Raw genomic sequence first — 63,124 nt, 5'->3', positions numbered from 1 at the left:
AAGTTTCGAGAAGGACCACGTGTATCGACAGAAGGCGAGAAGAGAAAATTTACATACTTAAGTACTAATAGTTCACGAAAATAATAATTTTCGTGAACTATTATTACTTAAGTATGTAAAAATTTATTACATTTCCTGTTGTATGAGGGTTTTACCCAATTCTCGAACCGTGTCAGAGTAAATCCGTGCTATAAAAGTACCGTGTTATACGGGGGATGGTACCAATTCTCGAACCGTGTTAGAGTGAATCCGTGCTATAGAAGTGCCGTGTTATACGGGGGTTACCTGTACTGTATTTATTCCGCTCTCCGATTTTATATTACTTACGGATTTCAATGTTAAACCAGTGATATTACGATTTCGTATATCCCATCTCTAAGGGGATGTATAAAAAAATAAAACGTGTACAATTCTTGTATACAGTAATGTTAAAAAATTAACTGTTACTTTGACAGCATCATTTACAACTAAATTTAATGAATGAGAGAGATGCACGAGGTACAGAAAAAGCTCTAGAATTTATTTTCCTTAATTAAATTTACGATTTGTATATCCGTTGTCATAAAAATTTGTCTTTCCACTTTTTTCCCGAGACTCCAAATATTCATGTACAAAGTAAACGGTTTCGACTTATTTCTACTTAAGAAGTAGTTAAATAATTAAGCGATTAGGGAATTGAGGACATAAACAAAACCCTGATGAAAGAGCCGGAATTTTACTTAAACAAAATCTTAACCGAACCATCTCTAGCCGAGTACAGTGGAGACTGATTTCTTCGTATTATTAATGTAATACAGAAATTTTTCCAGTTCAATGAGAGTGACCGAAAAGTTGTAAATTTTGGAAATTTCTGAGGACACTTGGTCCTAAAACGAATTAGAAAACAAACGACGGACAATTTATTAAGTTTAACATATTTAGATTTTTACATCTATGGCGAGAAACGTTTAAAATTTACAACTCTGCCGCGTCCTTTGAGGTATACTAGTGATGCAACTAAACAGGCATTTGACATTTACCTGTTTCGGCACCCTCGGGATTTGGCAGCCCGCGTGCATGCATACATTGCAGAACCGTCTCTGATCTCAATCATTAGCCACTGGTAGGGAGCTATTTGACTAAGTGGATTGTTTTAAGATTTAAAAAGTAAAGAATATTTTATGTACGCTTTTTTATAAAGCTATATTTAATTATAATTTTCTTTAAAAGTATATTCGTACAATTGAAGAATATCTTGTACCAGGTATGTACAGTACCTATATATATATATATATAGGTACTGTACATACCTGGTACAAAATGTACATATATATATATATATATTTAATACTCTTTTCGTCCTGTGGGCACTAGGAGGGCCTCTTAAAGCAAGTCCATTGTGGGTTCGGCCGGGCCCACAATGGGGCGACCGGGTGGTGAAGGACGGGGCCATCTCCCGAAAAATTCCTGGGGTTTTTTTGACTCATCTGGATTTGATCCCAGGTCCCCCAGAGCGTTAGGTTTCCACCTTGACCGCTCGGCAATCCGGCCATACCTATATATTGAAATATATCATTTTTTTAATGTTTGTAACAAACCTTTTCTTCTGGTCGTATAAAAACTTTTCTATAGGCAAGTGGGGGAGTTTCCCATGAAGAAAATTAAAGAAAAATAATAATAAAAAATTTGTGAAATTTTAAAAATAATAAAACATGATTACAACTAATAGCTACAATAACGGAAGTTTAAAATAACATTATTAAAAAGTAATTATTTTATTATAAATTTTATAGTAAAAATTCCTGCAAAACTTTTTTAGTCTATTTGAATTTCTTATTTTTTCAACTCTTCCCATTCTGTGGGTACTAAGAGGGCTCTTTTTAGCAAGTCCATTATGGCTTCGGTCAGGCCCCATTGTGGGCCTGACCGAATGGGGAACCTGATGGGGCGGCCGGGTGGTGAGGGAAGGAACACGACATATCCGGACGGACCACCCCCGAAAAATTGTTGGGGAATTTTCGACCCGTCCCTCTCGATATTTTGCTCTGGGGACCCTGGATCACCCAGAGAGATAGGCTGTCACCTTCGCCGCTCGGTTATCCGGCCGGCCAAATTTCTGATTGCACCGCTTCCCCTATGTATAAAAAATCTGAGCTGACTGTTTATTTTATATCAAATTTATTTTTGAAAATTTAAGCAAATTACGATCATAATACAAATAGTTATACCTGTATATATATATGAAACTTTTATTTTTTTTAATGGTTACATAAATGGTATTTAATTTGAAAAAGAATAGTTTTAATGAAAGCATTTTGCATTTTATTAATTTAAATATTTTATTAAATAATAAACATATTAATAAATATAAATAAAAAAACTATATATTTCTACATATTTGTAAACAGTATTTTGATTCCTATTTCAAACATAAGGTGGTGCAATTTTCAAAATATTAGAAAATTTTTCCCTCGTGTAAACGGCAAGTCGGAGCTACAATGGGAAAAAAGAGGAAAAATGTATCTACGGAGGAAAAGAAAGAACCTGAACTACCCCCAGCTGTACGAAGTTCGGACGAACCACCAGTTAAAAAGGTAACAAAAGAATAAAAACCGAATCAGTCGATATAAACACGTCATAAACCAGCAATTGCTTTTAAGAAATGGCCACGTGGTTTGGTAGTACTTGAATTATTCACATTGACTAGTCGTCATTTTCTATCGTATATACTTTATAAGACAAAATTGATATACTAACGTCGTTTTTATTATAATTGAATATGATCGCGAATATATTTTAATAAAGTAAAATATAAAATTAAACATGTTTTATGTATGATCATGAGAAAGAATTAGGGTAACTGGTAATTATTTAGAATCTCCACATTGCGCGTTTTTCTGAATTCTTTTTAAAGAGGCATATTTGATAGACATTTCCAAAATATATAGAATATTTTTGGGGGTGACCCATATAAAAAGTGTCTTAAAGAAAAAATTAAGGGGGAGATCGAACNTATTATTCATATCTATGTTGGAGATACATATATTAATGTCTTAATGTTGTATAAATAAATTTAGAAAACTTCTATTAATCAAAATTAATTTACATATATCCAATATGAAAGATTGTCATAATAATTAATTGCCATTGTCTATTCAAGGATAATAAAAACAAATTGAAGACAATAAAAATGCTTTATTTAACAATATTCTTTTTTATAAATTATCAAAGCAATTTTCAAAATATTAGAAAATTTTTCCCTCGTGTAAACGGCAAGTCGGAGCTACAATGGGAAAAAAGAGGAAAAATGTATCTACGGAGGAAAAGAAAGAACCTGAACTACCCCCAGCTGTACGAAGTTCGGACGAACCACCAGTTAAAAAGGTAACAAAAGAATAAAAACCGAATCAGTCGATATAAACACGTCATAAACCAGCAATTGCTTTTAAGAAATGGCCACGTGGTTTGGTAGTACTTGAATTATTCACATTGACTAGTCGTCATTTTCTATCGTATATACTTTATAAGACAAAATTGATATACTAACGTCGTTTTTATTATAATTGAATATGATCGCGAATATATTTTAATAAAGTAAAATATAAAATTAAACATGTTTTATGTATGATCATGAGAAAGAATTAGGGTAACTGGTAATTATTTAGAATCTCCACATTGCGCGTTTTTCTGAATTCTTTTTAAAGAGGCATATTTGATAGACATTTCCAAAATATATAGAATATTTTTGGGGGTGACCCATATAAAAAGTGTCTTAAAGAAAAAATTAAGGGGGAGATCGAACAGTGCAGTTGGTATGCAGACACAATTTTTTCTTTACCTATAGCAGTTTTCATAAGGGTCTCCCCTTGTGTTTTGGAAATATCTATCAAGTATATATCTTTTAAAAAATCCAGAAAAAAAATGTCATGTAGACAGTGTCATATTATAGCTTCATGGGAGCTCAGGCAAATTTGAAATAGGGGGTAATTATAAAGTTTCTTACCATTATACATTTGTTTTTTTAAACAACATTTCTGAAACACACAGAATTATTTGGTGCTGATCCAGATAAAAAAAACACTATAAACAAAACCAAAAAAACTATAATTGTTCCATTCCTTTAATAAAACAAACAGCATCAGGTTTTAACAAATACAATTTGGACATTTAAACCAATAGTTATGTATTTATCTATTTTAAATAGGTTTGTATTTAATTTATATTTTACAATATTTATTTATTTAAAAACAATATACTTATATTCTTATATCACATATCCCAATTTTAAGAAATATAAATTTGATTTTGGAATTTCACATTTTAAATACAAAAAAGCTCCTGGAATGCTGTTAGAATTATCAATTTAAATGTTCAAACTATATTTGTTAAAACTTGATGCTGGCCCCTAAATATGGTTGAAAACTTTGTTTTAATAAAGGAGTGGTACTGAAAAAAATGTGCAACAAGTTTTTTAATATAAAGACTATAAGTATTAATTTTCTTTTTAAATATTTATATTAGATATTTATCAGTTCTTAATAAAATTTTAGGGTAAATGGACAAACAAGCAAAGAGTTTTGATTTTTTCTTCAAGAGGAATTACATATCGAGATAGACATCTTATGCAAAATTTAAGAACTCTCTTACCACATTCCAAATCAGGTTTGTTAAATATTAATGCTTATTATAAATAAATACCATTTTTTATAAATATTAGTCTTTAATTTTAAGATATCTATTTTTCAATGATTTTGTTAACTAATAAATTAAAAATAGTATTCTTGTATGTAAAGGAATTGGGATATTTTTAAATGTGTTTGAAAATTTTCTGTCTCATATATAAATCACAAAGATAAAACAATTTTAACTGTTAGAGGTTTTAAAAATAAATAAATAAATATATGTTTCTCAATTGTAGCTTTTTCAAGTTTTATACTTCATCTTTAGAAGAAGCATTAAATTCCAGTAAAATAAAATTGAAAATTCAAAATAATAATAAAATAATAATAATAATAATAAAATTTTAAAATATTTTTAATCATTACATTAGTAGAGTATGCCAATTGTCTGAAAAGATGTACAGTACAGCGATAATGGCAGTTTATGCTTATTCCTCATTATTTTGTTCCTTATATTTTTTTATTTTCATCCCCTTATAAGCAATGAAGAAATAAAATATGTCATAACCACAGATGAGTGTGGAAGTGAGGAAAACAAAGAAGTTGACACCAGATGCAAAACCATAATTCATTATGATGAAATTCAATGCATTGAAATGCATTTCAATGCTATTAAAATGCATTGAAAGGTTTGAAATTCAGGAAGAAGCAGAGACAATACATGTTGTACTCCTTTTCCATTAATTTATAAAGAAATATAGTTAAAAACAAATTAAGCTTAATTCTTAAAAAAAAATCACTAAGTTTTTGTTTTTATTATTCATATCTATGTTGGAGATACATATATTAATGTCTTAATGTTGTATAAATAAATTTAGAAAACTTCTATTAATCAAAATTAATTTACATATATCCAATATGAAAGATTGTCATAATAATTAATTGCCATTGTCTATTCAAGGATAATAAAAACAAATTGAAGACAATAAAAATGCTTTATTTAACAATATTCTTTTTTATAAATTATCAAAATGCATTTTGGCTGTATTAACTTTAAGCCTTCTTTAGTTCTGAAATAAAATTTACAAATTATTTTAGTACAATTTAAATGACATTTGAAACAAAGTACAAAACATACAAGAAGTTTATAGCAATAGACTTAGAGAAACAACAATTATCTGACATTACAACAATACCAGTACACCATATATATAACCATATATATATATATGGTAAGGATTGCTACCAATAATTTATTTACAGTACAATAAAATTACAAATGTACTTTAAATGGTTCTTTTAGAATTTTATTTCTTAAGATTATTTTTCTTTACTAAACTTTGACAAAAAAAATTACACTTTGATGTAGATTCTACATATTTATTGCAGGTTGAGACGTAGGTATGATGTTTCTCCAACAGTCATCTAATTTACATCCTGTGTTTTGATTAACTAAATTTTTATTTTTTACAAACTTATACTGTTCTTTAATTCTTCTTTTAATAATGTTTTTTTCTCTATGCAATATTTTAATACTTGTTTTATCAATGTTACATTTGCTATTTTCAATATGTTTGTACCAAGAAGAATCTTTATATTTCAGTCTAATAGTGGCTTTATGTTCTTTAATACAAGTTTTTAATTTCCTTTTAGTTTCACCTACATAAAATAATTTGTAAATATTTTAGAACTGAAGAGGGCTTAAAGTTAATAAAGCTGAAATGCATTTCGATAATTTATGAAAAAGAATATTGTTAAATAAAGCATTTTTATTGTCCTTGGATAGACAGTGACAATTGAAGCATATTATGACAAGATTATCATATTGGATATAAGTAAATTAATTTTGGCATATTTGGTGGCCATCCTGTGGATATAAGGTGACTTTATTATTTGTCTTATTTAATCTATTTTAATTCCATTAATCATCTTTTCAGAAGGAAAAAAAAGAAGAAAAAATGTTACAAATACATATATTAGGAGTCGAAGCTTTATTAGGAAAATGTTTTTGGGAGCACTCTGTCCCATCTTTAGTCCCAAATATTCAAAATAGGAAATTGAAATGAGAACATATATTCAATGAGCAATTATTTATTGTGACATTGTCACAATACTGGGCTGCAATTTTTAATTGTATTCTTAATTTATTTAATTTAAAATATATGCTCTTCACCTCAAGTTTGACCTAAACACAAGTTAAAAGTTTGTAAAATGTGTTTTTATAATAGTTCAAATCTTCATTTCTTGGATTTTAAATTCAAGTTTAAAAAATATAAAATGTCACAGAGGTACAAAAAAACTTTTTTTTTGTTGTTTTTTTCTGTCATTTTAATATAACAGTGACAGTCCACAAACACTTGTCACATATGATGTATGTGAAACTTGAATGGTACTTCTGTAACCATAGGTGAGGGTTGGGGTCACTGACTTTCCTTTCCTCTGTTTAAGCAGGTAAGAAGAGGAGCATTGTGTTTAATGGCTTCCAAATGTGGAGATCAATATACTGTATGGTGTGGGGTTCATAGAAAAGTTTTTCTAAGAATATTTCCAAGCCTTTCTCACACAAGGGAAAATGGGTTAGGGGACATTATATGTTTATGGAACCAAAGGGTGGTGGTTCAAGAGAATTTGAGAATCATTGCTTTATAATAAATCTGATATTGCAATACATTTCTAATTGTTCTGAATAGTATTCACATTATAATAATTAAAATAATCTACAATCATTAAAATTAATTAATTTGATTACTTTCAAATATTTTGGACTTTCAAAAAAATTCAGTCAATTACAATTATAACCATGTAGTAAGTACATGATTATAAATTAACTATTAAACTAAATATTGCTGGAATTTAATGTAAATACAATGGGTGATTGGTTAATGAACATAATCTGTTCCAAGACTTTGTTCACTATCCGAATTGTTCATTAACCGATTATTGATTTACCATAGGTTTCTATGGGAATTTGATTAATTTGTTCTGGAGACCCCCAAAAAATAAAAAATATATACTTTCTTACTACGTTTATTCATATGTAATAATAAAAATACATATATACACAGTCTTGCATTTTTATTAGTCATGTTTTTTTCATTTGTGGTGGTTAAAGAATCTGTCCAATGTCAATTGCTTTTCTGTCTTCTTCATGATTTTTCAGAAGTAATTAATAGCATTGTAATTGTAGAGATCCCTAGGCCTATTAACCTCAACCTGGTTTGGATGCCATTTTAAGACCGCTGTTCTGACACTTCTTCAAAAGATCTTTAATAGCAGATATCGGCATAAATTTGCATTTTCAGAAGAAAATGTAAAAGAATTGTTTCTGTCAGAAATATAAAAGGCTGGAATTACAAGGGAGAGTTTCAAAGTTTGGGGGAATACTATCCAATCAGTATATACTGCGTAGAACGTCGGTGTCAATGTATCCCACGCTCAGAAAAGTTTCAAATTGTTGTCTGAAGACAAAGGAAGACCAACCAGTATTCATTATTTTATATCACTTCTTCTTGTGTTTGTTCAGTGAAGTGTTTGTTATCCAATTTGTTCGTTAACCAATCACTCACTGTATTCGTAAAAGATTATTTTTTAAACTATAGTGTTATGGTATACATTTTGAGAGTAAATATCTTTTCATATTTAAGTTGTTTAGAAAATTGAAAATTGATTAAATATTCATGGAAACATTTCATATAGCTAAAATGTTAGTTAGAACTTGTTAATTATAAAGTATGCGATGTCCTATAAGTCTGTACAAATTTAGAAAATTCATAATTTATCAAATATTTCCTCGTGTTTCTGGCTCCATATTATTATCTGTACAAAATGCTTACTTTCAGGTAGCCAACTGGTTAAATTTTTCACAAAGATGTGTTTTTGTGCTGTTTTAGGACAGCTTTAGCTTTAAGAACCTGTAAGTAAGCATTTTATACAGATTCATAGTTCATAAACTAACTTATAAGTCATCTATGATTGTATGAAATACAGAGTGATAATTAAACTGACCCTATTCAGATCCCTCTAGAGCCCATTCTACTTATCAGATTTTGATGAAACTTGGTACAGTGGGTGATTGGTTAATGAAAAAATCGGATAACGAACACTTTCGCGAAAGATTTTTATGATCAGACAACAAACACATGTTCGGATAACAAATACTTCACTGAACAAACACAAGAATCAACGTAAAATAACGAATACCAATTAGTCTTCCTTTGTCTTCAGGCAACAATTCAAAACTTTTCGGAGTGCGGGAGACGTCGACAACAACGTTCTACCCAGTATATACTGATTGGATAGTATTCTCCCGAACTTTGAAACTCTTACTTGTAATTCCAGCCTTTTATATTTCTGACAGAAACAATTCTTTTACGTTTTCTTCTGAAAATGTGGATTATGCCAATATCTGCTATTAAAGATCTTTTGAAGAAGTGTCAGAACAGCGGTCTTAAAATGGCATCCAAACCAGGTTGAGGTTAATAGGTCTAGGGATCTTTACAATTACAATGCTATTAATTACTTCTGTAAAATCATGAAGAAGACAGAAAAGCAATTGACATTGGACAGATTCTTTAACCACCACAAATGGAAAAAACATGACTAATAAAAATGCAAGACTGTGTATATATGTATATTTATTATTACATATGAATAAACATAGTAAGAAAGTACAGTAATACCCCGAACTTACGCGATAGGTGGGACCGAGCGATAACCGCGTAAGTAGGAGTATAATTTCGCATATAAATACTGTTCATACAAATAATTTTTAATTGGGGCCGAAGACTAAAGAAAAATATAATTTAGAAAAAAATGATTAATAAAATCTTAGATAATACATGTGTAGCCTATAACAAATTATATTATTATACAATTTTTCACATTTACTTGATTATCACACCGTAATTTTAACATTGTTTCCATCTCAGGGATAATACCGTGACGTTTACGAATGATGCTTGAATTTATTTTACAGCTTCATGAATTCTTTCTTTATCTTTTATAATTGTTCTGACCGTCGATTCCGGAAGATCAAACTTCTTTGCCAATTCACAAATTTTCATTTTTGTATCGAAGTCTTTAATAATGTTAACTTTACATCCCAAAGATAAAGTTTTTCTTTTCTTGTCTGATGCAGGAGAATCAGTTCTACTTCGTTTGGATGACATAGTAGAGTTTCTCAAGTCTCCGTAGATATAACAAACACAGAAATAAATAATACAAAATAAATTGTAGCTATATGTCGATTCCGCGCGACACGTCCGAACATGTAAGCCAAACAATAGAGTGGGAGGAGTGAGTAATCGAGAGTTGCGTGGCGCTCAAACAAAAGACGAATTGATGAGATTTGAAAATCGCGTAACTCCGGGTTTGTGTAAGTCGGGGTATTACTGTATATATTTTTTATTTTTTGGGATCTCCAGAATGAATTAATCAAATTCCAATAGAAACCTATGGTAAATTGATAATAGGTTAACGAACAATTCGATAATGAACAAAGTCTTGGAACGGATTATGTTTGTTAACCGATCACCCACTGTATATACATTATATAGACCATAGGAAAGAGATTTCTGCAATAAAAAAATAGTTCAAAATTTGACCACCTAGTGAAAATGTGGTACTTAAAGAAGAATGAAAACAGTCAGAAACATTAAACTGTATTCACTCACAGAATGTGTTCAACATGTATTTCATTGATATTAATTATGTGTTTAAAGTGCATTAAAGCATGTTCAATGCTAGTGCAAAGAAAGTCTCCAAGAATTTCAGCAACAAGAATAATGCTGGCTTTCAATTTAGGCAGAGTCCTAATTTCTCATCCATAATAATGATGTTTTAGGAATCCCCATAACCAGACACTGGTTGAGTACTTGTTGGAATATTGTGAATTGAAGGCTCTGTCAACCATAGCAACAGCAACTTCTTGGTCACTTTCTTTCTGCTGTCTTCTTGGCAGCATTCAAGTCTCCAGTCTCTCCAACTTACACAATCATATTTTTCAAACCATTCTTTGACATGGGTTCTTTTTGCAATCCTTTAAAATGTCAATATTCTTGTAGTGCAGCTAAGCTATTGCTGCCATTCTGATAAAACAGTTTTACCAGCAAAGCTCTGTCTTTCTTATTTAAGGGCATTATTAACAATAACATAAAGGCACGCAGAATGATTTTTACACTTTGAATGCAGGCTTTTTTAGTAGGTCTGCCTACTTTGCATAAGGATTTTCTAAAAAGTGCTATCTGGCAGTGGGTTTTTTACTGCAAAAATCTCTTCCCCGTGGTCTATATAATGTATGTACATAATAAGTTTTATCTTAATCCAATTATCGGAACAGGCCTCTAGAGGAGTCTTAATAGGGTCAGTTTAATTATAACGTCCCTGTATGTTAATAGAAATAAGAGGAATGAAAAATTTTTTATTCCTTGCTTGGGGCTATTAGTTGCAGCAGTTACTGCCAGGACATAGGTTTTCTCAAAATGGTGCTGACACACCAGGAGAAAAGTGTTGAGATAAAAACAAGCAACACCACTTACTATGTTTTTATTTATTTTTAGGAGAAAGTGTTGGTTTAATTTTCAATTTTTTGTATAGAATGCACCAAACAGTTGATTTAGGAATTCAAAGTTCTTCATATTCACATCTAGTTGAATTTCAAGATCTTCAGACAAAAGCAGTTTTAACTGACTCTACTTTTTCATCATTAGGTATTGGATGTCCTGATCAGTTGTTTCTGTATATGTACAATACCTGTCCTGCTGGAATTGCTCATATCATTTGATGATAACCTTGTATACTGGTGTAGATTTGTTAAAATTAACTTGAAAGTACTGCTGTACATTGACTACAGATGAAATTTTGGTGAAATCAATGACACAAAACATTTTCTCATGTTGTATCAGTGCTGAGAAAAACCTCTGCCCTGACATTAACTGTTGCAACTAATTGCCACAGACAAAGAGTAGAAAAATCTTATTTTTATTTTCTTTCTGTCTATTAACATATTTCAACCATTTTAATTGTAGATAGCGTAGTTTATGTATTATGAATTTTCTAAATGTTGTAAAGACTTATGGGACATACTGTATTTTATAGAAATTAGCATTTTTGTCTTCAATATATCAATATTTAATTATTATTATTATTATTATTATATGTTTTCTTTATTATTTGATATACTGTACTTAAATGTGAATTTTTAATTACTGTAATTTTGTGTCTGGATAACTCATGACAGTATATATATACATTGCAGAAAATTATTAAAACAGAAATAAAACAAAATATTTAGCTTGGCAAAGTATATGAGATATGTGATGAAGCTATGAATGTATACATTAATAAATGTTGCCATCAAAAACTGACAGACTGATCCATGATTTCACTATGTCCTGGAATTATATCACCAAAATCTTTTTAACTTTAAAAGTATGTTTGAAACCACTAGCAAAGAATTCACCAAATGGTCCAATAATAGAACTGAGCCAATGAATGCAAGATAAAAGGATATGTTACCAGCCAAACCTGATTTCAGGCCAAACTAGTTTATCCTAGGATAATCTAGTTTGGCCTAAATACTTTAGGCTTAACTAGTTTGACCTAGGCCGAACTGATTTATGTACTACAAATAGATGCCAGTGTAAAAAAAACTTTTGTGTAATTTGAAATGCCACCACAGTACACCTGGTGGTTAAAGGGTACCTAAGTAACCCCAATGGCAGTGCTTCGGTTAGGTTGGTTTGGTTAGGTTAACTACATTTTTAGTAGATGTTTCCCTTTTTTTTTTCTTTTGTTCAAGAACTACCGTGAATCAATAAATAGTGACGTTAAACAATGGGCAGCTTGCCAACAGCTCCCCTCCGGGAGGAATCCGCCGGGAGCACGAACAGTCCGAAGTGCCGCCATTGGGGTTACCTAGATACATTTTAACTCACCCTATAAAAATAAATAAAAGATTAAATATTTTATGTTACACTAAGAAACACAACCAATTTCATTTTTAATTTTAGTTTGATTTTAAAAGTTATTTTTATTATTTTGTTTGAATTTTTGAAAATATTTTCGAAAGTTAATTACCTTTAAAAGTGCATGGCTTAATAAAAAAAAATACAAACTGATAAGTACTGATTAGCTTATTTTTATTTTATAGTTTTGTACAAGTGTTGTGTCACTGCTAATCAATACTGTTTTTTATAATTAAGTAGACTATGTTTGAATAAATATTGTTCATCTAATTGATTGCCTTTTAATTTTATTTTAACCATTAATACACTTAAATCAGGCCTGGCCAACCTGCGACCCATCACATTAAATTGTGTGGCATGCTAATTGACATTATATAGCTATTAAAACTTTTGTTTTCCATTTTGTGTATACCAAAACAATTAAATAAATGAAAATTTGCATGTGTCATTGTTATAATGCGCAAGTGCAAGTACGAACTCTTGGTATAACAATGAAATCTTATTCATTTTGTATTTGTTTTACTTTTTTAAAAGTATGTTTGCCTAAATTGTGGCCCATTGTAATGTTATGCTTGATCAAAGTGGCTTGAGAAACAATTTGGGTTGGCCAGGCCTGACTTAAATAATAATTCTAAATCAGTTTGGCCCAGGACAAACTAGTTAAGCCTAAAGTATTTAGGCCAAACTAGATTGTCTTAGGCTAAACTAGTATATCCTAACACGCGTAGGATAAAGTAGTTTGGCCTAAAATCGGGTTTGGCCGGTAACAGATATATTGTGATTATTGTTGGTAAATTTAAACAAGTACAGGTAACTTGAATGAACATTGGAAATTTATAATTTTTATTGGCTTCTCTTTTCCAGCCAACAAAATATAAAGACATTAAATGGTACTTGGAACATTTTTTTACCAAAAAAGACAGGAAGTTCTTTGAGCAAGGAATTATGGAACTGCCCAAAAGATGGCAAAAGATTGTAAATCAAAACAGCTTATATATTATTGAATAAATCTGTTGCTTTCTTTGAAAAAATTATCTTCCATTTATGCATTAAAAGACTGCATGGACTTATTGGTCAACCCTATATTATATATTTTATTAATATCATTTGATAAATAAAACAGAAATGAAGCTATATGATAAAAAATTTAGTCTTTCAGCAGTCAACTCATTCAAATGAAAGATATGTCTTGTTATGTGGTAAAGATTTCACAGATTGTAATGATTAGACCAGAGGTGGCCAACAGTTCTTGCCCCCGGGCCAAATTGGAAAGAGAACTTTTTTTTCACAGGCCGATCCAGAGGCTGCTGTAGGAAGGTTTTGAGGTGGTGCGATATCTCATTGTGGTGTCACCCCATAGAGACTAAATTGTACATAGAGATTAGAGATACATTTTTCACATTATCATGCTTTATCAACATTCTATGCTGTACTTAAGAGATTGTAATGGAGGGTTAACTCTAAACGCACAGTGAGTTGTTGACTTTTTTTTTTTTCCTTTTCTTTTTTTTAGGCATTAGAATTTTTCACCGATCTATTCTGACTTGAGTAGCTAATATTGAAAGATTAATCACGGGCCACATAAATCCATTACACAGGCTACATCCGGCCCGCGGGCCATATGTTGGCCATGCCTGGGTTAGACCATCTAATAGAATGCTGAAATTTTGTCTTGTTCATCCAATTGCTATTTAGAAAACTTTTAGATAAGATTTATTTTATGAGTATCTTTTCAAAAGCTATCAAATATTTTAAATTTTATACAAATGTTATTTTAATTAATATAAAATGAATTTTACACTATAGAGTTTTAAAAAAATGAAGCACATAAACCAAAATTATAATGTCATCATGTAATGGTTTTATTTCATTTGCAAAAAAAATGGAAATAATGCTGCTGTGTGTAAACAAAATGAAACATTGCACACTCAAGCTAGAGCTATTGTTTTAGTTAAATCACTTTATAGTAATGAAAAGAGCAGTGAGTTTATTAAGATGATAGGTTATAAGACATGTCTTAATTGTCAAAGTCCTCAGAAATGTCTTCATTGTGTAGGTAGGGGATAATTACCAGAAATTAATCAGCTTTTATGATATAAATTCAAATAAAAGTGTCTAATTATATCAATTAAAGCATGATTAAATGTAATGAAAATGAATGAGAGAAAAGTAGAGGTGAGGTATACCTTTGGTGATTTAGAAAAAATCATGACAGCATAAGATTGTTTATGGCATACAAAATATTTTTCATGTTTTCTAAATATGCTTTTAGTGACTTTCAATGAAAGAAAAGAAACATGATGAGTTTATAATTTTAAAATTGACATTAACCTGCCCCATTGTGAATTCTACAGCTGCTTTCAAATTGTCTTTTAAACACAGGTAACCCATGGATTATTTGTATGAAATTACAATAACTATATAAATTCAGAACAAGCAGAATATTCTGTTGTTTATTATTATTATTATTAAGTTTCCTAAAATTAAATATTATATGATAAATGTTATTGATTTTTTAACTATAATTTAATAATAAAATAATTTTAAAAAATTAAATTTGCATAAATGATGATAAGTTATTAATATTTCTATATATATTTTTTTTTTTAGAATGTAAGATGGAAAAGAAAGACTCATTAACTGTAATCAATGAGGTAATTATTTACATAATTTATAAATTGAAATTAAACTTATAACCATAAACAATTTTAAAAATTAGTGATTTTCTGTTATATACAGGTTGTTCAGAAAATTGCATCACCCCTGTTTTTTCATTTTTGTGAAGGAGATACTGAGTTGTATTATAAGTTAGAACATATATTATACTTGTTCAGAACATCAGTATGATCTCCATTGCGATCACTGTAGAATCTGATATGGCATCAAGTGTATTGAAATGCTTTGCAGAGATAATCTGGTGTGAGAAGAGAAAATTCTTCTATTACTGCAGTCTTCAACTCACTTTTCTATTGTTTGATAGTGCTGTTGATTGACTTTCTTCTTGCTGAACCCCACAAGGTGATGTCAATACTATCAGACAACTACCAAACAAGAATTGAAGAATGCTGTGATAGTCTGGTTTTAAGAGAAAATGCTTTTATCTCCATAAAACATCTTGGCAAACTTGATGCCATATCAAATTCTGCAGTGATCATGACATAGTGATGTTCTGGACAAGTATAAGGTATGTTCTGATATATAATGTTTTGGTATTGCCTTTAAAAGAAGAAAAATCAAAAAAAGGATGTTATGAATTTCTGGACATTTTGTATTAGGGTATAAGGTTAGATATCCTGGTATACGATATTAATAAAACAATAGCCAACTTTTTGTAAGTCATAATTTTCCTGTACATAATGCTTTCAGGTTGATTTTAATGCTTCCAACTTCCAAGCTGAAAGTATTTATTTCAATATAGAAATGAATTCTATACTTAGAATTATTTCAATGTTGTTCTAAATTTTTATTAGGCTGTTTTTTTTTTATTTGTATTAACCATTCAACTTTTATATATAAAAGAATTTAAAATAATTTTTATGTTATAGATATGTGAAATGAAGAATTGCTCAAAATGCATTTATTTTGAAAATAAGAAGAGGAAAGATTTATATATGTGGTAAGGATATTAGTAATCTTACCTTATTAAAGTTTTAAAATTTATTTATAGTAACATCTTTATTTTATTATATTTTTATTGCTATTAATATTTTTTAGATAGATGTTTAACTAGAAAATTTTAAATCTTATTTAGCTTGCTTGAAATAATTATTTTAACAGACTGTTTGTTTTTTTATTTATACACTCCAAAAAGAAGAATGAGAAAGCAGAAAATTTAGCATTTAACATGTAGAATAGAAAATAAAATATTTGAAATATTGAAGAAATATTTCAAATATTTTATTATATATTAAAAAATATTACTGGAAACATGACTGATTTTATGTAATTATTGTAAAATAACTAAAAGTATTTTCATTTAAAAGTATAAGTTTGTACTTATTTAAAGTTTTTATTATCATTTTTGATGAATCTCAAAACTGTGGCTTCACTTCTATATTGTTTGACTTTGTATTATTTGAAATGTTATCATTATACTACTATTTCTTTATATTCAGTTTTTCAAAAATATTAATTTTTTTAATGAATATTATTTATACATAAACAATTAAGATGATGATACTAATTTAATACTGTCCACATAAGTTAGGTATCCATTTCAGTTCCTATTTCCTTTGCTGTTTTCTAATAAGTATAATAAGTACAGGCGTGAATCCTGCAGACATTTATAAATAGTGATGCACTATTTGACTAATAAAATACTCATTTATTAAATTATGTTTCAATACAATTTAATAAATGAGTTTTATATGTGGAATAGTACATCATTATTTATAAGTGTGTGCTTGGATCTGCATCTGTACTTATTAGAAAATGGCAAAAAAAATAGGAACTGAAATGGACATCTGATTAATACTATCAGTATTAAATTAGTGGTATTCTAATTAGCTGCCCAAACTGCAGGAAATGGAATAATAGTTCTTTTTTGTATAGTTTTTAGAATGACTTCTATCTTTTATAGTATCAGAGTTTATAATATTATAATATCAATATAGCATCAATAATTTAAAAATAGTTCCATTGATATTTTTTTACTATTGCTTATATAAAAGTATTTTATATTATAAATAAATACAATTTATAAATATAAAAATTTTCATGATATTGATATTTAAAATTTTCAGGATATCAAATGTCCCATCTGGTCCATCAGCTAAATTTTTAGTTGAAAACAGTAAGTAAAATATTTATTTTAGTTACTATTTCTGAAACTTTATTGAATCTTGCAAAAAGTTCATAGATTCAAGATTTACATAAAGTTTAAACAATCATAAATGATGCTACTAGAGGAGGGGAGGTTAGGTGAATCAATATAATTGCATCTTGAAAACTCTCAGTTGACACAATTTATATTCAAATTTTATTCATCTTCAACTAACTTATTATCCTATCGTTAAGACTAATTGGCAACTTTCTCTTATTTTAGTTACCATGTCCTAAGCTTAAATAAGTATTTCTCAACCTGTGTGCTCTGACTCACTTCTGTGTTTCAAGAGTGCTTCAGGTGTTTTGTGGAAGTTTTAAATATTTTTTATAATTTTGAATAAGCTCTTTTTAAAAATTTTCATTAATCTTTTATCTTTTTACTGCTAACTGACCAAGGGAGGAGGAAGTATTTACTAAAATGCCGATTGTTGCAAAATTTGCAGCATTGGCATATCTCCTTCACAAAAGTTGCATGCTTCTTTGCATATGCTGGTGTATCAACTCTTTGGAGCTTCTATAAATATTGCTTATCAGCTTAAAGACCAATACTAGCTCTTTACATATTGATTCGTCTTTATTATACGTCTTTACATATTATACGTCTTTATTTTTTTAATATATTTGTAAAGTTGTGAGTCTGTTTTGGTAAGTTTAACAACCTTATTATCAAAATTTTTTTAAATCAACAATGATTTATTTTAGAAGTTCTGGTGTGTCATAGGAATCTTATTAAATTCAAAGTGTGTTGCTAATCCAAAAAGATTGGGAAACACTGGCTTATATCAAATTGCTTTGTTTATTACAAAGCTCTTGGGTGAAACTTCTTCACTTACTTCTTGAGTGCTCCAAACTTATGTTTGGAGTTATTGAGGTGTAAACTTTACTCTCGATCATGGAACACTTTGTCTGTCTTTAAAAAATCTCAAAAATTTAAATAATTAGATGGAAATTTATTGGTGTAGTTATTTTTCTCAAGCTTTGCTGCCCCTGGAAAAGTTTTTGTTGATGCCTATGAACAGTATACATATATTTTTAATTCCAACTTTTTGCATTCTCTTTAATTTTTTTTAATAAGCTTTAAACATCAGGAATAATAATGGTAATAATAATACTAATGATAAAGTAAAATAATAAATAATTATGTTACATATTAAAAAAAAACTAAAATTGCAAAGTTTTGAACACACATTATGTCACTCCACTGCCCAGCATTTTGTCCATATGGCTATCACTGCTTTGAGGAAACATGAAGCTTCTAAAATCTTATAAATTAAACACTCAGTTTTCAGAGGTCCGTGTTCAGCATTGGGTCTTATTATTTGGATAAGGAGCTATTTGTATTAATGGCTACATGCTCACCAAGCTCCATTTGAATCAGAGACCCAAACATCTGACCTTTTACTTGTTGCTGGACAAGGCCTACAGAAAACTTACGTGTGATGCTTGTAAATGTCTCTGTGGTTAAGACGTTCCTAACTATGTGACTTGTTTTATTATTATGTTGGGTTTTGTGAGTTATACTCGGTTCACACCGGTGGCTGTGTACTATGCCAGACCAAAGTCAAGTCATAGCAACCAAAACAAAATTAAAATTAAATAAGTGTGTCAGTGTGTGTGTCTGTATTCAGGAATTTCCTAACAATGTGGCATGTATTCAATATAGTGGTCTTCTGTAGTGTGATGTATGTATTTCCACTCAATTGTAATGTTTCTAGGCTTTTGTGTAATGTATGTGGTATCATACCTGTACAGGAGAAAACGACAGGTACAATAAGCACCCTATCCATTTTCCACAGATGCCTTATTATTTGGGCGAGTTCTGTGTACTTGCTAATTTTTTCAGTGCATGTGTTTTGTACATTGTGAGTGTTTGGAATGGCTATGTCTATAATGTATGTGATTTTATTGTGTTTGTCAATGAGTGTGATGTCTGGTCTGTTGTGGTAAATTGTTTTATCTGTGATTATGGCTCTGTTGTAGTATATTTTGTGCGTGTTGTTTTCCAATACTGTCTGTGGAATGTATTTGTAGTATGATTCATGGATGTCTAATAATTTGTGTTTCTTTGCAAGTTCTTGGTGTATTATATTTGCTACTTGATTATGTCTGTGTAAATAATCTGTCTGTGTCAAGAGCTTGCACCCAGAAGTGATGTGTTGTATAGTTTCTGGCATAATGTGACATTTTCTGCATGTGTCATTTGTGAGTGTTGTATCTTTGAGTGTGTTTTCTTAGTTTTTAGTATTTATGACGTGATCCTGTATGACAATCATGAATCCTTCCATTTCCCCAAAGAGGCATCCCAATCTAACCAGCTATTATTATTATTATTATTATTTTTTTTTTTTTTTTTAAGTGTGAATAACAGTGTTCAATTTTTTTATTTTCAGCTCATACTATGGAAGAATTAAAATTAACAGGAAACTGTTTAAAGGGCTCCAGACCAATTGTTTCTTTTGATAAAGTAAGTTATTTTATTTTTTTATTTTCCTGCTTAGGTTATTTTCATATATAATAATAAGTGTTAAGAACATCTGCTTATACTTATAGAAGCCAAAAAACTTTATTGCTGGATTAAATGTTTTTTGGAATTGTTTTACACCATTTCTATAGAGATGTCTTCAAACTATGGGACCATGATACCTCATTCATGAGATTATGAAACATTTAAATTTAAATATATAGCTCTCCCTTGATAGTCCGGCGTTTTTTAATCTGACATGCTCAGTAGTCTGACGCACCTCCCGTCAAGGTACCCGTCCCCATTACGTGTCTGCTTGCACAGAAGCATGTTGCGATGTGAATCTCTCCATCCAATTCTTACTCGTCCCCATTACGTGTCTGCTTGCACAGAAGCATGTCACAACGTAAATCTCCCCATCCAATTCTTACACGATGACACACATTTCGTGTGTTTTCTGTGAGCAGTTCTGTTCAAACAGTTGGAGTAGGGAATATTGTAAGCTACTGCTAGCAAAACAATGCAAAATATGTAATTATTTTCAGTAATCCGGATGCTTTTGGTAATCCAACACCCCTTTGGTCCCATACCTGTCGGACTATTAAGGGAGAGCTGTATTTTTTAACAATTTTCAATTTAGTTAAAAAAATTATATTACACTCTGTAAATTTGTGGTTTAATAAATTGTTTTTGGTTTGACTAGACATATTAGATTTTCTTTGTGTTTAAACATTCTAAATATTTAAAACTGTTTTAGAATTCTATCTGGAAAATATTTGCTAGGCAGCTACTGGATGAAATTATTTGAATATGTGCCATAGTAGAAAAATGCTGAGCAAGAACAGGAGTTAAAATTTTTTCAATGTACAGAATTTAATAGTAGCAGAATATTATGTTGTTTGTTGCTGTTTAAGAAATTTATACTTTTGAAGATGAACAATAAGTTTGAAAGTTCTAGCATTTGTTTTATGAGTAAGGAATGCATTAATAAAACACAATAATTTGTTTTTTGTGGTAGGAAATGTAGTAGTTAAAACATTTTGAATATTTTAAGTTGAGAATATGGAAGTTTTAAACTAATTTATGATTATCTATCACATCATTCTCTTATCCAATAGGGTGTGTTTAATGTAATCATTTTATAATTAATTAAATATAAAATTAAAATATATTTAAGCCTAGAAATTACAGTATTAAAATTATATAAAATTTACAATAATAACTTATATTTTTGTATATTATTTAATTGATATAAATAATATATACTCATTTTTTAACATGAAATATTTACAGAATTTTAAATCACAACCATATTTGAATCTTTTACAAGAATTATTTAAACAGGTAAGATTTATGTAGACTAAAAAATTTATTATTTCTTGAGTCATTTATAAAAACTTTCTAAATATAAGGAAAATTTATTACTGACTTTTTTCAGTTTTCCTGATTTTTGTTTTCTTATGAATATTAATAAAATACATTTATTTAAATCAGAATAATTTTTACCAGTTTATCTTTTTAATACAAGGATACATTCATTTCCTAACAAAACAATTAAAAAAATTTTTTTATAATCCATTAATGTTATTTATTTTTTTTTTTTATTTATTAAACCAAACGTCTAAACGCAACATTTCAGCTTTTATTTATATTAAATATGATGATAATGTTTAAAATGATGTAAATTTCTGATTAAAATGTAAATTGTTTAATAAATTCTTACAATTCCATTTTCCTTAAACTTAAAATAGCTATACCTAAATTAAAAATGTAAGTAATGAGAGAGATATTGACACTTTGCAAGATATATAAACAAATTAATTATTCAATAATTGATTGACACTTGAGCTGAATTATTTTAATAATTTACTAGAATAAATATTTCATAAAATGCTCTTAATAAACAATAAAATGTGATAGCTAATATTTCAATATATTTTTTTTTAATAAAAAAATGAATATAGATTTTTATATTTTATTTATTTTCAGGTATTTTCTACACCTAATCATCATCCTAAAAGTCAACCATTTATTGATCATGTATATACATTTAGTATATTGGATAAGAAAATTTGGTTTCGAAATTATCAAATAGTTGAAGAAGATGGATCTTTAGCAGAAATTGGTAAATTTTATTTTTATAAATGTTTTTCAATTTTAATATTAAAATTTATTTTTTAAATAGTTATGTTCTTAATAAAGTAAGAAGTAATATTAAAATATTTAATTTGGTTTAGTATTTATTTTTATTCTTATATTTTTAGTTTAATCCAATTTGGAAATTAATCATTAAGATTATTTACTTAGCTCATTATAAAATAAATTTTTATTTTAATAGAAATTTAGCATAATTATTGATTTATGTGAAATATTTTCTTGCCAAATTAATCTTCTTACAAATAATGCCAAATAATATCATAATGCATCTGACTATATTTTAGATACATTATTAATTAATTTTAAGTAATTTGTTACTTCTTACAAATATTTTTGATTGTTTGGAAAAAAATATGATTCAATTAAATAACCTAAAGAAATTTCCTGTTATGATGAAGGTTATTGAGAACTTGTATGGGATCTGTTCATTGTTTTTTTTTTTTCTTTTTAACAAATGAAATACATAGAATTTTACTTTATTAATAAAGAGCAGTCTTAATGATTTGATTTTCTGTTAGTAAAAATAACATTAATTTTATAGGAAAACAAACTACTAGGGGCCTTAAGTTTTCTCTGGACAGAAAAATTCCAGCTCTCCCTGAATGCCTTGATTATGTATAGGGCAGGAGTTGCTAAGTTTAAGCACACTTACCACTTGACATATATAAAGAAATTTTACTTGATACAAAAAAATAACTTTAATATTTTATCACTTTTTAATTTGTTACATAAGATTTATAGTTACAGTAAACATTAAGCAATAGATTTCTTTTACATGAAAATCTTTTAAAATTTGGCAACATATTTAACAAAAAATAAAAATACAGCAAAATTAAGGTAACAAAAAGCTTTTTAATAGGCACAAAATGTTTTTGGAGTATTTCGCAGTTCATCTTCAGCTCAAGGTGGAATCAAATTTTGGAGTTCTGTGGCATTGTAGAGTGAGATTAAATTTGTAAAGCATTACAAAAAATAAACAAACAAAATAAGAATAAGATGAAACTTTTATAGGAATTTTTAATGTTTGTGATGACATTACAATAGGTATCAAACTTTGTTAAATTTTCACAAATCTTATTACCTGAAAATAAACAATTTATTTAAGAGAGTTATACATTGACATTTATTTGCTTTTTTGTTTTTTTTTTGGTGACACAGTCATTGATTGATTTTTTGATTGTCATCAAAATCATTGATTTGAATTTTTTAAATTTGCCTTAAATGCTTAAATTTAAGGAAGTAGAATTTGTCTTTTCAGTTTGTTAGGGAAAAAGAATTATATGAAACTAAAGTCTGTGTCAATATAGCAAATTGTCTATGAACTGGCAACACCCATACGAGACTGCTCGAAATAAGAAGAGGCCTGTTTTCAGTTGCGTGCCAAGTTATGGACATGTGAACAAGTTCATGTAAATTTTTTAGAATAAAATAAATTTTAATTCTAAGTTAAAGGACTGCCTCATCATTGTCCTAACACAGTTAGGTGTTTTACTTGATCAAAATTTTCTGTTTAATATTAAAAATAGCTCTGCTGGGATCTTTTTCTGATGGTTCTGTAATAAGTTGTGTAATAATATATTTTTTAATTTATTTAAAATTTTTCCATAAAAGGTATGGCAAAGGAATTCTTTAGTATCAAAAGAGAAAGTATGATAAATACGATATCAGCATATATACAAATGTAAATAAGTTTAGATATAAAATTAACTCTTTAACCACAGTATACTAGTTCTAAAGATCCTTTCTTAACAAATATTTAAAAAATGTAAAATTGGTTGAAGAGATTATTATATGTATTATTAAAGTTATGAATTTAAGAATGGATTTTATGCTATTTAGCTAAAACAATTATATAATTTGTCTGCTTTTGTCCTTAACAATCAAAAATTTGTATCATTCATTAATACACTGTTTTTAATTGTTTAATAAGAATTATAATTATCATAACTTTTAAGGTTAAAATCTTAAAAAATCTAATGAATTAATGAAATTTTGTAATTTCAATTATTCATAAACTAATCCTGTTTAGTAAATAATATAACAATACATCAAATTGCAAGAGTCATAGATATCTTATTTACTAATTTTCAAATCTGAAATATGTTGTTGTTATTACATGTTGCTGCTCACTTAACATCACTTGAAACAAATGTATGGCACCACTTTTATTATTATTTTTTAATGTTACAATTTAAAAATTCTTCATAATGATGGTTTAAAAGCCTAAGTAAATTAAATATAGAATAGTTGAATTACACGCAAACTAACGTACAAAAGCAAAATTATAATTAAGAATATTTTCAAACATTATCATAAAACTGAAGAATTTCTTTAAGACATTACACAGAAATATTTAACAATAATCAATAGTTAAAGAGAATTTTTGAAAATGTAGTAATAATACTGTAACATTATAATAAATAAAATTATATAAAAATGCTCTAATTTAGCACATTTGGAATTGAACATTTTAAATTGGTGATTCTTATAGTCAAAGGACTATTTAATCCTATTTACAGATGAACCACAAATTAGCTATGTCCCTATCCACTTCATATATCAAATTCATCTTAGATTCATGTCAAAATAGTTTGTACATTTAATAATCTAACACAATGTATAATTGGTGCAAAGAAATATTTTTTTTTCCTCTGGATAAACAGTATATAATGATAATGTAAAAAAATGATTCATTTAGTCTGCAGACCATCTGGCAAATATTTATGGACCAATGTGTGGCCCAAGGACCATATTATGTGAATCATTGATTTACCAATTATTCAAAAATTATTCTTTATACTGTATGTTACTATGATTTTTTTCCATTTGTTTTTACATGTCCTTTCATTCAACTTAATGTAGTACATGGGGATTTGAAAACAAACACTTTTATTGCACAAAAATTATCTATCATTATTCTGTTTATTGTCTATATGACTTGGCTATATATATAATATGATTTGAATTTTTTAAGTTTTATTTACAAATTATTAAAGATAGAATAAATTTTTCTTTCTTTGTTGGTTTAAAAACCAACAAAGAAAGAAAAATGTTTATTAGAACACTATTCAAAACTTATGTTACATTGAATAGAAATACAAATATTAAATTTATATAAAAAATATTATTTTTAATTGAATATAAAACAAAACTTTAAATTAAAAAATTATAATAGCTTTCCTAATTTTCAAATGTTTATAAAAATATTAATAATTTTCTTCAGCTTTTTAATTTAAAATGTTAAAAATATTTCTAATGAATACATAAAATCCAAAATAATGAACAAATATTTTTAAAAAGTAGGTAGACTATTTACAAATATACATTCTACACAATATTAATAAAAACAATGTTTTGTAAAATTAAATCATTATTTACTTTTTATAAAATAAAATTTAAGAGTGAACATAAACATCAATAATTTTTCAAATACATGCAAGCATGTGGTGAAAAAGTACTAAGACTTACAGAATTATCATTTCTCTTTATTATAATTTATATTTTCAGATGAAATATAACATAAGAAATTAAATTCACAAATAATTTAACATTTTTTTAACGTAAGAAATGCATCATTATGGTCTAAAGATAATCTAGAGAAGATTCCAGACATGTATTAATGATGACAGCAAAAAGTGGCAACTGTTATTCTAAATTTGCAAGCAAAATTTGTTATCATGTTACAGTGTTATTGTTATTCTATTTCCATTCAAAGTGATAATTTTATATAAGTATTAGCATTTTCTTGAAAAATCCTGTATTTTTTAAACTTTGAATTGCAATGTATAAATTAATATAAATAAGATATAAGTTTTGTTCAGTATTGAATTTTAAAAAAGAGAGAAAGAATATGAATAAAAATGTATTCTTGAATGTTTAAATGCCTAACTATTGGAAGAATAAAATATTATTCATATTCACAGCTAAGAACTTAATGATGTTACTGCTGTTTCTTTAATATTTGTATAGATATATATACAGTATACAGTAAAACTTCTCTAATTTGAAGCTACAAGGGGCAGGAAAAAAAATTTGAATTACAGACGATTCAAGTTAGAGAATAATAATGTAAAAAATGCTGATTCTGAATAGATTTGTATTTTACCTCTCTGGCATTATATAAAGAATCTTTGATAGTTTTTTTTTAACAGCCCTTATAACACCTTTCAGTAAAATGTTCAATGTAATTGATGGAATCGAACAGTTTTGCAAGTACAGTAATACCCCGACTTTACGATTTATATGATTTTCCCCCGAGTTATACGATTTTCAAATCTCGTCGATTCGTCTTTTGTTTGAGCGCCACACAACCCTTGATTACTCACTCCCCCCACACTATTGTTCAGCTTACATGTTCGGATGTGTCACATGGAATCAACACATAGCTACAATTTATTTTGTGTTATTTATTTCTGTGTTTGCTATATCTACGGAGACTTTACTATGTCATCCAAAGAAGTAGAACTAATTCTTCTGCATCAAACAAGAAAAGAAAAACTTTATCTTTGGAATGTAAAGTTAACATTGGGTATGTTTGTAAAGTCGAACGAGTTAAACGAGAATGATGTCATCGTTATTCCTATTTCGTTAGACTTTTTGAATGATTTATTATTAATGCATTTAACTCGTTTGACTTTACGAACATACCCATTATTAAAGACTTCGATACAAAAATGAAAATTTGTGAATTGGCAAAGAAGTTTGATCTACCAGAATTGTCGGTCAGAACAATTATAAAAGGCAAAGAAAAAATTCTCGAAGCTGTGAAAAATGCTCAATCTTTAAATTCAAGCATCATTCGTAAATGTCACGGTATTATCACTGAGATGGAAACAATGTTAAAATTATGGCATAATAATCAAGTAAATGTGAAAAATTGTAAAATAATATAGGCCTAATTTGTTATACATATGTATTATCTAAGATTTTATTAAACATTTTTTTCTAAATGATAGTTTTCTTTAGTCTCCGGCCCCAAATAAAAATTATTTGTATGTATTTATATGTGAAATTATACCCCGACTTACACGAATTTGACTTACGTGGTTACCACTCGGTCCCAGCTATCGTGTAAGTTTGGGGTATTACTGTACATCTTGTTGAGATAAACCAAGAGGACTTCTTGCTTGGGACTGGAACGTTGTTTGAAAATGGTGTTGGAGAGTTGATACAACTAACTGTCTGAATTTTTTATGGAAATTCAATAATTAGATCATTTAAGATAGAAAAAATATTAAAATTAGATCATGGAAGTTGAAAGTAACATAAATTGATGCTGGGGACCATGAAAAACTTCAACTCTGAGAAAATTTGAGTTAAGAAATTCAAGATTAAGAAATTTGAGTTAAGACATTAAATCCCTATGCAGTTCCATTGAGACCTATCAAGTACTTCATTTTCTTAGAGTTAAAGAAATATTCAAGTTAGATGTTTGAGTTAGAGAAGTTTTACTGTATACAGTTAGTTGTATTTTTGTTTTTTAGATTGTCACATTTCAAATTGCTTTATATAAATGCAACAAATTCCTAAATGTTATTATAGAAAGCTTTGTTATACAAGACTTGAAGGGAAATTTGTTATAGATGAATTTGTTTTTATGCTTACTATGTTGTCAGTTCATTGTATTTATATTCAATAGAAATTGCTTGTGACTGTGCTTGGTTCTATAATTCTTTCAATGTATATTATTATAATACTAAACTGTTTCATTCTTTGACAGTTTACTTTAAAATTAGCAATAAAAAAATAAATTTATTTATTATAGTTGAACATAATTTGATATAGTGTGAAAATAGTGAAGGAAAAATGTTTCACAAAATACAGGTTGTTTGATGAAACCAACACTGCACAGATCAGAAACTCAAATTTTTTTAACACTTACAAATGTTCAATATGTGCAACATGGGTGACATGACATACACACTATTGATATGACAATCCAGTTCTTGCCACACTTTTTGCATCATGGGCCTAACGATAGTGGACACTGCTGTGGCAATATGTTCTTTTAGTTCTGTGGTATCATGCAACAACGGTGGGAGGAACACTTTGTCTTTTATGTAACCCTACAAAAAGAAATCATACAGTGTGAGGTCCAGTGATCTTGGAAGCCACAGCATCAGGTGTTGGTTATTTTCAGATGCATGTCCTATCCAATGCCTTGGCAGCTATATCTAGGGAGAGATGTACTTCATTATGAAAGTAAATGGACCGCCATTGTGGTAAAAAAAAATGAAATGCAGGTTATCAAATAACAAGGGCATAAGCCACGACTGTAATATATCCAGGTATGTCAATCCTGTTATAGATTCTTTAGTGAAAAAGAATGGCCCATACACATAGAACATTTGTAAGTGTTTGAGTAAAAAAAATTGAGTTCCTGTCCTTTCAGTGTTGGATTTGTTGAGGTAAGTTCAGTACTTCTCTTAGTGACTTTTTATAACTCAAAAAACATTATGGAACATTGTATATAACATGATTGTTCTGAAGTCCTTCATTGTGAATAACAGAAAAATTCAATTAAGTTGTTTAATAAATAAAAATACTGTATAATTTTATACTAACTGTTTTATATTTCATTTTTTAGGACCACGATTTGTATTGAATCCGATTAAAATATTTGATGGAAGTTTTGGTGGCCAGGTCCTTTATACAAATCCAAATTATGTTGCACCTAGCACAGTAAGTAATGAAGTTTTCATGTATTATTAACTCATTTATTGAATAAAAAAATTGAATAAATAGACCTATTTAACAAATGGTACAAATTAACGTTTGCTATTATCATTAATAATAAACTTTGATGTATTTACTAACTAATACTGATAGCATTACTTGATATTGAATTTTATAGCTAACTAATTTTTGTTAATGTTATAGATATTTATAATTTGAAACATGCTTCAAAGTATTTATATATATATAAATTTTTTAATTTAATTTTTTTTATAAATTAAACATATCAACTGATACTATGACCTGAAGGATTTATTGTAGTAGAGTAGAATTATCATATTTAATATATTCATTGATGAAAAAGTTCTGCAGTAAGAAAGCTTTGGAATCAAATAAAACTAGATGATGATCAATGGTAATAAGTGATTAAATTAGCATAGCAAAAGGACAATTTCCTGTGGAACAGCAACACAAATTTAAAGAATTTTTAGTGTATTGTAGGACCTCATCTTGCCTAGATATGTGGCAGTATAGTTGGCATGGAGGCATATTTAATGTTGTAACTACCATTCCAGATCCCTCACATTCATAGATGGCTGAAACTGGCATCCCATATGATTTTACAAATATTTAATGGGTGACAGATCTACAACTGGAAAAGTCAAGGAAGTGTGGTAATATTATAGACATTCATGGGAAACCCTACCTATGGTCAAGTATTAATTTGCTGGAAAATAACTTTGCCATCCTGTCAATGAAAGACAATTCATGAGGGTACAGAATTTCCTGAACATTCTCTTTGTCATTAAATTTGCACTAATCCAGTAGTAGGGGCAACCCTATCATATTGAGAGGGTTTCCCGAACTTGCTTGCCAAAAATGAGAATTTGCTGCTCAACAATAAAGGTGAAATTGAATCACTCATCAGTTTCTCCTCTACATTCTAACACTGATTGTCTATTCTCAAACAGAACCAGGATTTGTTGCTAAAGATGATATGCTGCCAGTCTCTAGAAGTCCATGCAAATCTTTCATAGCACCACTGCAAACAAAGCTAACAATGTTAGGTGTTAATGGTGGACAGTAATGATTGCTGTATTTGCAAATTTGCTTCTGCTAGTCACTTGCAAGCATTTATAGCAAGGCTTTCATCTTTCTCTGGATGGTGGACAGACACTGTTGAATCTGTTCATGCTTGTATCACAATCAGACCATTGTTTCTGCTGATGATCCTGTGACCTGGCAATGATTTCAAGGTGCCCATTGAATTCTTAGAAAGTATTCAGTTCTTATAAATTACAAAAAAAATATTTGATAGATTTCAAAACTTTGCATATGTAGTGTGAAAGCAGGGTCCTAAAGCTGTTGTGAAAAATCTGAAAGGTTACTGATTATGAATCTTAGATAGAAAAATTATCCTCAAACTGTAGAATATTTTCTATTAAACAAAATACTTATTTCCATTATAATGATATTATAATTTTCTTTTTGCTTATACAGAGTTTATTTGTATTTTTCTGATTTTGGATTTAAAAGTTAAATGAAGTAAAAATTTGTAAGCAGTTTTTGTTATTTTTTTAATTATTCAAATTAAATATTTGACTCATGATTTGGAGTAACTAAATTTTGAATTTAGTTACTCCAAATCAAGAGTCAAATATTCACTCTACACCATAGCTGGTTTAGGGCATCTAGAGCATGCTCACTTTGTACATGCACCCTGATGTATTCACTGTTCCCAACACCTGCTCACAGTCAGGTCAGAATATCAGACAACTCACAAGGGGATATCTGAGCTTTGACATCCTGAATTTTGCTGAAATTTTGATATATTTTAGTACATTCCTTCATTGGCAAGAGTTATGGTAACAACTTTTGCCAATGAGCAATAGTTTATACGAAATTACTGTTTAAACTTTTTCACATATTATATATATTGAATTCTATAAATAAATTGTAATGAATAGGTATAGATCAGTGAGTAAATCACCAGGTGAAAAGCTCAATGTTATAGATTCGTTCTGCTTTTATTCAACTTTTTTCACAATGTTTTCTGAAATGGCAAATCTTGTGAATTATTAGAAAATATATTTGGCCCAAAATACTATTTTGTAATTATTAAAATCATTCTCAAATGTTTAAATAACTGTAGATGAAGTATTAATGTGCTATTTACACTTGGTGGTTTAAAAATATGCAAATTATTTTAATAATTACAAAACAATGTTTTTAGGCTAAATATATTTTCTAATAATTTAGTGGATTGCACACCTCAGAAAAAATTTTGGAAAAAAAAACAGGATGAAACCATGACATCAAGCTTCTCAACTTGGTACTTGCTTGTTAAAAATTAATATATAAAACTCAATATATAACATATATAAAAAAGTTTAAACAAAATTTATCATAAACTCATTTGCTGCTTGTTGGCATGAGTTACATTACTATGCATTAGTGGAAGGAATATACTAAAATGTATTAACATTTCAACAAAATAATCATCTTGCTTTTCTTAGCCTGATGATGTGGCCTTTCTCAACATGTTGGCTGTGCTTAATGTCTTTGACTGTGTTGTACAGGCATGCCTGGCACTTGAAGATCACCAAACAAAAAATACATTGAAAATTCTGAGCTTTTCTATAGGATACTGGGATAGTGATTTTCAGGCAGTCTTGTGACGTTAGCTAGTATGCAACCAGATCGTAACTGTAATTATTTACATACCTGTCTGAGACATAACTGTATGCCAAGTTTTGCAGTAATTGAACAATTCTATCTGGGTTTGTAACTTTTGTCAATGAGTGTATATGTACTGTACTTTTGTATTTCTAGTATCTGTGTCTATTTTCATGCATTTTTATGAATACAGTCTCTTTGAAATCCTGTAGATATTCATAGAATTAGTTCTTGCTAGTATATTAATATCTATCCATAAAAAATGGCAGCTTTACTATAGATTTGATTCTGGATTCCCAAAGCATGATGTTTAGTCATCATAAGTATTCAGAATTAATAAGAAAGTCTTGATATACTTTTAAATTTCTGAAATACAAATTAATTTCAAAATTTTAGTTTAAGAAAATGGCATAATAATTAAAATTTATCTTTTTTTAATAGTATCGAAAAGCTCTGCAGTTGAAAGCTTCATATGAATATAAGAACAGAGTAGAAGCAAAGAAATCATTGGAGATGAGGCGTCCAGAAGTATCATATAATTTGGATCCTTTAAATGAAATATTCCAAACGATTCCCGCTGAAGAAGCTAAGGGAAAAGAGAAGCATACTTTTTACCGAAGTAAAGATTAATATTTTAAATTGTAAATGTAAATTTGTTATCATATAAAGTATTTGAAATTAATATATAGTAAGTGATCTTTGTTATTTATTTATTTTTATTACACCATTTCAGAAAATGATTTTTTAAATATTTTCTACAAACTTTAGATATAGAGATGTTTTATAATTCTTCTATTTCTCACTTGTAAAACAATTCCAAACAATTGGAAAAAATTTGTTAAACCGTTTTTAAATATTCTTAATCTTTCTTTGTGAAAGTTTCTTATTTATTTTTACATCTTAATTGATAAAGGGTTGGTTTTATTTTGAATAAGTATAATTTATAATTTTATAAATTATTACAAAAACGCTATTTGAATTTAAATTAAATTATATAATTTAAAGCTCATTGTGATAAGGAGACTTAATAGTTTTGTTTTCTGTATTTTTTTTTATCATAATTCCTTTTGGTTTAATATTTATGCTTTTTGAAACATATATTAATCATTTTAAAGTATTTTTCTGACTAGAGGGAAAAAGTTAAAATATAACTTTAATTGGAATTTTTGTTTTTCTTTTATTAAAACAAAAGAATAAAAATGAGAGAATCAATTCCATTTCTTGGTTACAATGAAATTTAAAGATACAAAAGGCATTTTTGTAATATAAATAGAAGTTTAATAGAAAAGTAATTATATAATAGAGCTTTTATCATCATTTTTTCTAATTTTAAAATTAAAAAGCTTATTTTTATAAGTATTGAGATTGTTTTCGCATAAAAGGCTCTCATTTTCTTTTTTATGTTAATCTGGACTAAAATTTGCACGTTATTATTTGAATTCAGTTAAGCAAAAATGATTTACCAAGACATATATTTAACATTTTTTTCATGGTAATGATGATTCAATGTACTCCTTTGAGAACGACAAAGAATGTTCACATGAAGGATTATAAGGAATAAGTTCAATATTTACCTAAACTTTCAGCTTGGAAGGAAAATATCTGCAAATAACTATGTGAAGTTAACAACTAGATACTATCTAAATTTGATTTGATCAGATTCAATGTCTACAAGTGAAGATAAAATTCTGTACAAAAATTTCAGCACTATTTTCAGATTTTCTCTGAGTAATTTCTTACTGTTTCACAAAGATTATAAGGCAGTACTTGTGACAGAGATTTGTTTTGGAAAGATGAGTTATACTGTATTATTTATTGTATTAAGAAAATTTTGAATTGTGTTTTATTGTGAACTATTTTTTATTAAATAATGTGCACTTTGAAATAGTATTGTTAAAAAAACAGTAATGATTTATAACAAAAGAGAGAGATCGTTACTTTAATATAGATGGATAAAAAATAGAAATGATTGATTTTTAAACTATGTAGAATGATTGGAGTGACAAAACTGAAGAAACGAAAAGATTTGCACTTGTAAATGTGATATCTTCTAGAAATTCAAAGAATTTCTCAGAAGAAACTAAGCAGTTAAGAAACAGGCTTCTAAAATATTATGTACGGCTAGTCCTAATGAGATATGTGAGACTTGGATGTGGAATAAAGAAATTCAAAGGAGAATAAACATATTTGGCATCTGATGTTATGGATTCTTACTAAATATTAAATTTACTGAAAGTTACTGATATGCTAAAAGAAAAGGTGTCAACCCAAAAGAATGAAGATAGATGATTTTGTGAGCTGGAGTGTACACTGAAAAAGAAATCTTACTTGTTAAGATTGTGGTGGATGGCACTCCATGTAATTGCCAATCTTTGTCTTGGAGATGGCACTTATTGATTAATTGAAATAATTTTAACAAATTACGAGATAATCAAAAGGTGTTTGCACTATAGAGAGAAGAGTTTGAAGGACATTATTAAATAGAATTATTTTCACAATCAGAAAAATATGTGACAGTGATAATAGTAATTGAAAATAATAGTGAAATATTTTATATTGATTGTATTCATGAAAAGTAATCAAAAAACGTTTTATAAGTATATTTTGAAATAAGAGTAATTAAGTCATTATTGTTCTGGATAAAGTAACATAGTGAAAATTGATAGTTGACAGGTTAAGTTTTTCTACGTTGTACTAGATTATTTGAAATTCGATTAGGCTTTTTTTACTTTTTTTCGACATATATTTGATGGTATCATTTTATATTATTTAGTAAGTTATTTAATATTAGACATTTTTTAAAAGTGTTATTTTTATATTTTATTCTTTTCTAACAGTTNTTTATAAATTTGCTTTGTCAAACAAAAAATGCATTTTCTACAACTAGAAAACAATTTATATATTGCATAAACTTGCTTTATCAGTTATTAGGGATTGTATCATTTAAATTTTTATCTACTGTTCATTAAAATCACAGAAAATCTTTACAAAGGAATTTTTCGGTATAAACAAGCAGAATTCTGACATTGTAAAAAAGCTGTAACTTAATGTTTAATACAAAGTATGAGGAAATTATTAAACTCTGATTAATTAATAACTGAAAAAACTGTTATTTACTTAAATAATTGCAATGTAAAACTGCTTAAAAACATTAATAATTAATCTATGAAATAGCTACAATTGAAAGTCATTTATTGAATTAAACGAAAAATATTTCTGTAAAAAATACATTCCATCATAGGGTATCTGGATTCTGAACCAGTCTAGACACTCATAATTTATTATGAGCAATAGGGGGTCGTGCCATCGTTTCTCATTCCATGCTCATACTGGTCGACTTTATAGTGGCCCAGACAGTGCTGTAACTAGGCAGGTGCACAGGGCCCCCGGATGAATGGAGGGGCCCTTGAAATGGTACATCAAAAAATGATCAGTATTATATTTGCATTTTTAAATTTTGCTGACGTGGAGGCAGATTTCGTAACGTTTGGTAAAAGTTAAAAATTAATCAAATATATTTCTATGGTATTTGTTTTTTAAATATTTTTTCCAAAAACGGAGATCCAAAAAATAAAATCTTTCACAGGGAACATGAAAAGCTAGTTACTGAGGCCGGGTCTCTCGTAATGGGCTTAATTATGATAGACATATAATCTATAATATGCTAATGCCCTGCGTGGCAACAATAAAGAAAGACTTCAGAACTTTTACAAATTCAAGACCTGTTTAAAGTGATATTTATGCTTTACCATAATCAATTGCAAATATGTGTTAATTTCCATTTGGAGAATTGTTTCTATCTGTGAAGAGATCAAAATTGATACAGAATAATCGAAGGAAAGTGCGGAGATTACCGATTATCGTCGGCAACACGAAAGCAGTATTATTAAAGATAATCTGTGCCAATAGTTCTGCTGCACCGATGACCATAATATAAGTTAGATCATCAATGAAAGTGATAATCTGTGAAGTGCCCATAAACGGTCGTGGAATACATAAAATACTATAAACTATCATAATACTATATGATTCTATGATGAAAAGGATCCTTACACATATCAATGTATTTTATCTGAAAAAACAGCGTTTTATATAAATTACAACTAATATGAAGTTATTTAAATTTATCTAAGGTATAACTTTGAATCATAAATTATATTTTTCATTTTGATACTGTATATTAAACTAATTTCCTTCTGTGTTTTTATATTTATAGAAATATGTAATTCAAAAATAATTTCTTGTGTGGCAAGATCTATAAAATGAATTTGATTTATTAAATTTCTTTTTCCAAGCAATCAAATTCCTTCTTCAGTTAATTAAATCCCGTTAGGAATTGTCAGAAATTTGTGCTTATTGGTCAGTATCGTAGCGACAATAATAAAGTGCTGAATCTTAGCCAATACGAAGGACGAGCAATAACGTAGAAAAATGCATCGATAAATGGCAGACAGATACCTACAAGTAACGAAAAATGAAAATTTTTGCCATTGCTTGTATGTAAGAACTTAGGAAAAGTTAAGTGAAAGGCAGGAAAATTGTATAATTTCAAAATTTACACTTGTTTCAGTGAAAATTATTTAATAAAATAAGAACAGTTTATAGTTTATCTTCAATTATAATTTACGGATTTAAAGTAAAAAAAGTATAGGATTTAAATATAAATAATTGAAAAATCTAAGCTTGTATAAAATTAAATTCTAAGCTAAAAGAGTAGTCCCCTCTTTTAAGACGGGTATAAATTCTCAGTTACGATTGTATGAAATACCCTATTTTTATTGCCCATCTGTGTGTTGTTAAAACCTTATTTCCAAGAACGTATTTTCAATTTGACACAGCTTTTCGGTAATAGGGCGGCTCGTCTTACGACGATTTTCCGGGACGTAAGTGTGTCTTAAAGCGAAGTCTATTATAATAGTGATGTTTGTTCTTTTGCTAATTATTGCGCTAAGTAAATGATGAGAATTTTAGAAATTTTGAATAATTTTAGATTATTTGATATATAAATAATAATGGTTTTTCGTATGGAGAGAATTTTTGAGTTAATGGAATTCATATTGAAAACGTATCGGAGGATGCGTTCTTATTACTTCGTTGTTGTTGTATCATCATTGCATAACATTCTGATCATAAACATATAAAAATAAATATTATTTCGTAATCTCTTTATATTAAATAAATCTGTTTCTTGGTTTTAATTAAAAGTCGGGGAAAAACGATTTTGTTATTTCTTAAATATTTCTTTATAAAAATTGCGCTCTGACAAAAGCGCAATTAAGAATAGAATTAGAAAGCGATATTAATTTCGTCATCTGAAAAATTCCGAATTTTACTCATGAATGGAACTAGAAAATGCAAATTATGAAATAATTAAATAAGAGAGTAAATTTGGTGGGAGACGAAGAGATATGGCATGAGACTGGAGCCGACGGTCGTCCAATATGATATTTTCCATCGATATATCTATAGTATAATTTAATTATAAGTAAATATTTGGAGTTTAACAGAAACAGAGCACTATTCATGTTTAGATACAATGAGCTTATGGTTTTCATCATGCCAAAAATAATTTTTCTTATCGTAGTTTAAGCAGGTGTCGCCAGATGGCGCCACATTGATTCCAGCTGACTGAAATTACGGACGAAATCATCGACATTTTTCTAAATCCCAGCTTCAATAAATGATGGAAAGAGCCTTCTTTACATTATATTATGTCCGAATTATTTCTATTTTGATAAATAGCGAACCCAATTGATAATACAATATTCGTTTTCGATCATTTCATCGAAAGAGTTAAAATAAATCAAAAATTAATAAAGATGTTTAAGTACTGTACTGTATTCATAATTTTAATAGCCGTTAGGGGGCCTCTGTTAATAAATATAAAATGTCCCCCTAACGTCGATTATATATAAACTTCCAAAATCTCGTTTCAGACGAGAATTTTTCGTAAAAAAAATATAAATCGGAGTTATTTCGTATATAGAAAAATAGAAATATTCAACCTTTAACTTTTTTGCAAAGTGTTATAAATGGCACTTTCTGCCTTTGTTTGTCATACGTCGTAAATTTCGCAGAATATGATTTCCAAATGCAGAAGTCGTAAAAGAGATCCGAGCCGGTTCCGACATTTTCCCATAGAAAACGGTCATTTACATAAGAATATATAGTCGTAAATACGAGGGGAATTCGATATTTCAAAAAAACATATTCGGATATTTCCGCCTTTTTTTCCTGTTTTTGAATAAAATCTGGAACTTTTTTGTTATTATTATTTTTCTTTTTTATGTGTAACGATTGCCGGTATTCCCGACATTTTTTTTTTCTAGAATAGAAACGTTTTACTGATACTTCCATTTTTCTTCTGTTTTATCATGAATCAAAATAAATCGCTGCGATTTTTTATTCTGAGTTTTCAGAATTTATTTGGATATACAAAAATATCTACAATACTTTTTTTATTTACATTATTATCGCGTAGATGATGCAGATCGGAAGTTCTTATGTAAGAGCGGCGTAAAGTATGAAAACATATCCGCCATGTTTTTAAAATGAAAGTTAAGGAATCGAATAATTAGAGAGAAAGTTATAGCCATTATCTGCAGCTCCTTTCGAACGATGCATTTGCTTAACATTCGCCTGGGGCAGTCGTTTTTATCGTCATTCCCGACCTCGTTTACTTAACGTTAATTTACCTTAGAGGCCATTCGTTACATCGCACTTCGAATCTTCCGATCGGATCCTCGTCCCACCCTTAATCTCTCCACCACATAAATTTGTTAATCGTGTGATTATTATGCATTGAAATTCTATGAGTTTAACGTGTTGGTACCTAATTCTTGGAAAGGAAATCGATAGAACAACGGAAACATTCCGGGACAAAAACTTCGTTTCGGTTACTCGTGGCGATAAAATTAAATCTACTTTCCTTCGTAATGTGTAGATGTATCGTGTATCAAAAATAATTATGGAGGAGTGGCGGTTGTTACACGCTTTCCTAACTTTCTAACTGTAGAGTAATGTGATGATCTCTTTAAGTTATTTTCTTGTACTCGGAAAGGAAAAATGATGCCGTACTCGAAAAAAATTCGGTAACGATTAGTAATAAAATCGAAATTAATTAAAACTAATTAAGTTATATACAAAATAATAAAACTCTAAATTAAAAATCGAATAAAGAATTTTTGAAGTAGGAATTTTTTCATTAAACGAGTTCCGGACAGAATGGGATAAGTCGATAGTTTCCTTTATTGATTTCCTGCATTTTTCTGTCTTATCACGGATTTTTACTTATCCTCTTCCAACTTTAATCGTCTCTCAAGCAATTTATTCGTTTCCAAATTTACGAATTGAGTGCTCTAGTTAAGAAATTCATAAAGTTTTTCATAAATATTAAGCGGGGAAAAATACGAAGATCCTCACTCATACTAATTAATTAACATAGAAAGAAATGGGTCTATTAATGGCGTCGATTTTTTTGGAGGGAAGAAAAGGACGGATGGACAATATCGAATATTTGTAATTGGTAGCTTTGTCGGACGAGGTCGAGATGGCTATCTTTTCTTGCGATAATAAATGATTGTGAAGTGCGTTTTGTTCGGCAGATGGCCTCTGGAAAGTGATGATTATGAACGATCTGTACGAAATCAAGAAGGATAGAGTAGCGGTGTGACCAATCACTATAACCCAATTCTAAATGACATCACATAATTCATACGACTACCTTCCATTCCATTTCTTTCGTTTATAACTTTCCGGATATAAGATTTAAGTTAAAATATCAAGGAAGAAACGAGATGTTTAAATTTAGATTTGGTTGTATCGCCACTTTACATCCCGCGCTTCACCGATTTGCAATAATGTATCCCCGTTAATGGCAATATCCAGTTTCTGCACAAGTATTTACACAGTCATTGTTTCGACGAAAAGTTTTGTGCAGTCGACGTCCACCAACGTATGGTGAATCACATCTCAATCGATACATCAATTGGGTGGGCAGCGCGAGAAATACGCGTGGCGCATATCCGATGCAACGAACTAACCCGCGACTTTAAGCGCACCGCATCGATTACCTTTGACTTCTATTTAACTCTTACAACAATAACAATATTGCAAAATTGTTTTTTAATCAAACCTGATTCAAATTACTCTTCGAAGAATCGCTTATCGAGCGGCACGCGAAAGATTCTCGCCTCTACAGAAAAGTCGATAAACTCGTTTTATATACTTATAGAAGCGATTTCAATCGGAATCGTTCAGGATTTGACCTTTAGATAGGTTCGTAGATAAACAAACGGACTCATTGATCATTTTTTGTGACGATTGCAACGTGTACGTGCGGATTTTACTCTGATTCTGCCACGATAATGATCTGCTAGAGCCAACTATACCAACAATCGCGATCTTTCTGAAGAGCGTGATCAGCGATATCACGCCATAAAATTCTTCCAATTTTTGTGTTATTTACTCGTGATTAAAAGAAATAAATATCGAAAATGGCGGAGTACTTCGCCTGTTTTATTAATATACACAATATATTTTGTGTAATAAAATTTCTTGTTGTGTAATCAACCGATGAATCAAACTTAACCGGGCGAGTAGCAAATCGCCGAACTGTACAATCGACTAGATTATTAAATCACATTGTGCGCCGGCCCTAAATATGAAGTGACGTTTATTTGGTTCGAATAAACTTATCCTATTGGCCGCTTGCCTTTCTTATTATTGAAAATGCATTATTGTGATATAATTCGCTCTCCTTCCCTCCGAGACTACCGAGGAGACTTAATTAAAAATGAATGACGTAACTGACGTATATGGCTTCCAAGGATAATCTGGGAAATGACGTCGTTATTCTAGATTCTCACGCATTAACTAGATTTTAAAATGAAGTCGAGGAAATCTCCATTATCCGTATCGAATTCGGTTAATCGGCAAATCTGGTAATACCATAGAAATTATACCGCGATTTTATAGCTGTTACGTTATTCTTATCTTCGTTTTATTCTCGTGATGTAAGCCTTATTAATTATTTTATTTTTCATTACTTTAAAAGTTAATCTGGATATTTATCGTGATGAATGGCTTCTCATCCGGAAACACATTAATATATATTTAATGACAATATTTCGATTTTTCTATAGGATCGTGGACTAAGCTAGACTACTATAATGTGATTTTTTAATATAAATTCCATTAAAATCGAGTAGTTACATACTAAAAACTCAATAATTAAAGACATTTCCACCAATTTTTAATCTAAAATTGACGATTTTTATGTCGTTCTCGTACTCGGAACCGCATCATTTCCTTCATTTGATGATATTTTCTATGATTAAAATGCGAAAATTTATAAATTTTTGTTTTAATTTGAATCGGTTTTTAAATATAATTCGTTTGAAAACGGAAAAAATAAAATGAAAACGACTATTACAACAAATGCGGAGTATTTATCTTGATAAATTTATTTACTTTTGATGAAATTTAGGCTCTCGTAAAGTTCATTTTTACGATCTATTCGATAGAAAGTGGAGAAATTAGTTAATTTTTTTTTTTTTCAAAAATTCCAATGAAATTATTGTCTGGCAGAGCGAAGTACATTAATAATGTCATTAGAGGGCGATTGTCATCTTTCCACGTGGTTCTGACGCCACGAGTGGGAAGAAGCGGAAGCAAACTATCAGGACCAACGACAGATGTAGTAGTAATGGCTGCCCGACATAACCCGATAACGTCTATATAACAGAATATAAGATAGGAACCTTTAGAGATCAATCGTCCAAAAACGATATTTAAAGAATAATAGTAATAAAAAATACAGACTTTCGACCCGGAACCGTTCGATCGAATCGACGAAAACGTCATAAATCGGAAGTGACGTTTTTTAAATTTCAAAATCGGCAACAACTAACAGACTTTTGAAAAGGGGAAGAGCAAGAAAATACTGTAGTTGTTATTTTAAGGTCGTTGCCTTATCCTCCAGCCATTCAGGATGGGATAAAAACGTAAAAATATCATTATAGAAAATACAATAAGATGGAAAAAAAACAAAAAATAGATTAATGTGGGGGATTGTAAACGTAAGTCGAGTGGTCGCGTTGCACGGCAACCGGTGTCAACATGTTCGGAGACACTTCATGATTCTTTCATGGGTTCGGCCCGTGTCGGGAATAAAGTATATGTGCTCCGAGAATGTCGCATTCTCGCTTATTGAATAATTAAATCCGGAATATGCTCCAGATGAATAATTGAATGCGTTTCTTCTTCTTTGTTCTTCATTTATAATTCTACTTTTTACTCCGGTTTGAAAAATTCCCCACAAAATGGATTAGAGAATTTGGGCATCTTCGTGCGCCAGCCATTTTTATATAATAATTAACGTTCGTTTCCACTGATGGTGGCCATTTTGACAAGCGCCTTTCGGGGGTAGGGATAGTTGTTTACAATTTTCTGCAAGTTATCGATCCCTTTTGTTGTCCCAAATGCCTTCCCCTTTACTGATTCTGAATAATGATGCAAAAATCCAACAATTGAATGATTTTTTTCTGCTTATTTTGTCTTGTAACATATTGCTCCTTCGTATACTAAATTGCTAAATTTTCCTTCAGAATAGTTTATAGTAAATGCACCCAACTAGTACTTTGCGATCCCCTACTGATAATATCAACACATTAATAATATATCCAGATGGAGAGAGGTTGGAGATATCCATTTACACTATAAAACTTTATAATTAAGCAGCGCTTAAACTTATCAATAGATTATGTTATAAGTAAGAAATTAAAATATAAATTAATTTAGGAAAAATATATTAAAGAAAAGAAACAAAATTCATTGAAAATAAATTCCAAAAATAGATATTTAACAATAAATTCAAGCGCATCTTCCTCCTCCACAAACGTGTTTTAGTCGAATTAAAAACTTTTGTTGTTAACAAAAACTTTCTTCCAATCGAAAACTATTTTTTTTCCTTTCACTCTTATATACAAAAAGAAAAATAAAAAATAAAAACTTATTTTGTCCTCAGTTTTGCCCTTTTGACAACCGACCAATTTCTTTCAATTTAATATGAGGCAAGTTTATAGTTGGACATTTTTTTTTTTCCTTCTTTCAAACTAACTTTTATACAACTTTATATATATATATTTTTTTTAATAAAAGAATTTTAACATTCAAATAAAATAATTCATAGACAATTTTATATCTTATAGAATTACCGTATGCCTATTAAAATTCCACTTTTCCATGTACAGTACAGTACGATATTTGTAATTAATGGTATTTCTTCTTATATAAAAATAAATGATAAACGGTAATTTTGAAATGATTTTATGTATACGAAAGTATGCTTTTTATATATAAATATTCCATCTTTCTCGAAAAATATAGCTTAAAGGAGAGAATGAGAGATGAGGCCCTACGTTTATGTCTATGACAAGCGTGAGGCCTCGTTTTCCATGGAAAGCCAGAAAAATATACGAATCAAAGAGACTAATTAATTTATATAACTTTCGTGACTTTTTTTTTATAAACAAGGCCTCTCTTGGAGACAGTACTAATTGGTTCCTTTTCTATGTGAGCCCACTTATCGGTAATAAAATTTCACTATTACAAGTGAATTTTACTAGCGTGAATGACTTAAAGTTGAATCTGATTCAGTCACGTCGATCGAAAGTAACAAATTATATACTATTTATTTAATTAATAAATAAATCACTGACATAAGAACGAATCATTTATTTATTATTTGGTATTTATATACTCCAACCCCTTTCATGCTCGTTGGCTCTTATATAAATAATTACACTCGTACACGGAATGGAAAAAAGAAGGGAAGAAGGGAGAAGTTCTACAGGAGATCAATTTATTTACACAGATATACGAATAAATCTTATATCGGAATTTATAAAAATAAAAGAAAGAAAAAAAAAAAGGCAGATCGAGTGATGATTGTTCGAAGTAGCTCTAGATCAAAGAGTGATGTAATATAGAAGAAACGAGCGGAATACGAACAACAGATATGCGGAGTTTGATGAAATTTTTTTCCTATTTATGACAGAAACACAAAAGGAGGAGAAACAGGAAGTCAATATCCCACACGATGATACGATTGAGTGGCCAACCTCCTTTTTTCATAGAGATCAACACTATGATCAATATTACATCGAGTCTAGCTGTGGTAATAATAATCATCATCGTCTACATTCTTCGTAGCCAAATTTTTGGCGCAGAATATCTTATATTTCTATCGTCATTGCCGTTTTAATTAACGATATAAACAATAAACGGGGGCGGTGGTTGAAGAGTTTCCGCCATATCGACAAAAGGATATGAGAAGGCAACGTTAGAGGATGTTTACTGTCGGATATACACCGATCAATACCGCGAACGTTTGGAAAATTGATATGATGTATTCCTGGTAGAGCGGTAACTATTGTAAAGCTCAGATTAGACTCACTGTTGACACGAGGGGTGGTCGCTCGCACGAGGTTCTACGTCACGGGACCCGACTTATACAAACGTTCCTGCCCTAACTTTATTTCTTTTCTTATTGCCTTAATCGCATCCCTAAACATTCGATTCGTCATTTCCTCTTTTAATATTCCGTTCTTTATTCGAAATTCCATAAATTCGGTGATTAATCCCCGAATTACTTATTTTTCTTTTTAACAGTCTGATCGTGTACAAAATGAATTACACGTTTCTGTTTAATTGTCGATATTTCCACCCCGTCAATAACCTTAACGGAGTTCTTTGAACTTGAAGCATTGATGGCTGCAATAACGGTTCGACGTTCCTAAACATTAATGTATAAATGGATCAGGATACATTAAATTATGTAGAATAAGCTTTAAATTTCGAAAATATATTCGATTATTATTAATCATTTGTATATAATTAAATTTATCATACTTACAGTAGAACTCTCAAATTCAAAAAAATAAGAATAAGTAAAGTAGAAGAATAGGCCTACAGCTTACAATATAAGAAAATTAAGTATTTTAATAGGAAAAAAGTGTTTTTTGATCAAAGTTTAGATGAACATCAAATTTTCTAATTATATATGGTAATTTAATATTTATGTAAAATTAATTTCATTTGATTCTAAGTGAATATTGCTCTGAAGTTGAATCAAAAACACTTTTCTTATTAAAATATTAATTTTCTTAAGCTCATCTTCCTAATACGGAACCAATTCTTCTTGACTTTATATTTGCATGTAAGCAAAGCTACAGATTAAGTTTTTACAAATTAAGCTCATTCTTGCTTTAAAAATTAAAAAATTGGGGAGAGGAAAAAGCTTGTTTTTTGATTGAAATGAGATAAGCATTTAAAATAAACTCACCTGAATACGTTCAGCTTTCTTCCATATCATAAAATGGATGAAGTGATGAGGATGCTGCATTTGATGAAGTTCAAGATAAACTCTTTTTTTTTGAACAAGTTACAAAATTAAAATATTTATACCGAATTAATACAGTTCATAATTTAGAATTATATTATTAAAATAAGAAAAATAAAATTACGTTTAGCGAAATATCGATTTTTCTGATAATTAATTTTAATTCTCCGAGCATAAAAACCAAACATTTATCAAAAGGAGAATCGATCGAATCATTTAATCACATTTAAATTATACTCATTTTGTAAATACCGAATACATAATAAATATTAAAACTTAATCGATTATTATTTTTGTTTTAAATTACACGCCATCTGAGAACGTAAAACAATTGTTCTAATTATTTTTATATAAGTACGAGTAATTTCTAATCGTGTTCGAAAAATTGTTTGTCGTTAAAATGAACTCGTGTATAATTTATACACCCGAAGTCAACGTTCCAATATGTCACTCCAACCGTAATTATGATGAAAAAAGTTACGGTGTCGGTTATTGACGAGCAGTAAACATGAAGGTTAGTATAGTGACACGTGATCTATAAATGTTACGTCTACTTCACTGCACCGACAACGGACATTGGGGATGCGAATCAATGACTTTTATCTTGTAAAAATGTGATAATTAAATCGGTTTTTATATCATTAAAGCTCTAAAAATATCCCCCTTTGAGTAATATTTTGTTTGAAAATATATAGCCTACATTAACTTAAGAGAGAAAAAATTAATTATTCTTTAGGTAGGTTCTCCCTTCATTTTTTTTTTCAAAAAAGTTCTTCCATCTGGAAAATTTACACGCCATTACATCGATTAAATGTAACACGTCAGATAATGTGTATCAATAGAGATAAATAAATCGATTATTTCTTAATTATCATCGATTAATGATCCGAAACAGTGGGGGAAATATAATTATATGAATCATTGGTATAGATACAGTTTAGGTAACATCGAAAAAATTAAAAATGTGTGTTATTAGACGAGAGATCACGAGAGGAATGTTTTTTGGGGCTCATATTAGAAGAATAAGGCAGAATTCATTATTTTAATTAAAAAAAAAGGAGAATGCAGAGGAGAAAAGTTGATCCCTTTGGTCAATATCACGAAGAATGGTAAACACTGATTATCATAGATGTTTGAAACAATTTTTTTTGTGTCTCGTTATTTTAATACTATAAATTAGCAAACAGGTAATTCGTTTTATGTAATGTGCACGCGTTTTAAAAAAATTGAAACTAAAAAAAACATTTTTTTTTCACATTTTATTCGTTCAATCACAAAGCAATTACTACAACAGAGTCTGCACACAAAATGGAAAAAAGGTTTCATCTTTTTTTTTCACCTGTTAATATATTTTTTAAATGATTTTTCACCCGCTACAAACTTTTTTCATCACACTGGGCATATGTCGAATCAAGTAAAATCTTTTTATTTATTTATTATTATATTAACATCAGTTATGCAAGATATATTACATTCACCTGGGCCGACACAATCTTTTTGTCAAAGACAATCACTTTTTTAAATTTTTATAATATTTTTTATTTTTTTTATATATATTTAAAACAAACATTTTGTCGAAAAGAATCTGCAAAAAAGAAGGCTACGAGATGATTACAAGATGAATGCCACATATCAAGTTCTCTAGTCAGACGAGAGATCATCGAAAGAGGCCCTGTTGGCAGGCCATGGCACTTCCGTTGCCTCGCACAGAGGTTGATTTCTATATACACTTGGAGGCCTAACCAACAGGTAGCTAAGGCTGCTCTGGAAGTGACAACTTGTTCTCACTAACAGAGGCTCGGGCATTCACAATGTGGCAATGAGGTAGGCAATTATGTGCTCGTTTAGATATTCAACTAGTAAAAAATGTCAAAATAGATCACACTGTCAGCACAACAATCTCGTCTGTGTACAAAATTACTTCCTCCACAAGACTGTACAGCATGGCATTGTGGTATACACAGTATACAAAAAAACAACCCTCCCGCTCACGCGGACCTCGACCGCCATCCGTCTCACGAAACGGACGAGACGGATGCGGTGGGTGTGAACCATCTAAGGAGGGGTTACCAAACACGCGGGCAACGTCCGAGTCGCCGTAAGAATCGTCACAGTATAAAAATAGCTCCAAAAAAGGCGACCTTCAGACGTTGCCGACGAGCATTTAATGGGTTATAAAGAGAAATTTCTTTCCTAAACGGGTTAAAAGGAGAGGAGGGATGATGAGACAAAGTCCGCGTGAGTAACAGAGGGTTGCTGGATGAACGGGGACTCCTACCCCCGCTCATCGCAGCAGGAATAGGTAAAAGGATGAACCAAACGAAAAAACTAAGTTTTATGTATGCAAAAAGTATCCACCCTCCCCAGCAGGTGGTTTGTAAGTGAAGGTCTCCGTATCCGTCGAACGGTTCGGCACCGCACTCTGTACAATATTTACACACGTGGGGGTCGTGGGGTGCCGAGTCGTTGAAGGGACACCGACCAGTTCGTAAAGGACTGCTTTGTCGGCATATCTGACTTAGAGAACTTGACCACTCTGCTGGCGGAGGACACACGACACACGAGACGGACAGAAACGACGACTGGCTTTTAAAGATTATTTTTTCATTTAATCCACCGAAATTTTTTTAAATCCTTTTGTTCCTCATCGTCCGACGATGTCGTGTCCTTACGCAACGGCCACTATCACCCGTAGGAATTCGTGAACTCATTCCTCAAATGTGGCCGTCATTGCCAAAGGACAGGACAGAATATTACTCCCCGACCCCATATCCCAAACTACATCTACGTACACTGGGCTAGGCTACACTTTGATAAAACACTACCAATTTGTTTTTTTTTTTGTTTTTTTCTTCTACGAACAATGCACGGACACCACGGTACAACTAATGAGAGAAGGATTTGAAGGCAAATCCGGCAGACTCTACGAGATAAAACTATAGAAAATCAAACAAGAACCCCTGAGATGTCGACATACGGTACAAAATAGAATCGTAGGTACTCTGAGGTAGTTGAGTTATATATATATTTATATATATATATATTTATTTATATATATAATTTATTTATTTATATATTACGTCGCCGGCTACCATTGATGCCACGAGGTAGCTGTACGGTTTCGGTCCCCCGTCCTCCCAACCGTTATCGTGTCTCCGATGGTGTGGGAGGGGTTGTAAACGACAGACTGTTGTCATGGCAACATTCACCTCCGAATGAGAGGTGCAAAGGATCGGCGGGATGGCCGAACGCGATCCGTAAAAAGCGATGCGACTCGAAGTTGTCGAGAAAGATGGACGGCCACTGGACATAAGTTGAGTGCCTCTACCAGACTTGGTTTTAATCCGAGACCGGTAAGTCGTTAATCCCTTGGCTGTCGGAGATCAGATTACGGAGGAACTCTCCTCCCCTTCTGGCAAACAGAAATGTATTCCTAATTAAAAGAGAGAAGGGGAATGACGTGGACGGTGCCTACTCAACTCAGCAACTAAGAACGGTGGGATTTAATAGCAAAAAAAAAAAAAAAATGTCATTTATCTTCCGATTAAGTAGAAGACGCCCGCAAACCCTAGTCAATTTTATCGATTTTTCTAAATACTCGATTTCTTTCCTACAGCAATCGACCATTCCGGCGTGGTGCATACGCGTAGGGTCAATGGTGATTTACGAATACGCATAAGAGGTGTGACGCACCCCTCCATGATTCTGTCTTGTATTATCGATTCTTTGCATGGGACGATTCGAGTCGACATATTTTTTGAAAGGTTACGACCGGAATCGTCTGTCGCGACTTGCACGTGTTGTTAATGATGTGACAACCAGTTGTTCCCTATCTACCGCTTCACCAGCTGTCGCTAGCAAAAGGCAATAACAAGCGTACCTCAATCCGGGGCGTAGCAACGAAGGACGTGGCAGGCAATATTTCATCATTCAGCATGGGGCAAAAATTTCTAACCGCGCTTCGTCTACTCCATAATAAATATTGGACGTGATAAATGGTCTCTGCGGAGAGAAAACATCAGTTCCCAGATTGAATTACACTCAGCCGAATGGACAGGAGACTTTAAACGGGGCGATATATCTTGATAATTTTGACAGGATCAGATTGGCTCGTAATTGTTAAGTTTAGGAGAATGGAGCACTTTTGGTCGCGTTGTTTATCCAGTTCTTTTCTCTGTTCTTTTTTTCTTTTTTCCTGTTGGGTGTGACTTTTCTAATGGCAATTCTTGCCCAACGAAAACTCGTGTAAGTAAGCCGACCGGACGAAAGGGGAGGAGCGAGAAGGGGCAAAAAGACGATAACCTTAAAGCTTTCCACTTCTGATATTGGTTTCTAAGGTATAACCTTTATGACACCTCCGTCAGAACACAGCTTGTCAGCTAGTACCTTCCATACAGGGGAGGCATTTATGTTGCCATGACAACACTTCTACTAGGCCTTCTGCCAGTTGTTTGATTCTGTCGATAGCTTTCAACTCTTTGCTCAATATCATTAGATGGGCACTCACCTGTCTACGGCAGAAACTAACCAATAAGCAACTAAAGGAATGAAAGCTGTGACACGACACTAACATAGAAACGGATTGACGATAAAGACGACGAATGCTAAGCAGCGGGTGGGAGGGGGACGAAACTCAATCGAACCGCTCGATGGCATCTTGATTGGAAGATATCCCCGACTTCTTTTAATATATTATATTACTTTTTAATGATAATAATCAACTAATGAGGTAGATGTTGTTATTATTTGTTTTTTTAAAGCAGTAATCGAATTAGGAAGCCGATTCCTTCTGAGCATATTACAAATTCGAATAAAAAGAAAATGGAATGCTGCAGACACGAATGTGAGAACAACGATAGATGATGTCGAAAACCACTGGTGATAACTAGAAAAAGATTACACGGACAAACAACGTAAAAAGTGTGCATTGCATGCCGAAGAAAATGCTCTATTTTTCGACGATACGTAGAAATATTTTAAACATCATAGTAATGGTTGACTACAACATTTTTCACAACACTTCACAGGGTATCCAACTTACATATTCTATAATGATTTCCAAATCAGAACAGATTTCTTAATAATTAATTATAATTATAATAACCAACAAAATAAAATCATTTTGGGAGAAANGTCATTGTTTACAGGTTTGACATGTCTGTATATATACAGGTTGGGGTTAAATTCAGCTTATTAATTGCTTTAATAAGGAGAAACCAGGGCTGAACAGAACACTTAAGGTTTTATGTGTTGTAAAATAGTAAAGGGTACATATCCAAATTTGAAAATTCATCATCACTGTCCACTCTAGCACATTGATTATAGGTCCATTTGAGGCAGTTCTGCAAACTATCCTATCCACCCTTCAACAGATCCTGCCCTGGACATAGAGGTTATGTTTGAATGTCTACGTTGTAAATTAAAGAAATACAATATAGGTACATGAATCTACAGTTTAAAATGTAATGTTAAAGAAATCTCAGTGCGTATAACACTTAAAATTAACTTTTTAAGTGTTAAACTAACTTAAAATTTTAATTTCTAAGTAACAACTCGTAATTTAAGTGCTGAAGGATAACATAGATATGACAGAATGTCTCTGATATGTTTAAATTTGAAGGGATTATAATTCTTTTATAGCATCTAAGGATTTTTAATTCATCAAATATTTCAGTTTCATAAAATTTTTCAAAAAAAATAAGTAGAAAATGAAAATTACAATATTTTTAGTCAATTTTANAACTTGAATTTAAATTTAGTTTAAATGTGACTATAGTATCTTAGTAAGTCACAATAAATACATTCATACAAAATAAAAAAAATAAAAGAATACAAGTCAAAATGGTAATTGCACTTCAATAATAATATATACAATGCATATGTTCATATATATATAATTCAAGGACAAATAATTTTAATGTTAAAGAGAATGATTAAGTTTCTACTAGGACATACTATGATTTTTATTGATAAACAATAAATAAACTTTCAAGGATTGGGAACACCACTGGAGCAAATGTATCTGTGCAGAGGGAAGGTACTTTTAGACTGACTAGATCAGTACAAAATATTGCCAAGATATATAAACATTTATTATATTATATATGTAAGAATAGTGATAGAAATAACAATAATATGCCAGCATTCATAACCGTCTTCAAATTATGGATAGAATGATAATGTTTTAGCATCTGTAACTGTCTTTAGTCCTCTTCGTGCCGTCTCCATCTGTCATCTCCCTTCCCATTCTCCCTCGTCTCCTCTGCAATCCCTTGTTTATTTTCTAGACAGTTTAGGAATTTTACTCATCTAACCCCCCATATACAGGATGTATCAGAATGACATTTTAAAAATTTGGGAGATTGTAGAGGATGAAATTTTGAACGTTTTGATATCAGAAACCTATAGCCGGAAATGTGATATAAAGTTCTCTAACACTTTGTACGTTCTATGCGGTCAGTATGCTGAATGAAACAGTAGAATACAGTATTTATGACAAGTTTTATTGACAAAACAGTAGAATCAAACTGTACATCGAATCAGTGGCTACACTACTTTAGAGTAAATGTTCAATGTGATGACCACTAACTTCGACTCACATTGACTGTATGTTTACAGCACAGTGCCAGTGGATGCAAGGGGTGACCTAAAGGATGATAAGCACTAAATACACAGGCTCAGTTAGACCACTGTAGTTGTGTGTTTACAGTTTTCCATCTGCAGCAATAACATGATGTCAATGAACATAAGGGTAGCTACCAAAGTGAAGGGCGGTCAAGCACTTCCTACCACTGTAGACACTTTAGTTCAAATTTCTGGCTATAGGTTCCTTATATCAAAATGTTCAAAATTTCATCCTCTACAATCCCCCAAATTTTTAAAATGTCATTCTGATACACCCTGTATATATATATATATACAGGGTGTACACACACACACACATATTGATATATACATACACTTGGATTAAGTAATGTAATGTAAATTAATTAGATTAGTTAGTTTTAAATAGTATTTTAATACTTATTTTTATGCATTAATTTGAATTTAAGCTGTTGATCTATTGTATAACATTCAATGTTCAATTACAAGAATTTCTATAAATGAAGCTGGCCTAAAAAACTTAAAACATTTAGCTATCTGAAAAAGCAGTATGAATTTCCATTTTTACAATACGGTGCCAATAGCTTGCAATTTTAGAAGCAGAAGAAATTACTTTATTTTTTAGTTTTTCAGCATTGTTTGAGAAAACTTATATATCACTAATACACAACATTTACCCATTAGCTTTGATTTTCACCTACTACTAGGTACCTGTACTTACAATTTGATGTTATTATTAATTAAACCTATTGCTTCACTTACACAATAACTATTGTTAAAAATGATACTTCAAAAGAACAGAACAACAAAAAATAATGGATGAATTATAATTAATAAATCTTCAGGTAATATACTTTTTAATTTTTCTAGCATATTTGTTTTATAATATCAGGATCATTAGAACCAGAATTTCCACTTATTGTAGCCTTATTTATTTATACCACTTAATGTCATCTGTATAGGCAATTCCAAAGTGATTACAATAAGAATTTACTTATAGTATATAGTATATTAATCAAATTTTGTTAAATTTTTAACATTTGTAAAATTTTTAAAAATTAACATTGTTNTGTGTGTGTGTGTATGTATATGTGTGTGTGTGTGTGTGTATGTGTATATATATAAAAAAGGATTTTTAATTCATGAACTCATGATTCGTATTAATCTAAGGTCGATAACGAACCGGATAATATAGCAGATATTCAATTATTTAATACCGGAATACGACCGGTGTGTGGGTATTAAGAAACTTTACGATTGATATTAGACAACATGAAAGGCATCATAATGATATTGGTAACATGCAAGGCATCATCTCACTGTAAGTGGCATGCAACATAACGTTATCACTGACTACAGTGAATCATCTAACAAGCAGTACAACCATTACCCGTTCAGCGTGTGCATTTGGGGTACGACAGACCCCGGTTTGATTTTTGCCATTTATTCGACTAATCTGGATACCACAACATGAACATTTTGATTACGACTGTGGTCCCAGAATTAACAATTCAATGACTTCAGAAGACTGGACTTTTTTTAAATATGTTCTTTTGACTAAATTAGAAGGTATTAAAAACAAATGACTAGAAAGACTAGTTTACTTGGAGCTTATTAGAGCTCACTTATTAATACATCACAGATGCAAGGTTAAACATTTTGATCAATTTTGATTTTTGTCATATTTTATATTTTGAAAGTTTGCTTCTGTGACCTCGTTGTGCAAAACACCATATATATATATATATAGAATTTAAGGCAAAATAATCATTTTTAGTAACTATCTATAAAATCCTTCCCTGGTTACTTTAGTTGTAAAAATGCAAACTTGCCGATTAAATTGCCATGATTCTAAAACTTGCTAAAATGCCAAAAAGACAAATACACAGCAGTTTATTTTTTTACTAATCGATCCATATTCCCTATCTTCCTTTCAGAAATAAATAATGACTAATCTCTCTCTAAATATATCTTTTATACTATGCTGATAAACAACTTCATAAATTTATAAGCAGAATAAGGAAATACAATCGATCATTAATAGGACCATCCCGAATGCAAAATTACATTCGAAATGTTCTTTTGATTAGTGAATGACAAGCCTTATGGGTGCAAATATGTAACATTTGAAACAAATTACAAAATGAGGCTCGGATCAACATTTACTCCCATGTGAGAACAGTTAAAAATGTTGCTGCCATTTATCATTTTTTTTTAAATATTTGTTCTAAGATATTGCATTAAAAGTCATTTTTTTTTTATTCCTAGAAATAAACAAGGAGAATCATCTTCCTGTCCTCACCAATGGGAACTTCCAATTTGATTGTGCTATAACAGGTCCCTGAGTTCAACGAGGACAGATGATGGAAGTCCCAACATATCAAATTTGTCTTCATGGCACAAAATGGATTAATGAAGACAAAATACAAAATTTTTTTATCACCTTTTCAACATCCTCGTTTTTATGCAAAGGACAACATAATGCCAATTAAATTTAATATAATGTCTAAATTTCTACCTCCCATAGTGACAACAGTTGTTGCATTAATATTACACTAATGTGAGAAACATATATAATCTCTAATGAATTACTAACAATATGAAAATGCACCATTGCTTGTCAATAAAGATTGCAGTTTAAAAGATTCAAATTGTTTCAAAAATTTCAATTCAATGCAGATTATTATTATTATTTTTTTAAAATAAGATTATAACAAATGTGCTTATAAAAAGGAATTATCTGATAGTCAATTAAGTAATGTTTTTCAAATTTGAATCAACCATCCAAAAATTTTAATTCATTTTTTTTAATGTTAATAAATTTTCTTTCAAATTATATTAGATTTTATGACCATAAGTGAACAATTTATTAAATTTCATTTAATAATAACTGATTTTTTAAAATATTTTTTTGAACGCTTGAGTAAATTTGAAAAGTACTTAATTGTCTGAATTCAAATAATGTCCCCATAATAAATTTTTTTAAAAAATAAAGTATAAAAAATGCTGTAAATGCATTAATATAATTGTTTAGATTATTACTGTTTTTGTATAAAATAATTCTAACATGATTAAAAAATTAAACTGATCCTAAACAATTTTTAGTTTAAAACTCCACATATATAATATATAAATATATATGGTATATATAAGTAATATATATTATGGTAGACATTATTGGAAAACTTGATATTCCTTTTCTTTTGCACAAACTAATTATTAACAGTTAGTGCAACATTTCAACATCAGATGATAAAAAGGTATCTGACTATGTAATGATTCAGCCATTCATAATTTATAACAGTATATTGTTGGAATAATTTTTTTTGTGATATATGCTCATTTAAATATTCCAACAATATTTTTGTGCATAAAAAATGCCAAATTCAATATTACTTTCAAGCAGGAGTCAAAGTAAGTGGTACCGTTAAAGGTTGCAATACTTTCTGGCACACTGGGAGGTAGACTAGCGAGGGTACAAAAGCATTACCCTTGGAATTTCCATCCTTTTCTGGCTGAGCAAGAAGAAATGGTTGCATGATGTACGAGCCCGACTGAGGAGGATTCTGAGGCATAGCATAAGTCATAGGAAGGTGTGTTGAGAGTAAACCTCCAGTTGCTGAAGTACCCACTGAGGTAGGATATTCCAACATGGCATTGGTTGGGAGTTCAGTTATTTCCTCGTTATCATTAACTTCCTGAGGATGATGTTTTCTGATATGTATTTTTAAAATATTCCAAGCTCTTGTTACAAAATTACATACATGGCATCGGAATGATTTAATAAATTTCTGTTGAGTGATGTCTAATCTTCTCCCCTTGTGTGTACTATGGATGTGGGTCAGACACATCTCTCTAGTAAGGAACTTTTTGTTGCATTTACTGCAACGATATCTTTTGATTTTCAGTTGATCTTGAGTTTCTGGTATATCATTTGGAATGTTTTCTTTGGTATTTGAAAGCAAAGAAAGTGTTGAATTTGGTATCTGTTGGGGTGAACATGTTGACAGTGATGATTTTAAAGAAAGGCCGACTGATTTGTGACTCAACATGTGTCTCTGCAACGAATGATTATATCGATATGCTCGATAACAAATTCTACATACAAACTTCTTTTCTCCTTCAATATTGATTCCTGTGTGTCTTTTCTCATGAGCATACAAATTAGACAGCCAACGAGTGGAATATACACAATAAGAGCAGTGGTAAATTCTTGTACTACTCCCACCTAACCGCTTATTGTGCAATTGAGGATCATTGAGGAGGGAATTATTTGCTGCTGTTAAAGTTCCATTCATGTCTGGTAAATCAGGCATTACTACACTCGAGGAAGTGGGTTGTAATTTTGTCCCTGAGTTATTTAAAATACCCAAATCTTCGGGTGTGGTATGATGATCTTTGATTAAATGAATCTGAAGGGCAATTTTGTCAGCAAATATTTGGTTGCAGATAAAACAAAAAAGATTACTGCTAGGATTAAAATTTTCTATTTGAAGACAGAGCTTCTCTTTTATGATTTCACCATGATCATTTATCATGTGAGTTTTTAACCATTTGATACTTTTAAAACGACGATCACAGATAGGACAGACTTCTGTATAGTAACTAAAATAACGACTACTGAAATCACTTTCTTCACTTTTTGCCAAGGATTCCTTATCTGATTGATTAGAATAACTTGTAGACTCTTTACAGGTAACAGATGGTTCCTCAGCAATACCATGAGTATTTTGTTTATGAACTTTTAGGAAATATTTACTGCATAATTCTTTTTGGCAAATATCACATGTAACTCCACCTATGCTGCTGTTAAGTGCTGCTTCATTTGCCTGTGTTTCGACATCAATTCCATGCATCTTTAGCATATGGGTCTTCATGAAATATTTATTACAGAGTTCTTTATTACAGATGTTACAGTAATTTCTTCCAGTTATTATTGGTGATTTAGAAGTAGATGAATTAACAGAATTTCCTTCACTTTTAGTTATATTTAGATCTTCAGGCATGGGAAGCAATGGTTTTGAAACTGAATTATTATCTGGACATATCCCATGAATATTTAATTTGTGGCTTTTTAGAAAATACATACTACAAAATTCTTTTTGACATATTTCACAACGAACTCTAGAATTTATGTCTGAGATTGCTGTAGAGTTACTAGATCGTGGTATTTCACTATTTCCAGAACAAATTATTCCAGTAGGATTTATTTCCCTGTTAACAGAATGTACATTCCCATCTTCATTTGTTAAAACTCCATGTTCATTCATTACATGAGCTCTTAAAAAATATTTGTTATCAAACTCTAGATGGCATAAATTACAACATACTTTATTACTTTCAAGAACTGTAGAAGCATTTAACTCTTTTATCATACTTTGTAATTTTTGAAGATCTTGACTAACTGTATCATCAGGAATTAAATTATTTTCTTGAAAAGGTGGTGGTTGAAGAGGTTCATTATTCCTATTTTGATGATTTTCTTGTTCTTCAGACGAAGAGTATGATTGATTTTCTTCTTTATTAAATGGAATATTGTGTGTGTAAAATTTATGCATTTTTAACAAATAAGGACTTGCAAATGGTCGATTGCATATATTACATGAAAGTTCTCCTGATGTTCCAGTAGTGGTCATTAAATTTTCACCTTGAGATTCAATAATTCTATACTCATTTTCTTTATCATTATTCAATGCATCATATTTATCTGTTGTAGTAAGCTGAAGAGGCTGCATCTGAGGTTGAGATAGTGGATTTTGATTTTTATTTGGAGATTCTGGTGTTCCAATTCCATGCATATTTAATTTATGAGTACGAAGAAAATACTTGTTACAAAATTCTTTGCAGCATATTTCACAAAATGCTTCTAAATTAATCACTCCCATTTCTCGAAGTTTATCTTTAGTGAAAGCAGATTTATTTTCATTTGTGCTTGAATCTTGAGAATTTTGTTTATCATCACTGCTAGGAGGCAATGGAAAATAAGTTAAGCGATTTGCAACTTGAGAAATTGGTATTTGAATTCTTTGGTTTTCTTGTCCATTATGATTCTCAGTTCTAACATGATCGTTTAACAGATCTTGAACAGATTTAACTGACTTATCTGCAGAGGCAATAAAGGATGGAGAATTTGATGAAGATGTAAATGTTACATTTTTAACATCATTAGTTATTGGAGAAGGATTTTGACTTAAATCAACTATACCATGAATTTTTTGCTTATGTTTTCTAAGGAAATATTTATTACAGAATTCTTTTTGACAAATTTCACAATATGAATCAAGATTAGGAGTGAGATTCGGTGTCAGATTTGGAGTTAGATTTGTACTCAGATTTGGTGTTAAACTGGATGAAATATTAGGAGTTGAACTTGATGTAATAATAGGTGTCAGACTTGTTGAAATATTAGGAGTCAGACTTGTTGAAATATTAGGAGTCAGGCTTGTTGGAATATTAGGAGTCAGGCTTGTTGGAATATTAGGAGTCAGGCTTGTTGGAATATTAGGAGTCAGGCTTGTTGGAATATTAGGAGTCAGGCTTGTTGGAATATTAGGAGTCAGGCTTGTTGGAATATTAGGAGTCAGGCTTGTTGGAATATTAGGAGTCAGGCTTGTTGGAATATTAGGAGTCAGGCTTGTTGGAATATTAGGAGTCAGGCTTGTTGGAATATTAGGAGTCAGGCTTGTTGGAATATTAGGAGTCAGGCTTGTTGGAATATTAGGAGTCAGGCTTGTTGGAATATTAGGAGTCAGGCTTGTTGGAATATTAGGAGTCAGGCTTGTTGGAATATTAGGAGTCAGGCTTGTTGGAATATTAGGAGTCAGGCTTGTTGGAATATTAGAAGTTAAAGTTGTTGAGATATTAGGTGCCAAACTGGTAGTAATATTAGATGTTAAACTGGTAGTAATATTAGAAGTCAAGTTGGCAGTTAAATTGGTTGTCAAACCAGCAGTCATATTTGTAGTATGTACTGTTGAAGGAAATTCTGTTGGTAGAAACTGAGATATAGGCAAATTTTTAGATCCATTAGTATTGAAAGCTCTTGAGCAGGATGAACTGGTTATGGAATCCAAAGAATAAATGCCATGTTTATTCGCTTTATGAGTTTTTAAAAAATATTTGTTACAAAATTCTTTATTACACAGTTCACAATAAGCTTCTGGATTAAATATTCGAAGACCTGTGCTTGTATTGGAATTTCCATTTGCTAAAGATGAATTTTGGGCGTGAGGTGAAACAGGAAAAAATAATGGTGTCATAGAATTATGAAACATGGGTAAAGGCAGTGAGATATTTCTTGACTGATTTTCTACTCCTTCAGATACAGCAACAAGAGGTGGAATATTTGGTAATGAAAATGGAGTGCTTTTATCTTCCTGAGAATTATTGTTAGAAATATTACCATATAACCACTTTTCATTAGAAAACTGTAGTGGACAATCATTAGGAGAAGAATTATCCTTTGCAAGATCAAAATTATTTTCTTGTTCATTTATTGAAGCAGATTTATTGAAAGCTTGTTTATGTAGTTGTTTTTCCAATAACTTCGAAACATGTTCTTCTTCAAGATGAACTCTGAGAATATCTGATGTCGAAAATGTTCTTAAACAATGCTGACACTGAAAATTACCCACATGATCTAACTGCTCTTTCTCACTACATTTTTCTTCTAATGTTACAGTATCTTCGGAATTATTGTTAACCAAATAATCTTCCTGATCATCATCAAAATTTGACAACAGAGTTGTCTGATACCTCAGTGGATTGCTCTGTTTGCGTCTCTTTTTTGCTCTTGGTTCGTTTAGATACCCTGTTTCACAGGAAGATGTACTTTTATTTTGGAATTCATTAATATTTGCTTCATCAAATAATTCCTGACTTTCCAAAAGTGGGAATGTGTTATGAGGTAGATTGTTTTGTTTGTAAGGTGAAATACTCTCTGTAATTTTGTAATTCCCATCCTCTTCTCTTTGATTTACTTCCATTTCAGAATTAAAAGGGGAAGTCAAATAAATTTTTTCTAGTGATCTAGATGTTATTCATGAGGACTGTTTTAAATGATGAAGTTTCATAGTACCTAAGAAACAAAAATAATAATTGAAGATATAATTATAAGTTAATAAAAATCATTTTTGAAATTCATAATTTATCAATGTAATTCACATCAAGTATAAATATGCTAGAGATTCATTCCAAAATAAATTAAATCTAAAACATAAATCTCACTTTAAGAAAATTTTATTAAAACTAACTCATATTTTTTAACTTGATAATATTCTTGTCAAAAAACTTTATATAATAGTTCAATAATTTCATAAACTAATAAAAGTAACATTCAAAATTATCATTTAATGATAAATTTTTAAAATAATCTAATAGAATTTAGTTTATTTCAGTCTGATGCATGAGTCATTACTAAACAGATTTATCTTTTATTTAAAATTTTAAATAAAATATTTTAAATTACAATAATATATTAATCAAGATATACATTTATAAAAGTTATTTTATTAATGTAAAATTAATAGCACCACTAAAAATAATTTTAAAAATTCACTACACAACATAAAACCTTAATAATTACAGTAAATAATTTATTTTAAATTTATAAACTTGACAAGTGTTTTTGATCTTAATTAACCAGAGTTAAAATGAAGGTTTTTGTTGTGCAGTAATTCATGTTTATCCAGTTGAGTAAAGAAGTTTTTTGAAATATAAAAAATTTAAATTTAGTTTAAATGTGACTATAGTATCTTAGTAAGTCACAATAAATACATTCATACAAAATAAAAAAAATAAAAGAATACAAGTCAAAATGGTACTAACCTAAACTGTCTAGAAAATAAACAAGGGATTGCAGAGGAGACGAGGGAGAATGGGAAGGGAGATGACAGATGGAGACGGCATGAAGAGGACTAAAGACAGTTACAGATGCTAAAACATTATCATTCTATCCATAATTTGAAGACGGTTATGAACACTGGCATATTATTGTTATTTCTACCACTATTCTTACATATATAATATAATAAATGTTTATATATCTTGGCAATATTTTGTACTGATCTAGTATCTACGTATATCCGGTGTGTCGAACTGTCGCCTTTTTTATAGCGTCAATATCGGACTCGATGACCAATTAGTGCTTACTGAACCGTAGCACCATGCAAATGTCATGTGGCGTGATTCCGGCCGACCAATTAGCCATCACCAGCCATAACGTTATGCAAATCTGTGATTCCCAAGCCATAGTCTTATGCAAATCATACCGTGTGGCGTAATTGTCTGCTGACCAATCAGTGGCTGTACTTTCAAAAAGCCAACGGCCNATTCAAATAATGTCCCCATAATAAATTTTTTTAAAAAATAAAGTATAAAAAATGCTGTAAATGCATTAATATAATTGTTTAGATTATTACTGTTTTTGTATAAAATAATTCTAACATGATTAAAAAATTAAACTGATCCTAAACAATTTTTAGTTTAAAACTCCACATATATAATATATAAATATATATGGTATATATAAGTAATATATATTATGGTAGACATTATTGGAAAACTTGATATTCCTTTTCTTTTGCACAAACTAATTATTAACAGTTAGTGCAACATTTCAACATCAGATGATAAAAAGGTATCTGACTATGTAATGATTCAGCCATTCATAATTTATAACAGTATATTGTTGGAATAATTTTTTTTGTGATATATGCTCATTTAAATATTCCAACAATATTTTTGTGCATAAAAAATGCCAAATTCAATATTACTTTCAAGCAGGAGTCAAAGTAAGTGGTACCGTTAAAGGTTGCAATACTTTCTGGCACACTGGGAGGTAGACTAGCGAGGGTACAAAAGCATTACCCTTGGAATTTCCATCCTTTTCTGGCTGAGCAAGAAGAAATGGTTGCATGATGTACGAGCCCGACTGAGGAGGATTCTGAGGCATAGCATAAGTCATAGGAAGGTGTGTTGAGAGTAAACCTCCAGTTGCTGAAGTACCCACTGAGGTAGGATATTCCAACATGGCATTGGTTGGGAGTTCAGTTATTTCCTCGTTATCATTAACTTCCTGAGGATGATGTTTTCTGATATGTATTTTTAAAATATTCCAAGCTCTTGTTACAAAATTACATACATGGCATCGGAATGATTTAATAAATTTCTGTTGAGTGATGTCTAATCTTCTCCCCTTGTGTGTACTATGGATGTGGGTCAGACACATCTCTCTAGTAAGGAACTTTTTGTTGCATTTACTGCAACGATATCTTTTGATTTTCAGTTGATCTTGAGTTTCTGGTATATCATTTGGAATGTTTTCTTTGGTATTTGAAAGCAAAGAAAGTGTTGAATTTGGTATCTGTTGGGGTGAACATGTTGACAGTGATGATTTTAAAGAAAGGCCGACTGATTTGTGACTCAACATGTGTCTCTGCAACGAATGATTATATCGATATGCTCGATAACAAATTCTACATACAAACTTCTTTTCTCCTTCAATATTGATTCCTGTGTGTCTTTTCTCATGAGCATACAAATTAGACAGCCAACGAGTGGAATATACACAATAAGAGCAGTGGTAAATTCTTGTACTACTCCCACCTAACCGCTTATTGTGCAATTGAGGATCATTGAGGAGGGAATTATTTGCTGCTGTTAAAGTTCCATTCATGTCTGGTAAATCAGGCATTACTACACTCGAGGAAGTGGGTTGTAATTTTGTCCCTGAGTTATTTAAAATACCCAAATCTTCGGGTGTGGTATGATGATCTTTGATTAAATGAATCTGAAGGGCAATTTTGTCAGCAAATATTTGGTTGCAGATAAAACAAAAAAGATTACTGCTAGGATTAAAATTTTCTATTTGAAGACAGAGCTTCTCTTTTATGATTTCACCATGATCATTTATCATGTGAGTTTTTAACCATTTGATACTTTTAAAACGACGATCACAGATAGGACAGACTTCTGTATAGTAACTAAAATAACGACTACTGAAATCACTTTCTTCACTTTTTGCCAAGGATTCCTTATCTGATTGATTAGAATAACTTGTAGACTCTTTACAGGTAACAGATGGTTCCTCAGCAATACCATGAGTATTTTGTTTATGAACTTTTAGGAAATATTTACTGCATAATTCTTTTTGGCAAATATCACATGTAACTCCACCTATGCTGCTGTTAAGTGCTGCTTCATTTGCCTGTGTTTCGACATCAATTCCATGCATCTTTAGCATATGGGTCTTCATGAAATATTTATTACAGAGTTCTTTATTACAGATGTTACAGTAATTTCTTCCAGTTATTATTGGTGATTTAGAAGTAGATGAATTAACAGAATTTCCTTCACTTTTAGTTATATTTAGATCTTCAGGCATGGGAAGCAATGGTTTTGAAACTGAATTATTATCTGGACATATCCCATGAATATTTAATTTGTGGCTTTTTAGAAAATACATACTACAAAATTCTTTTTGACATATTTCACAACGAACTCTAGAATTTATGTCTGAGATTGCTGTAGAGTTACTAGATCGTGGTATTTCACTATTTCCAGAACAAATTATTCCAGTAGGATTTATTTCCCTGTTAACAGAATGTACATTCCCATCTTCATTTGTTAAAACTCCATGTTCATTCATTACATGAGCTCTTAAAAAATATTTGTTATCAAACTCTAGATGGCATAAATTACAACATACTTTATTACTTTCAAGAACTGTAGAAGCATTTAACTCTTTTATCATACTTTGTAATTT

At 30.1% G+C, this 63,124-nt stretch overlaps 3 protein-coding genes across 4 annotated transcripts in view; 1 reads left to right on the top strand and 2 right to left on the bottom strand.

Moving 5' to 3' along the window:
* The first annotated feature begins 2,414 nt into the window (after positions 1-2,414).
* LOC111629056 (ribosome biogenesis protein BRX1 homolog) lies at positions 2,415-32,052 on the top strand. Of its 2 annotated transcripts, none has more exons than XM_023373017.1 (10): positions 2,415-2,573; positions 4,530-4,641; positions 15,173-15,216; positions 16,108-16,178; positions 17,305-17,354; positions 19,777-19,850; positions 21,141-21,191; positions 21,837-21,972; positions 28,591-28,685; positions 31,797-32,052. In XM_023373017.1, exons 1-10 carry the CDS (start codon positions 2,478-2,480, stop codon positions 31,983-31,985), a joined length of 918 nt encoding a protein of 305 aa, XP_023228785.1. In that variant the 5' UTR covers positions 2,415-2,477; the 3' UTR covers positions 31,986-32,052. The 2 variants fall into 2 exon arrangements, with proteins under 2 accessions (XP_023228785.1, XP_023228719.1); XM_023372951.1 differs by lacking the exon at positions 2,415-2,573 and adding an exon at positions 3,216-3,363 and having other exon boundaries at positions 31,797-32,048.
* Positions 32,053-54,439: 22,387 nt separating this feature from the next.
* On the bottom strand, positions 54,440-59,432 carry LOC111628776. Its single transcript, XM_023372651.1, has one exon. It carries the CDS (start codon positions 59,343-59,345, stop codon positions 54,759-54,761), a length of 4,587 nt encoding a protein of 1,528 aa, XP_023228419.1. The 5' UTR covers positions 59,346-59,432; the 3' UTR covers positions 54,440-54,758.
* Positions 59,433-60,816: 1,384 nt separating this feature from the next.
* The window catches only part of LOC111626267, a 68,808-nt gene continuing 66,500 nt past the window's right edge, over positions 60,817-63,124 (bottom strand). The window contains exon 3 of the mRNA XM_023369616.1: positions 60,817-63,124. This exon is cut by the window's right edge and continues 1,142 nt beyond it. Within this exon, the coding sequence (XP_023225384.1) occupies positions 61,136-63,124 (1,989 nt within the window). The 3' untranslated portion in view covers positions 60,817-61,135.

The sequence above is a fragment of the Centruroides sculpturatus genome, unplaced genomic scaffold, assembly GCF_000671375.1.
Source record: "Centruroides sculpturatus isolate CEXI.00-Female unplaced genomic scaffold, Cexi_2.0 scaffold93, whole genome shotgun sequence".
NCBI lineage: Eukaryota > Metazoa > Arthropoda > Arachnida > Scorpiones > Buthidae > Centruroides > Centruroides sculpturatus.
Note: the sequence above shows the minus strand (reverse complement) of the source record. Positions and strands in the feature narration are given on the sequence as shown.

Bases quoted from the DNA above. Each gene is read 5' to 3' on its own strand.
- LOC111628776 (XM_023372651.1), bottom strand. From the start codon at position 59,345: ATGGAAGTAAATCAAAGAGAAGAGGATGGGAATTACAAAATTACAGAG.
- LOC111629056 (XM_023373017.1), top strand. From the start codon at position 2,478: ATGGGAAAAAAGAGGAAAAATGTATCTACGGAGGAAAAGAAAGAACCT. The intron at 2,574-4,529 runs GTAACAAAAGAA...ATAAAATTTTAG, and splicing joins ACGAACCACCAGTTAAAAAG to GGTAAATGGACAAACAAGCA. The intron at 28,686-31,796 runs GTAAGTAATGAA...TTTTTTTAATAG, and splicing joins ATTATGTTGCACCTAGCACA to TATCGAAAAGCTCTGCAGTT.